Source organism: Rhynchophorus ferrugineus, unplaced genomic scaffold (genome assembly GCF_030347505.1).
Source record: "Rhynchophorus ferrugineus isolate W39M unplaced genomic scaffold, kcgeb_rfMv2 rfM3, whole genome shotgun sequence".
NCBI lineage: Eukaryota > Metazoa > Arthropoda > Insecta > Coleoptera > Curculionidae > Rhynchophorus > Rhynchophorus ferrugineus.
In genome coordinates this window covers 43,844,820-43,916,908 of record NW_027472582.1, presented here as the reverse complement: position 1 = coordinate 43,916,908, position 72,089 = coordinate 43,844,820, and the positions used below count along the sequence as shown (strand labels likewise).

Sequence of the window (72,089 nt, the reverse complement as noted above, 5' to 3'; positions counted from 1 at the left end):
CAATCATTTGGTTTGCTTTGGTTAGAGTTTTGGCTTTTATTTGGTATGGTTTGAGTTTGCTTTGGTCAATCATTTGGTTTGCGTTGATTAGCGTTTTGGCTTGGATTTGATTTGGTCAGAGGTTTGTTGTGATTTGCTTTGGTTAGAGGTTTGGTTTTGGTCTGTTTTGATAGAGGTTTGATATGGTTAGAGGTTTGATTTAAGTTTGCAAGAACACTAAGGCTCACAAGCATTACAAATCCCTAAACAAAATTAAGACCGGAGGAGTGGCAGCGTATGGATTTTTGTTAAGGATTGGTTTTGGTTTCGGTTAGGTTTGGGTTTGAGTTTGAGTTTGAGTTTTGGTTTGGGTTTGAGTTTGGATTTTTGATTTGGTTTGGGTTTGGGTTTGTATTTGGGTTTGGGTTTGGGTTTGGGTTTGGGTTTGGATTTTGGTTTGGGTTTGGGTTTGGGTTTGGGTTTGTTTGGTTCGGTTTCTTTTTGATTTGGGTTTGGTTTAGGATTGGGTTTGGGTTTGTTTTGAGATTGAATTTCGGTTTGGTTTGCTTTGATCATCTGTCTGTTTGATTTGTTTTAATCAAAGCTTTGCTTTGATTTTGTATTTTAGCACAGCAAGATCAGATACATGTATTGCTACACATATTTTGAGAAATATTTGACTTTCCTTTTAATCCCCTCAGCACGGGCGTGCTACTGTGTCTACTCCCGAACGCCTTTTATATATAACACTGTCTTTACCAGAATTTGGTTTGGGTTTACTTTGTTCAGAGGTTTGATTTGGTTGGTTTTGGATAGAGTTTTGGTTTTGGTTTGCTTTGTTTAGGGATTTGGCTTGGGGTTGCTTTGTTTGGTTTGCTTTGGTCAGAGATTCGGTATAAGTTTACTTTAGTCAGATGTCTGGTTTTGGTTTGATATTTTGCGCAAGTTTCCTCTGATACCTTTTGCTATATTTATAATTTCCTGATTTACTGTCCACACATCAAAATCCAGATTCATATACTTTGTAATCATATTTTGAAAAATATCGAACTTGTCCTTTAATCCCCTCTTGCTCTAAGAGGGCTAGGGCGTGTGGAAAAGGAGTACAGTGAGACCCACCACCAATAGAAAAGTCCTAAGTTGAAGAAATATTACACATTGTAGTATGGCTATTTTTAATTTCAGTCCACCATAATCACTCCATATCCTCAAATTATTATTCAAAGTGTCAATTCGACTTTTCTTCTATATACATAAACCAACCGTTTGTTGTGTGGAGTTTTGGTTTAGTTTGTTTACAGTTTAAGTTTGGGTATTCTTCGGTCAAAGATTTAGTTTGCTTTGGTTATAGTTTTGGTTTGGGTTTGCTTTTGTCAGAGGTTTCATTTGATTAGAGGTTTGGTTTGGGTTTGCTATAGATTTGGGTTTCCTTTAGTCAGTCGTTTGGTTTTGTTTGTTTGCACCATAATCACTCCATATCCTCAAATTATTATTCCAACTGTCAATTCCAGTTTCCTTCTATATACGTAAACCAACCGTTTATTGGGCAGAGTTTTGGTTTAGTTTGGTTAGAGTTTAGGTTTGGGTTTATTTTGTTTAGAAGTATAATTTGATTGGAGGTTTGATTTGGATTTGCTTTGACAAAGGTTTAGTTTTGTTTGCTTAATTCGGAAGTTTGTATTTTGCGTTTCTCTAGTCAGAGGCGAGGTTTGGGTTTGTTTTAGTCAGAGATTTGGTTTGTATTTCTTTTAGTAAATGTTTGGTTTGAGTTTGCTTTGTTTAGAGGTCTGCTTTGGTCACGCGTTTCTTTTGGATTGCTTTGATCAGTCGTTTGATTTGGTTTTTTTTTCGGAGGTTTGGTTTGAATTTCTTTTTTTTAGTTTGCTTTGGTCAGAGGTATCGTCTGGTTTTGACGGATATTTGGTTTGGGTTTTCTTTGGTCAGATATATGGTTTTCTTTTGTTTGGTCAGAAATTCGGTATGGGTTTACTTTGGTCAGATATCTGGTTTGGTTTGCTTTAGTCAGAGGTTTGGTTTGGTTTGATATTTTGCTCAAGTTTCCTCTGATACTTTTTGCTATATTTATAATTTCCTGATTTACTTTCGGCACATCAAAATTCGGATTCATATACTTTGTAATCATATCTTGAAGCATATCAAGCTTTTTCTTTAATCCCCTCTTGCCCTGACAGGACTAGGGCGTGTGAGAAAGAAGAACAGTGAGGCCCACAATCAAAAGAAAGCCCTAAGATCAAAAAGGCTTACACATTGTAATATCGCTTTTTTATTTCATTCCGCCATAATCACTCCATATCCTCAAATTATTATTCAATGTGTCAATTCGAGTTTTCTTCTATATACATAAACCAACCGTTTATTGTGTGGAGTTTTGGTTTAGTTTGTTCACAGTTTAGGTTTGTGTTTGTTTGGTCAAACATGTTTTTTGCTTTGGTTACAGTTTTGGCTTGGATTTGATTTGGTCAGAGGTTTATTGTGATTTGCTTTGATTAGAGGTTTGGTTTTGGTCTGTTTTGATAGAGGTACGATATGATTAGAGGTTTGATTTGAGTTTGCAAGAACACTAAAGCCCACAAACATAAAAAATCCCCATACAAAATTAAGACAGGAGGAGTGGCAGCATATGGATTTTTGATAGGGTTTGGTTTTGTCTAGGTTTAGCTTTGGTTTCAGTTAGGTTTAGGTTTTGGGTAGGTTTGGATTTGTATTGTTTTGGGTTTGGGTTTGGGTTTGGGTTGGCTTTGATCAGAATTTCGGCTGCTTGCTTGTTTGCGTTTGATCAGAGATTTGTTAGGGTTTAGAATGGGTTTGGTTTGGGTTTATGCTTAGGTTACTTTTGGGTTTGCTTTGGTCGGAGATTTAGTTTGGGTTTGCTCTTATCATATGTCTGTTTGATTTGTTTTAATCAGAGCTTTGGTTTGATTTGGTATTTTAGGTATGATTCCTCTGGTGCTTTTTGCTATATTTATTATTTGATGATTTACTGTTCACATAGCAAGATCAGATACATGTATTGCTACACATATTTTGAGGAATATTGGACTTGTCTTTTAAATCCCCTCAGCACGGGCGTGCCACTGTGTCTACTCCCGAACGTCTTTTATATGTAACACTGTCTTTTCCCAGAATTTAGTTTGGGTTTACTTCGTTCAGGTTTGATTTGGTTGGTTTTGGAGAGAGGTTTGGTTTAGGTTTGCTTTGTTTGGTTTGCTTTAGTCAGTCATTTGGTTTTGTTTGCTTTGGTCATAGATTCGGTATGGGTTTAATTTGGTCAGATGTATGGTTTTTGTTTGATATTGTGCGCAAGTTTCCTCTGATACTTTTTGTTATGTTTGTAATTTCCTGATTTACTGTCCGCTCAACAAAATCCTGATTCATATACTTTGTAATCATATTTTGAAGAATAATGTGCTTGTCCTTTAATTCCCTCTTACTCTAGCAGGACTAGGACGTGTGGGAAAGGAGAATAGTGGGGCCCACAAGCAATAAAAAATCCTAAAATAAAAAATACTACACATTGTAGTATCGCACCATAATCACTCCATATCCTCAAATGATTATTCAAAGTGTCTATTCCAGTTTCCTTCTATATACGAAAACCAACCGTTTATTGGGCAGAGTTTTGGTTTAGTTTGGTCAGAGTTCAGGTTTGGGTTTGTTCTGGTTAGAGGTATGATTTGGTTGGAGGTTTGATTTGGATGTATTGACAAAGATTTAGTTTTGTTTGCTTAATTCAGAAGTTTGTATTTTAGGATGCTTTAGTCAGAGGCTAGGTTTGGGTTTGTTTTAGTCAGAGATTTGGTTTGTATTTCTTTTGTTACATGTTTGGTCAGTCGTTTGTTTTAGATTGCTTTGATGAGTCGTTTGGTTTGGTTTGTTTTTTTCCGAGTTTTGGTTTGAGTTTTCTTTATTTGGTTTGCTTTGGTCAGACGTATGGTCTGGTTTTGACGGTTATTTGGTCTGGGTCTTCTTTGGTTTGATATTTTGCGCAAATTTCCTCTGATACATTTTGCGATATTTATAATATCCTGAGTAACTGTCGGCACGTCAAAATCCAGATTCATATACTTTTTAATCATATTTTGAAGAATATCGAGTTTGCCTTTAATCCCTTCTTGCCCTGACAGGACTAGGACGTGTGGGAAAGAAGAACAGTGAGGCCCACAAGCAAAAACGAGCCCTAAGATGAAAAAAAACTTACACATTGTAATATCGCTTTTTTGTTTCAGACCACCATAATCACTCCATATCCTCAAATTATTATTCAAAGTGTCAATTCGAGTTTTCGACTACTCATAGTAGTTGCCTTTCTCTTGCGTTAATCTGCCGAAAGTTACTTGTATTTTTTTCTCTGCGAAACTTTGTTTGAATATTTATATTGTATCTACTATAATACTGGGTCCCCTCCATTAGTCCTACCCGATTGGATAAAACGTTGTGTAGGGTATAATTTTAAATGCAAATGAGATTTAGCAGTAGACCTGGTTGCTGTTAAGTAGCGGCCTATGGTCCCTATCAGTTCTATTCAGAGGAATATTTCTAATTCTGACGTCGTCAAACCATTAAATGGTTCAAGTATTGCTCGGAGCTTGAACCTATAAATTGTTTGGAAAGGCTGCTGACTAGCAGGGATACTGTTTAGTATTTTCTTCATCATCTTTTCCACTACAGCTATGATTGTCTGCTAGACAATTATTAAGCATAGTCTCCAATAACTCAATGGTTTTTGTTTTCGGTTGCCTCTGCATACCTCTTATATTTATAGTTGTCTCTTGATTGTGTTGCGTCTATATTATTTTAGACCAGCTAGGTTCGGTACTGGTTGATTTTTTTGTCCTTAGGTCTAATATTTATTTTATATATAAATTGTAAGTTTGGCAGTCCTTGTAACTGGGCTGGGTGTCTTTCATGGCTGTTGGCGCAATTCTCCTTTTTCTGCAAGTTGTTGTAGATGTTCTTCCTCACACTTGAACGCACCAAGTGCCTGTCATTATTCTTTTTTTGTTTGGCCATATTTGCTTTTTATATGGAGTAGTTAGCAGTAACTTAAAGTTTTTAATATATTTTATATTAATTGTGTTCTTATTTTTGTGATTAGCTTCTAAATCATCGTAAAATATTGGGCAGAAAGTCCTCTGTAGTTCTGTAAAGTACGTTAACTACTTGTCCTTCTATACATATAATAGAAATGTATATGAATGAATTCTTTCAGTAGATTATCATCTGCCAGGTTCTTATATTTTATGCTTTAGGAGGTTCATATATTTCAGCGAGGTCATGTGGTATTGCATGTGATTAACTTTGACCTTTTTTACTAGTGCTAGTTCCCAAAATGCTTGTAGGCGTAGTCTATCGTTTCTTATCTCGTATCACCCAGTGCCTTTCTTAATTTTACTTTCGGTATTCGCTAATGCATTGATTTTAGTTTTTCTTTACCAGAATTCATTTTGTATATAGTGGTTTTAACGATGTTTCTTCTGCTCTTCTATCTACTTCCCTAGGTTTGTCCCATTAGATGTTTTCGTGGACGTACAAGGTACTTTATAAAGTCATATGCCCACCATTTCCATCTTAACTTCTTGTTGTTTGTATTTTGTACCAATTTTATGCTCTGGAGGTTTCATTGATTTTAACTGTGGCGCTTTTAGGTGCAACCCAGAAATTTTGGTAGTATTATTTTCCTTCTTCCTCTTTTTTTTTCAAACGTTTTTTTATCAAGTATTCTCTTTTGTTATTTGTATGCTAGTACATTCAAAACGAGAATTGTCACTTTCAATTTTTCAGCTCTCTTTATAATATACCCATGATTAATAACAGGTATCTTTAAAATAAGAAGATCTTCCCAGAAGAATAATGACAGAAGTTAAGAATGAGCAACATGACCACTCAACTGTGAGTTGAGCAAGTGCTGCCATGCCGCGTCACCTACTGATGTAGCAATCAGAAAGGAGGTTGGCTTGTTAGAGGAGGGTACGCTTGTAGTTCCAGAACCTGATTTAGATAGATTTTTTTTAGATAACTTTCTATTTCTGGTATTTTTTCAACAATGTGTCTGTCATTTTTTTCAACTGAAGACCGTTGACATCTGTAGTTTACTTCTTTTAATTCGGTTTTAACAGCTTGTAATTATACTATATTTTGCTAATCCCATCATATACACAGCAATATTTTATGGCCATGAATATTTTATTAAAGTGTCGATATCAATGGCTGTTCTCCTAGGCACGTCTTATTGCCAGTCGCAATACGCTACAGAAAATTTTTATTTTTTAAATGGCAAGTAATTAAATCGCGATCTTCCACAAACCGTTTGAAATAGTATTTTCTGGCAGTTCTTGTGGTATCTCCATTTCCTTGTTTTGGATCTTTTCCATCGCATTTAAATATATAGAAATAATTAATTAATTAAGTGCTAAGCAGTTTGAAAGTTTGAACTAGGTTATGGTCCAATAAGTCTTACAATTTATTGTTATCAAACCTTTTTGGTCCCCCAAGCCGTTTTATTTTAATGACATCAAAACTACTTTTAAATCGTAAAAGCTAAAGTTGGCAATTGGGATTTATTGGATTACATCATCATTTTCATCACCAATTTCTAAAGGTGTTTCGTGAATGGTTGTCTCAAAACAAACTTCTCTAAATAAAAAATGTTATATTGTAAATGTAAAACTGTTATTTTATATAGAGAAAAGTCATAACTAAGAAATTCCATAGTGAGGTTAGGTTCTTAGATGGTTGTTTATACCTGGTACTTTACAAGTAACAAAACAAAATTGTAAATATAAAATATGATACATTTCAATATCGAAAAAAAACCATCGAAATATTCACATTCTCATATTATTAATGAATATTCTAATTTGTGTTTTTTTCACATTTATGTGCACTAATTGTAACTTGGTGTCATTGAATTTCTTGATTCTTCTCTATTGGAAGCATCTATGCGCTTTACATACTCCAAATATGCACAATCATCACGCGAATCGGGTTCGAATCCTACCAGGGCACGGCTCTAAATGTGTGCTTCTAATTGTTTATAATTGTGATTTCCCATAGAGTAGGATACAAAATCCGATAAGGAAAATTATTTCAATGACGCCGTTAACCAAGGTGGGTAAGGCCGGATCTTTTAGGATATATGGATGTAAGAAACTATGATGTATGGATTGTAGCCACTATGAACAACGACACTAGACAACGAATAACATGTTTAAAATATCTTACCAAATAGTATTAGATAACTAAATACATTTTACAACTTAATTTACTAACCTGGTAATTTTGTTGATGTTGTTATATCTAACATATATAATATTTTTTGTTCCTATTTTTATATTATTTACGTTTTTTAATGAATTTTGTTCTAGTAACATATAATATTGTAGCGACCAGTTATTGTAGTTTACATTTTACAATGCAATATTATAATTTTAAAATATTCCCAGATGCTGAGAGCATGCGAGGTGCCAGAAATGATTCCTGATCTTCAAGGGTGATACACCGATTATAGTGACCCTCCATCTTTTCGATACCATTTTTGTAGTACGGTTTGAAGAAATAGTTGATGGAGATCAGATCTGGAGAATACGGTGAATGAGAAAACAATTTGAAGCCCATTTCATAGGTTTTTGCCATCTTTTCACTGACTTGTGACACGGTGTATTGTCTTGGTAAAATGGCATTTTCTTTCTTCAAATGCGGCCGTTTTTCGACTCGACGATTTCGTCCTTCAAGCGGTCCAATAATGCTATGTAATAGTCGCTGTTGATGGGCCTTCATTTTTCGAAGTAGTCAATGAAAATTATTCCATGCATATCTCAAAATACAGACGCCATAAACTTGCCAGCCGACTGTTGCGTTCTCCCTCGCTTTGGAGCGGGTTCATTGTGTGTAGTCCACTCGGATGACTGTCGATTGGACTTCGAAGTGAAATGATGGAGCCATGTTTCATCCATTGTCAAATATCAACGCAAAAACTCTAGTTTATTGCGTTTGTTCAAACACTGCTCCGAATCATCAACTCGTCGTTGTTTTTGGTCAAAAGTGAGCTCGCGCGGCACCCACTTTACACAGAGCTTTCTCATACCCAAATATTTGTGAATGATATGATGCACATGTTCAGTTGATATCTTTAGAGAGACTGCTATTTGTGTTTAAAGATGTATTCGAGCAATCAGCTAACTTGAATTAGCATCTGTTTATATATAACTTCGATCCTGAACGTAATATATATTTTGATTCAAGAAATAATAGATATCATGAAGAGAATGGTTATAATTATCTCAAGTGCGATACAACTTTTTTATTTTATCACTACATAGTATAAAACAAAGTCGCCTTTTCTGTCCCTATATCCCTATGTGCGCTTAAATCTTTAAAACTACGCAACGGATTTTGATGCGGTTTTTTTCAATAGATAGAGTGATTCAAGAGGAAGGTTTATATGTATAATACATGCATAATGTACTAAGGCAACATTGCTAATTTTAGAGGTTTCTAACGTGACGTCGTAAATTAACCTATTTTTTAGGCTTATTTAGCAATTAGCAAAAACGCTGCCTAACCCTACGAGTTAGATCAAATTAATGTACTACAGTATTGTACACCATAAAAAGGTCTACAAAAAAGTCCGCGATGGTATATGTTTATCTTTTAGGGATAACCCACATTAACCATTTTTATTGTTTACTTTTTACGTGAGAAAATGGCTTATTTACGAAGCTATTTTAAGCAATACGGCATTAATCCTTATCGAATTAAGTACCTTAAATACAGTATGCAATTAATATAGATCAATATGGTTCCTTACAGCATGTAAATTAAACAAATATTTTCGGAGATATTACAAATTTAAAATTTGCGTTTAAAAATGTGTAATGTAATAAAAATTGTATGAATTTAGATATTCCAAAGATAGCAGGAAATCTTCATAGTAAGTATAGGGGAAGAGGAATTGTTTTACTCCAAATTTAATGCGTGCAGGCCAAGGGCAGTAATGAATGAACCAAAAATACTGGATCGATTTTAATCATGTTTTCATTGAATGACATAGGCATATATATTTTATGCCCGTGCAAAGTCGGAGCGGGCCGCTATGTTTTTATATACAACGTTCATATTTTTTCTGTAGTGTATTTAATTTAGTATCAGCATTGCACCCGTGCGAAGCCGGGGCGGGTCGCTAGTAACACAATAAAAGTATCCAATATGTCTAAAAAATTTTTCGTAACGGATTATATACTTCATAGGTACGGTTCACATTTTTTATTTTATAACCCTACAAAATTGGTCAATAGGTCTAAAGATTTATTCGAGCAATCCGCTAACTTAAATTAGCATGTGATGATAAATAACTTCTATCCTGAACGTATTATATATATTATTGGCAAAATATTAATGATTATTAAAAATTAAAAAGTTGGTGTAATTAGCCTAGGTGTGATTCACCATTTTTATTTTATAATTCAATAGCCTCTTAATTTAAAACTTCGATCACATATAAACAATATAAAAGTGACCAATGGTTCTGAAGATTTTTTCGATCAATCAGCTAACTTGAATTAGCATCTGTAGGTAAGCAACTTCGATCCTGAACCTATTAAATATATTATTTTCTAAATATTAATCATTATCAAAAATAAAATTGTTATAATTATCACAGGTATAATTTCCCTTTTTATTTTATAATCCTATACAGTGGCCAATGTTTGTAAGCGATTTTTTCGATCTACGAGCATTTATATAGCGTCATTTGTTATTTATAACTTTTGTCCTGTATTTGTTATTTATTTTACTAGAAAATCAGCAATAAATATCAAATAAAAAATGGTTATAATGGTATGGTTGACCTATTTTATTATAACCCTATAAAGTTGGCCAATGTTTGTAAACCTTTCTTTCGGTAAGCCAGCTAACGTAAATTAGCGTCTTTTGATTAAAAACTCTGATTCTGAACATATTATATATTTTATTGGCGAAACATTAATGGTTATCAAAAATAAATTTGTTATAATCAGCCTAGGTGTGAATGTATCTATTATATATATGTTAACATTTAAATCCAATATCCAATCCCTGTGCAACAATCAGATACTAAGTCAGCATAAATGAACGATGTCAATACCACAGAAGGAATGATACCAGAACAGTCTCCCTTGGATACAGATTGATATTGACACATTTCCTGGTCTTGCCTGTCAGGCGAGTAAACCAGTATTTTTGTCCTTTTATCAGGGCCTTTATTTATAATTCCTAACATCAGAAGTGGGATTCTTATCCACTCAAGTATGTGTAGTAAGAATAACACTGAACATTTGAAAAAGAAAAAAAGAACAATTTGCTGATATTAAGTTGAGTTAAAAAGTCTAGCGAATCACTTAAATGCCGGGATCATTGTTACTGTTGTGTATGGCGATCAGTTAGACGAACATGGGAAGAATTTTGTAAAGATCTCATTATTGCGTTTCCTGTAAAAAAATCTCCAGGTGAACTTGCATATAATGCAGCAACGCTACCGAGACTATTCATCTCTTAGTGACTACGGAATTAGAAAATTCCCTCCTCCTCCCGAATACGGTTTTATGTATGCTTGAGTACGGATTATGTCATTTTGAAGCTGGAGCGCCAATACGACTTCGAAATCCTGGCAACGAGCGAGAAAACAATTTGAGCGGGTTCGACGGTCGCAAATAAAAGGAGCGACCAAGGCCATTTTTTTCCAATTTTCTTAAAGTATTACTTCCACAAGAACGCCAATCTGATATTCCTATTAAACTATTTAATATAAAAGTACGTATTTCAAATATGAAACAAGCGGGTCATCGGTAGAAGGAATGCACTCTAAATAAGAAGATAAAGTTCGAGAATATCAATAGTTCTGATAACAAGAGCAGTGAATCCCTTTGCCTGTCTGTACCAATTGCAATAAACCAGGCCACATTGAAAATAATTGTTGCTCTAAAAAGTGTATAAGAAAGTAAAATTCTATCTCTAAATAAGCAAAGATTATACTCAAGTTCTTGTTATAGCGGATGTATTAAAATACTTTTGGCTATATATCATTATAAACAAGAAAACGTAAGGCTACAGACAGACAATTCTCTACATAATACTAAAAGAAATACAAAACGCCATGAAGAATTATAGCAGATAGAGCAACACTATTTACATCTATAACTATTTGCATTTTCCTGGATCATAAAAAGTGAAATTACATCTCATCGCTGCTGGAATGCCACAAATATATTATCAGTTGTAAGAAATATTTTTATTTCTTGACGAGTAAAATGCATATATTCAACAAAAGTATTATAATGATCACTCTCTTGGTATATACAGGGTACAACATACAGAGTGGCATAACGGTGATTGCAATAACATTCGTTAGTCAACTACGTCAACACGTTCTCTTCGAGAGACTCTAAGAAACTGTATAATTTCCAATCAAGGCGCCGACCATTGTACATCCAAGGGATGTACATCTCAAGCATTTTCATTGCCACTTCCGCCTCGATTAGCGAATAAGTTATCGAGTACCCTCTGCGTAATTCGTTAAAGATGAAGTTATGTATTTTTCAAACAGTTTAAACGTGCGATACGCACTGTTTTCAGTTTACTGCAGATTTCCCTAAGAAATAAAGAAGGAAAGAAAATAATTTGAATTCAAATATCTACGGGCTGTTGTTTTGCTTTGTTTCAATTTGGAATAAATTGGAGTTATGCTGCGGGTGTTGAATCATGGCTCGATCATCGGCAGCATTGTGTACCTCGCAATTGCGGCCAAGGACGCTTATATTCGAAGGTAGGAGTCGGCTAAGACCGCATAGAGATTTAACTTGATAGGTTTAAATATCTACCGGCTGTTTTCTTGCTTTGTTACAACTTGGATTAAATTGTAGCTATGCTGCGGCTGTGGCTATGCGGCGGATGATGGCTCGATCATCGGCAGTATTGCGTACCTCGCAAGGATGATCCAAAACGCTTGCATTCTAACGTATGAGTCAGTTAAGGCCGCAAAGTGATTTAACTTGATACGTTTAAATATCTACCGGCTGTTTTCTTGCTTTTTTACAACTTGGATTAAATTGGAGCTATGCTGCGGTTGTTGGATGATAGCTCGATCATCAGCATTGTGTGCCTCGCAAGGGCGATCAAGGACGCTTGCATTTGAACGTAGACCTCGGCTGAGGCCGCAAAAAAGTTTTAACATGATACGTTTCCAACATATTTTAATTATTGTGAGTAAATCTAATAAAAATCATTTTATGAAATGATCACTACGTGCTTAGTAAAAATTATATAATGGTTACAACTCTCAAGCAACCTAACCGTTGGCCTAAAATTCTACTTTAAAAAATAAATAAAGCTTAATAAAGCTTGCTTTAATCTGTCGTTCGTATTTATTTCGATTTAATAATTAATATTTATTATAATATTTTAATTGTTTTATTTTAATTTATTAGATGCCTCTTTATTCTTATAACTTACATTTCCATATATTATCAGAATGGCCAAACGGATGTTAAGTAATTTAGCTAATTAATTTCATAAAAATGAATTTCAATGGATAGTTAAAAATTGATAACTTAAATACAGATTCTACATAGAATACAGTGACGCGCCAAGTATCTTCTACACCGTCATGTTAAATACTGACAAGTTAAAATGTTATCCTCGTTAGTTCTTTAACGTTTTACATGATTTAAGAATTATTATTGTTTTTAATAATTTTCTTGTCAAAATGTAACGTAGGTAACCGTTAGAGAAGTACAGAACACTTTAGACTTATGATTTTTTCATTGATACTTACTGTTTTGTAAGCATCCAAGTATAATTAAAAGAACAATGTTAAAGCTATAAAACATGTACACTAAATTAGTCAAAAACAAAAGGACCAATAAAGCATATTTAGATTACCAGATTTCTAAATAAACATTTTTAATGTAAAAAAAAACGGAAATATATTAGAGAAGTTGGACCGTCCTTTTGGAGCTTCTACTATAGACGGTATCACATTTTTATTTTTTATGTTACAAGAAAAAGGAGTAATTTATGTAAATTTCGTGTTCTGTCTGTATTTTTTTTATCATTCGATCTTGACCGGTCAGTTTAAATTTAACTTGGACGCGTCTGTCACTATACAATAAAATATTATCAATAATTAAATTGTTTATCAAATTTAATTGAAACTGAATTTTGAATAATATCATAAATTTTTTTTATTATTAATTGCATATTATATTGGATATACTTGGTACAGTCTTAATTTGCAAATTGGTTTATTGCTACCGTTCTGTTGTGCTTGCTGGTACACAATCAGGACGATGATGTACGGGATTTATACATTAGTACGTATTTCCCAAATTAAATATATATATATATATATATATATATATATATATATATATATATATATATATATATATATATATATGTATATATATATATATATATATATATATGTATATATAGAAATATATATAGAAAATATATATATATATATATATATAATATATGTATGAAATATATGTATATATATATATATATACATACATATATATATATATATATATATATATATATTGCCTAAATATTAATAATTGTCAAAAATAAAATTGTTATAATTATCCCAGCTATGATTCCCCTTTTTTAATTTATAACACTATAAGCATTGCCAATGTTTGTAAAGCTTTATTTCGGTCAAACAGTTAACTTGAATTAGCGTCTATTGATATATAACTTTGATTCTGAACGTATTATATATTTTGTTGGCGAAACAGTAATAAATTTCTAAAATAATATTGTTATAATCATCCTATGTATGAATAATCTTTTTTGTTTTACAACCCTATAAAGTGGCTAAACGGTTAAAAAAAACTAAATTTTCTAAACGGTTTTTTTGCTCCACCAGCATTTATATAGCCCTTTTTTTATTTATAACTTTATCCTGTATGTGTTATCTATTTTATTGACAAACAGAAATAATTATCAAAAAGAAAATTATTATAATTTTCCTAGGTACGATTGCCTTATTTTATTTTCTAACCCTATAAATTTGGCCAATATTTATAAAACTTGTTTTCGATAAGCCAGCTAACGTAAATTAGCATCTTTTGATTTAAAACGTCGATTCATAACGTATTATATATTTTATTGGTAAAACATTAATAATTATCAAAAATAAATTTATTATAATTAGCCTTGGTGTAATTCGCGATTTTTATTTTATAATTCCAAAAATGTAGGCAATGTGTGTAAATTTTTTTATCCATCATCCAGCTAACGTAATTTAGCGTTTTTTGTTTTAAAACTTCGATCCTTCGAACATACTATATAATATAATACTAGAAATAATAGTCGTTATGAATAGGATGGTTATAATTATATGATCTACGATTCACCTGTTTCATTTTATAACCCTATAAATATGGGCAATGAGTCTGAAGATTTTTTCGATAAATCAGCTAGCTTGAATTAGCACCTGTTGATATACAATTTCCTTACTTTTTCGTTTTCTTCTAACCATTTTTTCGATCCACCAACCATTGATTCTGTATGTACTACATAATTTATTAGCGAATCAGTAACGATCATCAAAAAGAAAATGATTGTGATTTTCCTAGGTACGATTCACTTTCTTTAATTTATAACACTATATGTATTGTCAATGTTTGTAAAGCTTTATTTCGGTCAAACAACTAACTTAAATTAACAGCTATTGATATATAACTATGGTCCTGAACGTATTATATATTTTATTGGCGAAACATATGATTCGTCTTTTTATTTTATATCTCTGTACAATTGGCCAATGTGTGTAAAGATTTTTTCGGACAACCAGCTAACATAAATTAGTACCTTTTGATATATAACTTATATAACTTGCAAGATATAATAGTGGTCCTGAAGAGAATGGTTATGATTATCTTAGATACGATTCGCCTTTTTATTGTATAACCTTTTCAAAAGAAAATTTCAGAAAATCAGCTGACTTGAATTAGCATCTTTTGATATATAACTTTGATCGAAAAGATTTTTTTTCGATCAACCAGCTAGCGTAAATAGCGTCTTTTGATTTATAACTTCGATCCTAAACACATTATATATTTTACAAGATATAATAGTTGTCATGAAGAGGATGTTTATAATTATCTCAGCTGTGATTCACCAATTTTATTATATTACCGTATAAAAGTGACCGATGTGTGTAAAGTTTTTTTCGATCAACTAGCTAATGTAAACTAACGTCTTTTGATTTATAACTTCGATCCTGAATATATATTATATTGACGAAATGGTAATAATTTTCAAAAATGAATTTCTTATAATTTTCATAGGTGCGATTCACCTTTTTATATTATAACTCTATAAAATTGGCCAATGTGTCTAAAAATGTTTTCGATCAATCAGCTAACTTGAATTGGCATCTGTTAATATATAACTTCGATTCTGAACGTATTATATATTATATTGGCGATATATTAATGATTATCAAAATTAAAATTGTTTTAATTGTACTAGGTACGATTCAACTTTTTTTATGTATATGCCTATAAATGTGGCCAATGTTTGTATTTGCAAAATTAGCACCTATTGATATATAACTTCGATTATGATCTTATTATATATTTTATAGACGATATATTGATTATTATCAAAAATAAAATTATTATTATTATTATAATATTTGTAAACCGTTTTTTCGATCCGCCACCATTTATATAGTGTCTTTTTTTATTTATAACTGAACCTGTATGTATTATATAGCCTATTCAAAGTTTATTTATGTGACATAAAGCCTCGCAATGTTGCCTCATCAACTCTGAATTTTAGTTGAGTTTGGCCTTGACATTCAACAAAATTCTAATTAAACCAAATAGTTGAACAAAAATATTATAAAATATAATGTATTTTAACATTATAGTATATCTAAAAACTACAGTTAATTATACAGCCACAATAATGAATAGGTAAGTGTTAAAAGCTATTATCACTATTGCTTTCCAGAAATTTGCATACGTCTGACAAATGGACGACGGCCCGTTGTCAGACATACGCAAAATTATTCAAAATATTAGTTATAATCATTACAGGTTATAAACCGACAAACGTTAGTTTAATGCTTTGATTATTTTAATAAATTTTAAATCGCTCCGTAATATATGATATCACTTAGTTTGAAAATGCCGAAATCAATAGATAGTCAGGGTCACAAATTGATTGCGGCTTTAATAAAATATTTCGAAATGGAACGAAATAATGTAGGCCCCCTTTTGCCTATAATTTTCGTTAAAGGGGTAATTATTGATGATATTAAATATTATAAGTTATGCAATTTGCTACAATTTTAATGTAAATGTTTTTAGCATGTTGCTGCTGATTAGATGTCTGAACAATATGATCACATCGTATTACGACTTCCTCCCTATCACTGAATATTTAATCCAATCGAGTTGATATGGGGGATAGCAAAGACTTATTATAATAGACATGCTGATCGAGAAGGATATTCCATCAAGAACTGTTTAGACATGTGGAAGAAAGTATTGTTAACTATAACACCATAAATAATTAGAAGTAACTAACTTCAAAGTTTTTTGTACATACGTCATCAAGATGTTTAATGTATTGCCTGTCGCAATTTGTAAATTCGTTTTAGAATCTAAATAGAAAAAAGTTTTCCTTCTCATTTTATTCTAATTAAAAAGAGACCCAATACTGATAAGTTCAAACATGTAACCGAACTAGCCTATCAAAGTCGTCTGGGTGTCAAACGTATGCAAAATTCTTCAAAACAATAGTGATAAGAGGTTATAAACGGGCAAACGTTATTTTAATGCTTTGCTTGTTTTGATAAATTTCAAATCGCTGTTTATTATTACTCTGACTGAAAATGCCGAAAATAGACAGAATAGATTGCATCTCTAATTAGTTATTTCGCACAGGAACGATATAATAGAGGCCCCTCTTGCTAATAAAATTTGTTAGAGAGGTAAACATATTTACTGTTACGTTGTTGAGTTATATTAAGTTGCAACGGTTTTTATTGGAATTATTTTTAGCGTGCTGCAGCTGCAATGAATATTAATATATACGGTCATTAAAATATCCCAAAAAATTAAAAATATAATCTTGAACTCACTGAAAAAACAGTCCTCGTACGAAGCGGGTGGCGAATCAAGATCAGCTTGATGTTAGCTCTAATGGAGGTTCAATATATAAGATGTATAAAAGCATTCATAGGAAACTGCCTGGAAATGGTATCCATAGACAACTTAGAGCTATAAGATATGGTCTGCTACTTTAGATAGACTATAGTCCATTCAAAATAACAGTGAACTCACGTCATCAATATGCCTGTCGCAAATTGTAAATTCGTTTTAGAATCAGCCAATAAATTAATTCTCATTTTATTCTATTTAAAAAGAGATAAAATGCGGTCTGATAAGTTTGAACATCTAACCGAATCAACCTGTCAAATCATCCGATTGTTAAACGTCTGCAAAATTCTTATAAAGCAGCAAACTTTATCTGAACGCTTTGCTTGTTTTGACAAATTTTAAATCACTGCTTATTATTTACTAGACATTACTTATTACCTATTAGATAGAACATATTGCCTTTCTAATGAGTTACTTCGAACAGGAATGAGATTATGGAGAAAAAATTTGCCAGGGTCAGGGTTACTGAATCTCAAGAACTGAAAAATACAATATTAGATTCACCGAACAGGCACGGTCCTTATACGAAGGGGGTGACGAATCAAGATCAGCTTAATGTTAGTTCTATCAGAGATCAAATACATAAAATAACGCGCGTGGAACTCTATCTCATAGGTGGTTTGGAAAAAAATTTATGTAAATTAAATAAAACACAACCCTAACATACTAACTATTATATCTCTATAATTAATTGTAATTTTAAAGTATTTGATAATATAAGCATTAGATGTGCTGTAATGCTAAAATAAATTATATTTTATAACAGTATATTTTAATTCAATAATTTCTTTTCATTTTTAACAGTTTAATTATTGTATTTATATTAAAATTTTATTGTATGTCAAAACCAAAAGAACTAAAACTCAAAGTTGATTCGGCAATATTGCGACGTTTTGACGTTATCAATTCAGATGACTTAAGTTAAATGTTTTATTGCGCGGATTATATGTGCATTTCTGATTCTAACGCAATATGTATTAGTATAGAACAGATAAAAGTTTTCTAAAATAAAACCAAGATATTTACTGTGCAAATTCATTTATTATTATCACAATATTATTTACAAGCACTTACACGCAGTTATATTCAGTTTAATTTAATAACTTAATAAGTATCAGAAACAAATTCAAAACTTTAATAGTAACAACTCAAATGATCTTTCGACATATAATTAATAGAAACAAATCTAATAGGATCAATAACATTAACTATACAAAAATTGCAAAATATTGTATATAAATATTGTATATGTATTTTTTTAAATATCAGTTTCATATCATTTATGTGGATTCTATGTGTTAATTCGAAGGTCTTATCAGATAAAATATAAACAAATTTAAATAAATGACGCCCAATCCTATCTAGCGGTTTGATCAATACTTACTGTTAAGACATATATAAATGATCATAAACCAAAAGTCCTAAAACAAGAAATATAAACACTGATTTCTTTAATATGACCTTTAATATGTCTAACTATTTTTTAAGTATATCAATTTTACATTGAGCCATTCGTACCTTTATACCTTAAAAAAGTAATCATCTTTTTTGACAAATTATATGTATGTATACATACAATTTGTAACTTAACTGAAAAACTACCTCCTACCTGAAAAAAATTAATACAAATGTCTTTCCTATTGACTCGTATGAACTTGCTGATACATTTCGATAATAAATTCCACGACATTTTATTGCAATTAAGATTTATTTAGCTGACCAATGTTTCACGTAAACTATTATTTATGTTTGTAATTATTAATTATTTTAATTTTATTTTATTGTTTTTGTTAACTATTAGCATCCTTAAAAATGTATTTTAAAAAAGCAATAATTAGGATATATAGACATTGTGTTATTAAAATTGTAAAACGCTGACCGAATGTTAAAAAAGAACATTGACGATAATGACAGATAGTATATAGAATTAAACAATTAAATATGATCAAAGTTGCACTAGTGACATTGATAACAAATTATATAAACTTGAATATCATATTTCTTCTTTAATAATATGGTATCAGAAATAGAACTTATCTAAATATAAACGAACTAATTTTGGGAATAAATATAAAGCCTATATCGATGTAAAATAACATGGATTTTTGTTTGTATGTTGTCTTATCTCCCTTAATTATACTTATATATTTTTGTTTATATACATGTATCATTCCTCCCTATCTAAAGAATTATTTTCTGTTAATCCGCATATATTAATATACCGCATATATAAGTATAAAAGGTTTTCATAAATTTTTTTATTCCAAAAAATATCTAAAAAGAAACAATAGACAATAAATAATAAATTCTTCATATTTTCTTTATGAATACCTTTCATAACTTTCAGCCCACCCACATCCAATCGAAACGAATTAAAAAGTAGTGTTAAGCCGAAATATTTGCTTATATACAGTAAGCTTACCATAAAATTTATTTCATTTAAGAAATATTTAAACACTTTCAAAGTTCACGTTCAATTGAATAAAAACAGAATGTTAAGCCCACGCGTTAATTATAAGATACTTGGAAAATCTATTTTATCATGGATGATTTTGTAAACATATCTTAATATAGCAGTTGATACCTCTAAAAATGTGTTAATGTTTGTAAGAAATAATTAGTGAAGGTAGTTTACAAATTAGTAGTATTAGTTTACTTATCAATTTTCGACATTTAATAACATCACTTTTATAAGATATATAAGGGATAGCCAACAAGTCAGTCATGATGCCAATTTTAGTCAATCATCAGTCGCAACGTCTGGGGTGGAATTCCGTGTACCGTGTACTCAGCGATTCTAGAAGCCAAAACTCTGATGCAACAAACATTCTAGGAATTTGAAAGGCCATAAATCCCTAGAATTCTAATAACCTGATACTCTAAGCTCCGCCTACCTAGCACAATTCATTTTGACTTATGTGTACACTTGTCGACAGAAGCAACGCTGAACATAGTCAGTTAGCATGATTATTTGGTAGTGGTGTAGGGGGTAGTCCATACGGTAGCTTTTTTGTATTCACAGTCTAATTATTAATCTATATTATTTACTTTCAGTAAAAACGTTAAGTTTCAAATTTTCTTCTGTGTAAGTACATATTATCTCTGGATTACCTTTTTGCAATGGTAAATGATAAATGTTGTTGTTTACCTCGGTAACCAAAACCTCGGTACTAAAAAAGGAAATCTGAAGAAATGTTTTTAGCTTTACATAAAACATATCAAACAGATTATTTACCAAATTCTTAATAGACAAAATATAAAGTGAAGTTAACTAAAAATTAAATTAACAAATTAACAAAATGTCTTTAAAAAGCCAAGATTGAAATCACAAGCAGTAAATACTGCTTCATTCAGACCTATCTTGTAACCTATCTCTTGGAAAAATAATATAAGCCACTTTTCGACAGTGAATCTGTAAAGAACTTTTTTTCGAAAATGAATTAGTCAAAACGCCTCAGCCAAAAAATATCAAACATATTGCATATGGATCAAAAGGATGGATATCATACTGTTCGTTTTTATAACAACATTTTCATATTTACGAACAAATAGTACAATTTATACATTGCAGTTGATAAAAAAAAATTGCATTTCACGTTAGTAAAAATATCACTTGAAAAAGTGTCTGAAAATCGAATTATTTCGATATTTATTTTCTTCATGTTTTAAACTTATATTTTACTTATCTACCACTACCTCGCTGGAATGCACCTTATAATGAACCGCACTGAATAAAGATAGTATGAATGAATGAATTTCCCACCCTTTCTTCTTTCTTAGATTACGCCTATGACAACAAGTCGGCCACCCAAATAGTACATATAAAATTAATAATTATAATTCTTATTCCTTAAGTGCAACCTTTTTCAATGCTTCATCAGTATTGTCCGTCCAGCTTTTCCATTAAATTAAATAAGTTAGGAAAAGATAAATTGGTATAATTCATATACAAATTGATTTCGCTATCTTAAATTGATGTATGCATATTGCCCTGTTTGTAATGTGCAATTTGCATACGTCTATATAATTCTAACGTGTGCCTAACATTATTTCGATAAAATAATAAATAATTAGATAGCTGGTGAAGTAAGTTTGTTCATCAAGCGTTTATTTTTTTTACGTTTCTATACTTAGATAAATGTTCATATTATTATTCCACATATATTCAGGTTTAAAGAAATTTTTTAATGTCAATCTCACGAATTTCTCTTTTCCTTCATAGATATGATTTATTTGTCTAAATACAACTACGTCATACTTACTTTGGTGTTTATTTTCAATTGTTTATATTTTTTCTTAATTTGAACATGTCTATCTATTACAATTACCAAAAATATTTTGTGGACTTTCTTTCAGCTAACGTGGATCCTTATACTGGATGGTTGTGGATTATAGTTGAGAAAAACTTTGAACTTTTTATTATCGTTAAATAATATAATCGTTATTAGTTTTAAAATAATAAATATTCTAATTTTTCATCCACATCAGTTATTAACTGTATCTATTATGTACAAAGTATTTAGAAAAATGTTTTAACAATATAAAACAATGCACCAATAGAAAGAATACATTTGATTGTTAATATAGCCTATTTTGAGTGTTATAATATTTAAAGTAAATTTACAATATAATACTGCAAAACGTATTACTTTAATAACTAATCCAAAATAAAACGGCAATAATTCAGTTTAAAAAGGATATATAGAATGGCATTTACTATATATATTGGCATATGTTTATCTCCTTTGATTCAAGAATTTTTTAAGAATGATATTTTATTGGATTAATTATAATTTGTTTTCACTTTATTTGCATTTTGCATATTATAATGTAAATTAGTAATACTTTGTCCAGGCCTTCATCACAAGATGTATTGAAACATCAAAATTATTTAACTAAAATGAGCCCTTCAATCAATTACTAAGCCAGAGAAAATATATTTTTTAATAATATAATACATCCTCTAGTAATATCCACATTAAGTAGTGTTAGTTATTTGCACATAATTTTCCCCACCAAACTAAAGGACGCGGTTATTTTGTCCCACCCTCGAACCAACTACGAAGCAGCGATCTCGGACCAACAAAACCGGCACACCGTAATACTTGGCCATACCAAAGATATAGTGCAGAACTGTAGCGCTTATACAACAGCCATAGACTGGCCACCAGTCCCGCCCAATATTACGCAATAGAACTGCCGGACATGGTGGTCATACACGTTTTTTCGCAGGAATCGGTGTTTTCCGAGTTGGAACGTACCGCCTTTGGTGTACCGGGCGGGTTCTGTTCACAATTGTCCGTGTTATTATTCGTGGAAGCGCGTCGTGACACTTCCCTGGAGGCAGTGCGAACATCGAATACACTGCACTCACTCTCCAAATCACTACCTTCAAGTTGCAGAACATTTACCTGAAACCAAATGGGATAAAACGATTTGAAGGCAAACTCATTCAATTTGGTTACTTGTCTGGTATTTAAATAAAGTTCACTGGAGTCCGAGCCACAAGACGAGCTCTCGGAAAGATCAGTGGTAAATTTTCTCTGGGCTCGAGGACTTGGTGGAGGTCTTCTGGTACAAACTTGAGCTTGTATATGTTCACATACGCGACGAAATCGTCGTATATTGCCTATAAATAACATTTAATATTTTTGAGTTATAAAGATCGAGTATTATATAGGGGGTTAACTTAAATAGGCGAAGTTAGGAAATTGTTTCGCGTGGTCCCACCACCGTGCCAGTCTCTGAGATCACTTTTTCGATGCGTTTGATTGTGTGCGTTTGTTTGTTTGGTGTGCCTGACGTAGAGTACAATCAGCATTTTTCGTTTTCAAATTCGAATTTGTGTTACTTAATTATAATCACTATTATTTGATTTCTCTTCAGTTCCAAAAATGTTCTGTATCTAGTGTATGTACGAAAATAAAAAATGAAACGTCGTTTTCTTTGGAAATGATCAAGCCAAACAGCCCAAATTAACTAGATTAAGCATGTGTGTGTGAATTAGCATTATTTTTATCTAGTATACAATTATTTAAATAGAGCATTTGTGTATATATATATATATATATATATATATATATACAATAGAAAAAATCATGAAAATATTACCCGAGTTTAATCTCAAAATGTGTCCAGATGAGGCGATAGCAAATTACATTGAAGGTAAATGTGACTATGAAAGTTTAGTGCAAAACCATTCAATATATATAGTACCAAATTTTATTACACTTTACTTAATTTACTTCCTGAAATATTCATTCTTCAACAAGATGTTTTAAAAAAGAAACTTAATGCTGTTTTTATTTGCATTCAATAATACATTAATACCACATAAAATAATACAATCCGTAGACCAAGTTGAGACTGATTTTATAGACTAGATAGTATCTCATGATTGTTTTATTACATTGTTAATAGATCTTTAAGCTGTGTTTTTGATTAAACTCCCCGATTTTACCATAAAAAGAGCACATCAGTAATTTTGAGATATATCGCACATTTTAATTTTTTGTTCCCGTACTTTAAAATGTTACTTTTTGGTATGTTTCGTTCATTTTGACATATATCATACAATTTAATCCTTTTAATTATTCGATCCACAATTTTCACAATAAAATTTTATTAAAATAATTACAACTTTCCCCAAAGCACTTTATGTGTGTTGAACAAGTAAATAAAATGTTAACAGACACAGACTTAGTCTACTTTTAGTATGAGTGAATAACAAAGATAGGAACTTTAATACATCTTATTGAAATTGATAACACCAAAGAACTATGATAAAAAGGAAATGGTGCCATAGACAGTTCTATTTATATTTGCCAGGAGACATGTTGTGCTCTCAATTAAGATGCAGATTACATTTGGGTTTTATTTCAGATGAAGTCATACAACGCGATATTCCTCTAGAACCAATAACGAGTATAATGCAACGTGTTTGTGTGAAGTACTTCAAAAGAGTGTCAGTATATCCCAATATACTCGCTTGTCAGCTAATATATATATATCTATGACGTAAGGAGTTAGTCACGTGATCCATATGAAATTTTTCTTTACAGATGTCTGTAATGGTCATTTAAAATAACCAATGAAATGAAACCAAATTGCGTTTTCAGCGCCTTCTCTGCTAAGACCACACAAAACAATTCCTAATTATATGTATTACGTTATATGTAACACTCTATATGCTACTCTATAGTTATAGAAAATGTATAATTTAATTATTTAAAACTTTTATACCCGATATAATCCATGATTCTAAAAACATCATTAATACAAAAATGTTTAAAAAAATTGAATTAAAAGGTTATATGAAAAATGGATAAAAGATTGAACATTATACACTTTTATAGCAGAGTTATCATTCAAAAATACTGTACTATATACGTATTATTAGAGATATGCAACTTTAAAGCCATACATTAAGAAAAAATTTAATTAAAATTTCCCCAACCTAAATCTAAATTTTTAGTTTTAACTAATTTTCGGTTACTATTTTAGGGAAAAATCCAATTATTTTTACATTATATTTCAATTAATTTATAATAATATAACAATTATTACAATAGTAATCAAAATGTATCTTACCTGAAAGCAATGTAAATGTAATCGCATAAAGGTGTTCTTTAACGTTTTCTGTTTGTTTCGTTATAATAGAAATGTCAACCTGAAATCGCACGTGCCTTTGAAACATAGCAGGACCAGTTGTGCCCCTTTTATACTCAACCCTGAATGACATGGGACTTGATACTGAATGACTCAGTTCGGCTATCTAAATAAGACATATGAAATGAGAAATTTGTATACATAATTATTTCCTAATATTTCCTTACTGATAAAAAGGCATGTATTAAATCGGCCTTAACTGTAGCTAATGGCTTTCCTTTAACTAATATGGTAAAAGTCTCATCCTTTTCAGTAGTCATCAAACTGCCAAACCAAGATTTTTTCGTTAATTCGGGAGACGATTCTGGTGTTAAATGAACTTCTTCTGATGACGCTAAAATAAATGTATAATTATATCGTAGTCTTACAATTACTTACGGAGTCTTACTTTGTAGTTTTCTTCTATGAAATCTTGGAGAACCCAGAAAACTATTTTTAATTGTTGTTAGCCTAGATCTCCAATGGTGACTAGTAGTACTTAAGTGAGGTGACCCCGGGGGAGTCATTGGGGTCAAAATATTAGGACCTGTGGCCAAACTGCTTGTATCACTCTCCGGCGAAGTTAACGAGGATGTTACGGACGCTCCACCACTGCTGTTTGCTCGATGATGAGTGGGAGTAGAGGGAGGGGGTGTGACAGTAACGTGAGTGTTGGTCGTTACGTGGGCGGAGGCACGATGCGCTGGCGTAACAGATGAATGATGGGACGGCGTTGAACGCTGGCTTACCGGAGAAGACATTCCGGCTATTAAAGTTTAAAAATTTTGTTAAACTGTCTGAAGCAAACTTTGCATACTTACAGTGCGTGTTAGTAGGAGTTATGGTATTATTGAACATAACAGGGCTAGATGCACCTGAAGATCTGGTGGGCGAATGTACACTGAGGCTACTATGGGTACTTCCTGTTGATGGACTTCTTCTAGCATGATGACGCCTATAACATATTATATAATATTATAAAATGTTATGTGAGACTACGTTATTAGAGTTACGTTATGAGATAGCTACCGCCATATTGCTTTCATAATAATTTTATACATATTTTAAATTAAAATTGTTTGGCCAACTATGCTTGATCAGTTTAAGAATAATTTCAACATATCAAACATATTAAAATGTTACTTCCGTAGAAATAAAATTAGAAGTCTGGAAAACAAGCCACATATTATATATTATATTATGTCAATATGTTTTATGTTTTTTAATTCGACATAATTCCCTTCAAGGGTGATACACTGTCGATGCCATTTTTGTAGTACGATTTGTCCTTTGCTTCAAAATAACCCTCAATTTCGGTGATCACCTCTTCATTCGACAAAAATTTCTTCTCAGCGAGCATTCTTTTGAGCCGATGCTGATACCCAAGTTTCAATAGCCAAAAGCAACCTAAACTATTCCCGATATTGAACAACATAGTGTTGGCCATTCGTATGGTTATCCAAACTAGGTCAAGTCCAAGTAACTCAGTTTCACAATTTATCGACTACCTAAGTTAGGCGCAAAACTGAGTAATCCACTTTTGATCATTCATTGACTGCCAAGATAGGATCGCGGCTAGGTAATCCAACTTTAGCCACTCTGAAAGCCACTTAGGAAGAAGCCACCACGGGGATATCTTGACCTAGATATAATATCATGTATTGGGTACGCATGTGTTAGTTCCCTGTGTTATTGAGAGTGCAGAAAGAATTGACAATTCTGAAAACATATATTCAATTTGTTTGTTTTAGAAACTCTAATTCACATAGGCCCATTTGTCTCGAATATTAACAATGCAGGTTACCAAACCAGAAAAATGCAACAAACTATATTAACAAATTAATTTCAAAATAATTTAGATTTTAATAAATAAAAAAAACAACTCATGCTCTTCCTAACAAAATTGATATAACTTAAACGCTTCAAATCTGTAACCTAGGATAAAAACTTCATTTAACTGAAAATATATATTATATTAATACTATCTTCGGCTCATTTAAATGTTTCTAAACTTGAATTAAGTTACAGTAAAAGTTACATTTATTTAAATAATGTTTTTAATTTGTCTTTTATAAGTTTAATACTTCAATTTGAATCTTCGAATCTTGAACAATTGGTTTTAATAGCCTGATTATTTAACGCCAACATATAAAATATTACCATATCCATTTGATTGATTCCGAATCATAACAAATGGCAGTAATTTAAATTTGAAAGATTTTATTCAAATCCTTGATTGTTTCAAAATAACACTTAAAAGTTTCTTTTGGTTCGATTTAAATAATGACTTAATTGGAAAACAATATTTCGCTAAATTTAGTCTGTTAAATACGGTTAAATTTCATGTTAGTAATTATATTAATTATAATTTAATTAGAAGAGTAAAAATAAAGTATTCAAAGCCTGACTATTATTTACTGATGAAATATTAAAAAAAACTAAGCTTTCGAATATTTATGATGGTATATCTTTTGAAGCTTTCATTGCGCTGCAACACAACTAACCGCGTTATACAAATACGTATTGTTAATTATTAACATTTTAGGAATATGTGTTTGCGAATATATTCAATATATCTATAATCAATAATAAATCTAGAGCATACAATAATCTTCACCAATTCCACTATTTATTACCTATTTGATGTTATTTTCAGAGCATTGGAAATAAATTTAAACATATTTTTCATTTGTAACGGTACCCTACTCAGCAGCTGTTTTCGCATATCGTACTTATCGAAACTACGTGACATTATGTCTCCGTGTTTTCATATTGTTTACCATAAATAATCTTTTGTTCCTTAACATCTACTAAATTAGTGTTACTAACTTATAACATGTTATATATACTTTTACTTTATTTCATACACGCGTATTGCTGCTAATTTTCTCTATTAAGTAATAAATAATTATATAAACTTAACAAAAAATTCCACCTAACCACTAGTCCCATAAACACGAACGCGTGGCTACTAGGGCCTAAAATGATAAGTAGGAATACAGGAAATTTGGAAACATTTGAGAATACGCAAGAGCATGGAATCGGTGAAGATTACTATATGCTTAAATCTGGTCAGTAGTAGTCGGCTAACTTTCATCGTGTTCGGACGTGTATTCCTTCTTTCACTAGTGATTTCGCAGTGTAAAAAAAGCACAAAATCGGCAGTCCATTCCGCATACTTAACTTCAATATCATGTAATCATATCACACAAAAAAAAACCTATAAAAGAATAGATCAACATGTTCTAAACCTAAATGGCCAAGCTGATAAAATTAGCTGGTTGAAAAGTACAGAAACAGATAATAAAGAAGATATTTCCCGAGTGGTTTACAACAAAATGTGTTGTCCAGCAGCCACTCAGGAAAAGTCATTTACATGAGGAATGGATGATACTTTATTTTTTCAGAGCATTTTTGGTCTCTCCTTTGCATCCGCTTGTTATTTAAATGTAAATAAGTTACTCTGAACACCCCGAATAATTTCCCGAGACAAGCGACTTTGTCCAGAAATGATCATAATTTTCACAAATAATGGTTTTCACCCATGCAAATGCCCATAGCGTAGCATAAAATCTTCTCTTTTAAACGTCTAATAGATCAAGTAATCTATATGTCCAGATTCAACGAAGCAACGCCAAGTTCAATAATTTAATAGCCATATTTACGAATAATCTTCGTTAAATATGCCGCCAATCACGATTCACGTCATTGCACTCTTTAATCTATTTAATCTATCGAAATAACAGAATCTTAGACCACAACGGCGGTACAGTGTAATAACATCATGAAGCACTCATCGGCATCAACTAGAATTGTAGAAATTATTTAGTCACTCTTCCATAGCAATAGAGGTAAAAAACAATCGAATCCAGTTATATCCGTCTATCAAAAGATAAGTTCAGTTCAATAAATAGGAATTTAAATCAGTTTTCTACTCCAATTTTTAGATATTAGTACTCAATTTTCAGATTTTAATAATCACCACCATTTTTGGGTTAGTAACAGAAGTAACAGCGCAGGCGTCGACATCGCTGAGGTGCTAGATGAATTAAAACTCGCTATAATATCACAACTAGCTCAATACCCAGAATCAACCAACTTCTCTTGACGCCGTTATTATACAAACTTAAACCAATCTTCAGACTTGCAAGTCCTGCAAGAGCCTGATTCGGACCACCAGCCAATTCTCTTGACAATCAGCGATTTTTTCCTGAGTACCATTCTCCCGAGAGAAAGAAAAATTACCTAGACTAGAAATTCTATTAGAGAGAATTACAAAAGACCGGATCAACTCCCCTGCAGCACTACAACAAGTAGTCATTAAGCTCACTCTAGATAATCAATCCTTTGTGGAAACAGCCACCAAATCCTGAAATGTAAAGCTTCCGCAAATAATCCTCTCGAACGAAATTAAAGAGCTAATTGGACATAAAAACCTGAGGATAAAAGCGTGACAGAATATGCGATCATAGAAGTAAAGAACAAGGTTAAAGCCTGAAAAGAAGGCAAATAGAACGCAGTTCAAATTTTAGGCAGCCACGAAATCTGCCGTAAAATATAACTTAGTTATAGTTTATATGAGTTGTTTAACACAATATCTAACAACTTTTTATTGTATCTGAACTACACAGGAATGTACCTTATTTTCTCTGATTTTATATTGTTATTGCTGATTGTTTAACATTGCAATTATTTAAATGTACAGCCAGGAAAAGTATAACCTAGAAGAAATAAAACTATTTATTTTTACATAATTCCTCCCAATTTTGCATTCACGAGGTAGTACATCCTGGTATCATCACGAAGACTACCCTCTCTACGGTCCTATCTAACCTAAATCTAAATGAGATCTAAGTCAAGATTAGTGTATTATGAATATATGGAGATAGAAATAATGCACGAGATAAATAAATCCAGTAGAAACCCTTTTCTAACTAAGCTTCACGCACCTACTATTAATATCTATCTATTATATCTGTTTTATATCCAAAAAACAGTCCATTCCTAACGTGTACAAAAGGAACAAGAATAACTAGCAGAGAGCATTGTAGATTGCCTAGATTGACTATATATAAGAGATATAAGATGGCATCAATGAAAATTTAAAAAATCAAATAGTTTGTCTCGTGTTCCAAAGTCAAAAACGGTGCTATTAATTTTGTCCCGTCCCGAATTATATGAAATTCGTAAAACCTACTATACAGTAACCGTTTTCTGAAAAGAGTAAATACTTATATCAAAATAAAGACCAAAATGAGGTGATTTTCAAGCCTCATTTACAAAACGATGTAATGTGTGCATACACTTTTTAATTTTCCAAAATATAAGCCAAGGACTGAAATACAATTGAAAGTGGAATACCGTGGTACTCCAATAATACTTATATTAAACAAATTAAAATTGTTCTTGATTAGAAACGTTATCGAAATCAAAAACGCCGTCTATAAATTCTCAACCATATAAACAAGAAAAATCACGCTGGTAACCAATCTTAATTAAACATTAACACTGGAATAATAATAATCTTACTTATAATGCGATCTTCTGGGCGTTAAAGGAGATCCTTCACTTATCTGGCCAAACTGCAAAGTAGTTTGCCCATTTACTCTACAAGTATCGATTCGTTTCTTGGGAGGATCAGCTGATTCATTAGTTCGTATTCTTAAGACCGAATCAGTGTCGTCTTCATAAGCAGGTCTACGCCTTTTTCGTTCCAAAAGAAGGAAGTAAATAACTTTTTCGGTATTGTGGCTGAAAAAAAATGGATTATATATATATATATATATATATATATATATATATATATATATATATATATATATATGTATATACTAGGTAATAATACCTAGGGCTAAGTAAGTGCTGAATTAATTTTTCTTTTTCCTTAAAACAACCCAAACTGCAGATTGCTTGTAAAACATCAGGATCTACAGCATCAATGGACGGTAAAACATGGGTCTGCACAACTTCCATCATTGGAAGTTCAAGTTCAAGTTCGCCTTTTCCGCCAGCGGTTACCCATGGGTGTTTATTAATTTCAGCTAACTGTAAAAAACAAAATAAATATTGTGCATTTTGAGATTACCATTTAAATATTCGTAATTTTTAACAAAAGCTAATATAATAATACCTAAAATACCAATATAACATATGAGTCATTCTCATATAACTATAATTTTCAACGACCTCGACAGAAAAATTGCATTTTTTTAAATCACATTATTATCTCTCAATACTCGAAATCTTTTTATGGTTACTTAAATTCATTACTTAATTTAATCATAATAGTACCTTAAACATGAACAACGTATCTCGCCTAGTCTGTACCCTAACAGGTTCTGTTCGTATAATTTTAACAAATTTTAAATTCATGGAAATCTAATCAACTATCAAAATAATTCATTTTAAAACTAGGAAAAACAACTCACTTTAATATACAATGTGGCAATATATGCTTATAGAACGCATAACGTATTTCTTCACAATCTTTTAGTAATACAAATTTCTGCAACCTTGATAACTGTAGTCATTGAAAATTGAGTATCTTGGATTGTTCAAAGATTTAAAACTTAATAGCATTATTATTCTGTTAGTGACGGCTGTTTGATAGAAGTTTAATCTTATATATAAAAATGAATCGCAAAATGTGTTGGTAAGCGCATAACTCAACAACGCCTGGACCAATTTGGCCAAATCTTTTTTTAAAATATTCGTTGAAGTTCAGGGATGGTTTTTACGGCGAGAAAAATTAGAATTATTGCTGGAAAAACCCTAAAAATAGCCATTTTCTTTTTTTGACAGATGACAGATGAATTGTCAACTGATACACGAAACAAATTCGTATATCGTGTTTTGTGCAGAGTGTTTGTTTAGTTCGTGATTAGTGAAAAAATAATTTATATTTGATTTGTAACTAAAACGTAGTCAATTTGAGCTTTATTGCTATGGTATAAAGTTCATATTAAATTACAAGCACTCACTGTTGTCTAAGCAATGTAGGTGTGTTCCTAACGTCAAAGATCATATCTATCAAAACAATGTGCGTGTGTGCGTTGGAGCACAGAATACGTCATTACATCAGTCAAACAAAAATCGCGTTACCAACAGTGTTTTATTATTTTTAATATCCAAATTTTAAATAAATAAAACAATTCGTACGGCTTAAAAGGATTTGAGTTCAAGTCATATCAAATTTAAAAAAAAAAGTTGTCTGTTACAGATGACTTTTGACAGATGACAGATGAATTGTCAACTGATACACGAAACAAATTCGTATATCGTGTTTTGTGCAGAGTGTTTAGTTAGTTAGTGTTTGTTTAGTTCGTGATTAGTGAAAAAATAATTTATATTTGATATGCCTCCTATAAGACGAAGCAATTTAGGTAGAAGAACCAGAAATGCTATAAACCAAGCTAATTACCGATCTAATCGTACTGCACAAGAACGTGACGACGGAAATGAACGTGAAAGAATTCGGATATCACAAACGCGTGAAGCGCGAGCGCGACATTCAACTAATAATCGCGCAAGTTTGAATCGAGCTGCTTTCAGTTACGATGTGTCAATTGACTACAGTAACTACCAATGTGTTGTTATTGGTTCTATGAACTTGGTTTGCTCACACTGTAAGGCATTAAAATATAAAAACGAAGCCAATGGATTGTGTTGCGCAAATGGTAAAGTGAAATTGATACCATTGGATCCACCACCAGAACCATTGTACTCATTGGTTTCAGGAATAGGAACAGATTCTATACACTTTTTGACACATATCCAACAATATAACAATTGCTTTCAAATGACTTCATTTGGGGCAACAAATGCAGTTCGGGAAAATTTTATGCCAACTTTCAAGGTATGTATTATAGCAGTTACTCATAATTATTTTAGCGAACAAAATTTTCTGTCACCAAAGTTAAGATGTGTTACTAATCTTCAATTTCTTAATCATTACGAAATATATCACTTAGTCATCATATTATATGGTGATTCAGTTTCAGTGACACTTTTATTATATTTTATATTTGATAGATATTAGTTAAAACTAAATATATACTTTTTAAGATCAAATATTATTTAAGTTTGATCACTGACAATCCATTAATTTATACCACACCATAATATTTTTTTATTTACAGATACAAGGGCAAATATATCACAGAGCAGGTTCACTGTTGCCAGTGTCAGATAGCGACAACAAATTCCTGCAAATTTATTTTATGGGCAATTCACCACAAGAAATTGATCTGCGTTGTGTACATAACAATTTAGTAAAGAGGTCTATTGTAGAACAATTACAAACTTTATTTCATCAACACAATCAATTGATTATATTGTTTAAAACTGCCCTGGATCTGATGCCATCCGATAATCACAAAATTGTAATCAGAGCTGATAAAACACCTGCAGGTCAACATACAAGACGTTTTAATGCACCAACTGTTGATGAAGTTGCTATCGTTGTAGTTGGAGAAAATTTGGAATCCCGTGATATTGTTTTACATCGTCGGAATGATCAATTACAACGTATAAAGGAAACACACCGCTCATATGATGCACTGCAATATCCCATTATATTTTGGCAAGGTGAAGATGGCTACGATTTATCAATAAAAATGATAAATCCCATTACAGGTAACTAAAATATTAGTTTAGCTATGGCGATAATATCTCAGTCACTATATTATGTAGTTGAATGTTATTAAAACAAAATCTGTTTACAGGTTCTGAAACCAACAAAAAAGTCAGTTCAATGAACTATTATTCACACCGCCTAATGATTCGGGAAAATGAAGATAATCACATATTGAAATGTCGGCGATTATATCACAAATATGTTGTTGACATGTATGTTAAAATTGAAACGGAGAGATTAACATTCATCAGGTTGAATCAAACCAAACTCCGATCTGAAGAGTATATTCACCTTCGAGATGCGATTAATACTGATGGAAATGCACAGAATGTCGGTCGGATGACTATTCTTCCAGCAACATACATCGGAAGCCCTCGGCATATGCACGAATATGCTCAAGATGCCATGTCGTATGTTCGTCATTATGGTACAGCAGATTTGTTCATCACATTTACATGCAATCCGCAATGGATAGAAATTAAGCAGGAGTTATTCCCTGGGCAATTACCCATTGATAGTCATGATATTACAGCCAGAGTCTTTAGACAAAAGTTGAAATCTTTAATGAATTTCATCGTAAAACATAATGTGTTTGGTGAGACACGCTGCTGGATGTATTCTGTGGAGTGGCAGAAACGAGGATTGCCACATGCACACATTTTGATTTGGTTGGTTGAAAAGATAAGGCCAAATGAAGTTGATGCAGTGATATCAGCTGAAATCCCTAATGTACAAGTAGATCCTGGATTGCATGAGGTAGTTATCTAAAACATGATACATGGTCCCTGTGGAACTGTTCAAAACGATATCCACGGACATTAATATCAGAAACAATTACTGGTAATGACGGTTATCCATTGTATCATCACAGATCGACAGCAGACAATGGAAAATCAACAATTGTCAAATTAAATCAACAAGATATTGAAATAGATAATCGTTGGATTGTTCCATATTCACCCATTTTATCAAAGACATTCAAAGCACACATCAACGTTGAATCTTGCCATTCAGTGAAATCGATTAAATACATTTGCAAATATGTAACCAAAGGGAGTGATATGGCTGTGATTGGAATTGGTGCAGAGAATTCTAATGATGAAGTTACCCAATACCAAATGGGCCGCTATGTCAGTAGTAATGAAGCAGTTTGGCGAATATTTTCTTTTCCTATTCATGAGAGACACCCTTCTGTTGTTCACTTAGCTGTGCATTTAGAAAATGGACAAAGAGTGTATTTTACAGCACAGAACGCAGTACAAAGAGCTGCTCAGCCACCATCTACTACATTAACCAGTTTTTTTGAGACATGCCAAAACGATGATTTCGCACAAACATTGCTATATTCTGAAATGCCAAAATATTATACCTGGAATCAATCCTCAAGGAGATTTATACGACGGAAACAAGGAAAACCAGTTCCAGGATATACAGATGTATATTCCACCGATGCGATTGGCCGGATTTATTCAGTACATCCAAGCAATGATGAATGTTTTTATTTACGACTGCTATTAGTCAATGTACGTGGCCCAACATCATTCCAACAGTTACGAACTGTTGATGGTGAATTGTGTGGATCCTACAGAGAAGCCTGTCAACGTTTGCAATTGCTTGAAAATGACGCTCATTGGGATCAAACTCTCAATAATGCTGTAATATCATCACACGCTCATCAAATACGAACATTGTTTTCTATAATCATATCTACATGCTTCCCATCAAACCCAATTGATTTGTGGATGAAGTACAAAGATTATATGTGTGATGATATTTTGTATCAAATACGGAATAGAATGGGAAATCCAAATATACAAATCAGTGAAGAAATTTACAATGAAGCATTGATTTCAATTGAGGACATGTGCTTGATAATGTCAAACAAACTATTAATTCAATTAGGCCTGACCGCGCCCAATCGTCCAATGCATGACGCTTTTAACCAAGAGTTGCATCGAGAAAGACTGTATGATCTCAACGCTTTGAAACAATTAATTCAAACAAATCTTCCACTGTTAAATGAACAACAGAAGTATGTATTTGAAACTCTTATGAAAGTAACAAATGATGAAACTGGAGGGATTTACTTCTTAGATGCACCTGGTGGTACAGGAAAAACTTTTTTGATTTCATTAATATTAGCAACAATTCGCTCACAAAATAAAATTGCACTTGCACTCGCTTCGTCGGGAATCGCAGCAACATTGCTTGAAGGTGGTCGAACAGCCCATTCAGCACTAAAATTGCCATTAAATATGCAAAGCAATGAAACTCCAACCTGCAACGTTTCGAAGAACTCTGCAATGGCAAAGGTTTTGCAGCAATGTAAATTGATTGTTTGGGATGAATGCACGATGGCACATAAAAAATCTTTGGAGGCTTTAGACAGAACCTTAAAAGATCTACGTAGCAATAATAACCGATTTGGTGGTGCAATGATTTTATTAGAAGGAGATTTTCGTCAAACATTGCCAGTGATTCCACGATCAACGCCAGCTGATGAACTCAATGCATGTCTAAAGTCCTCCAATTTGTGGAAACATGTCAAAGTACTTCATTTAAGCAAGAATATGCGTGTCGAGTTGCAAAATGACCAATCTGGAAACATATTCTCTAAACAACTCATTGACATTGGTAATGGCAAATTTCCTATAGACATGTTGACTGGCTGCATTAACTTTCCTCAAAGTTTTTGTCAGTTAACTCGATCAAAAGATGAACTTATTCAGAAGGTGTTTCCAGTTGTTTCTCAAAATTACAGAAACCATGATTGGTTGAGCGAACGAGCTATACTGGCTGCAAAAAACATAGATGTAAATGAATTAGATTTCAAAATTCAAGAACAAATTACAGGCGAATTGAGGATATATAAATCAGTTGATTCGGCTACTAATCAAGATGATGTAGTCAACTATCCACCGGAATTTTTAAACTCGCTGGATTTGCCAGGATTGCCACCTCACAATCTTCAATTAAAGGTTGGATCGGTGGTTATAATGTTGCGAAATATCAACCAACCGCGTCTTTGCAACGGTACACGGTTAGCGATAAAAAAATTACTAAACAATGTGATAGAAGCAACTATACTCAAAGGAAAGTATAAAGGAGAAGATGTTCTCATACCGCGCATCCCAATGATTCCGACTGATGTGCCATTTGAGTTTAAACGACTACAGTTTCCAGTGCGGCTGGCTTTTGCTATGACTATAAACAAGTCCCAGGGGCAATCATTAAGTGTTTGTGGTATTAATCTAGAAAACCCATGTTTCTCACATGGTCAATTGTATGTTGCCTGTTCCCGTGTTGGAAAACCATCAGATTTGTTTATCTATGCGCCAGGTAATCAAACAAAAAACATCGTATACCACAAAGCACTACAATGATAGTAATAATAATAATTATGATTCACATGATTAACAATAAAGCGATTACTTACTTTTCAATCCTTATATATGTTTTATTTAATTATTTTTTATTCACAACGCCGTATCACCAGGGTGATGGTTCTGTTCAGGAGAATTTTTTAAAATACGTAGGCACAAAAACTGCCACATTACAAATCTTTTTGACAGGACGAAGTCTGTCGGGTCAGCTAGTAATTAATAATTATATATTGAATAAATAAGTTTGATTCTTAAAAATCGTCCGTCCCTTCAAAATCAACTTTAATATCCTCTCCTATTCATAATATATCCCACCAGCACATCTAGTTTCTTACTTGTGTAAAATATCTCCTTTGATCTCTTATAAAACAAGATAAAGTTAATAAATTGACTGGCTACCTTGCAAATATGCAGAAATGAGTTGTTTCAATAAAAATGTTACATACTTTGATAAAAATTTATAAAATAACATTAACAAATAACATATGTCGTGTCGCTTTCATCGAGAAAAACCTCTTAACTTGTGAAGAATATGTGAGAGTTGACATGGTAACTATTAACAGAAACTAATAGGATTGCTTATGATTTATTCGAGTAACTGCTAATTTAGTTTCCAACACAGTTACTCGAGGCAACCCGGAAAAGGTATGTCGTCCAGTATCTGTTTCGGGTTTTTATAAGTAAGACTCCATCCTTAGGTTCTTGATTAAGGGGAAACGTGTTTTCTCTTTTAGTACTATACTATTAACTAACAATAAATAATAATACTATTATTTTATATATATAGTTCTATAAGTATATATTTAGAAAGGCCAATTCAGATTATTGTTATTGATATTTATTATGATATAGGATGGATGCTCACACGACTATTCTGACAATTTAATTCGTTCTTGAATTAACCCAAGTATCTAGCTCAAAAAAAATTAAAAATTTTATTCAATTTCAGTAAGATTTTTAAATTTATTGATGAAGTTATTGGTAATAACGTAATTCTGAAAGCGTTACCGGCATGTTTAATTTAAAAAAATATATAGTTTCAACATTTCTAACTAAACAAAACTGCAGTGGTGAAGCGTCCCGCATTGCAACTCTAAGGAATAAAATTAACTTGAATTGATAACATAATTCCAAAGACGTCATTTTCCTTGCAACTTTATAAATATATCACATACCAATCTTGCGATAATTGGAAATAATTATTAATTAAAGATAAATTGTCAAATCTGTCATTCTGCCAACAGATCTGCTGCCCAGTAAACCTAAATTAAATTAAAAGTATAATTTAAGTTACATTTCGATATTCGGTTTAATCAGAAACCTATTTTATTTTCATTGGTGTTTTTTGGTGTTTCATTGATTATTATTATTTAATTATTTTCATTAATGTTGAGTCAGTTTAATGTCAGTCGTCTATTTAATTGATTATAAACTTCAAACTGGCTGTCGCCATTTACGAATAAAATAATTTAAATCTTTTTAATAAAGAAATATTACATTTGTAAAATCAACTACCTGAACTTGAACAATGTAAAAACCTTGAGGCATGTCGAATTTTACATTGTAGTATACCGTCCTACAAAATACCAGAAAATATTATCTCAGATATTGCGAGGTGATAGCAGCGACGCCCAGTAAACGATAAGGAAAATTTGGCAACCTTAAGACGTGGATCTCAGATAGCATTGAAGGGTATTTTGAATTATTCAAATCAGACACTGCCCAAGCGTCCGCTCAGGAAATCCTCATATTAATAATTTTAGGATAAAAATTTTTAAAAAAACTTAAATACGCTTAATACTATGTTTTAATTTAGACTACCAATTATTTTTCAAGGTAATGTGTTTAGTGTTATTTCATACATCAAAATATACTATAATCTGCACTAGTTGTAAAGTCACTATAGCGATATTAAACGAATTTATTTTCACAATTAATGATGTTAATAATAAATTATACATATATACATATATAATAGAAGTATACATACCGTAAGTCTTTTCTCTGGATTGACTTCAATCATTCCCCTAAGTAAACTCTGACAATCGGGAGGCACGAAATGGGGGATATGAAATACTCCTCTCTTAACTTTCTCTAGCAATTGCCTAAGGTTATCATCATCAAAGGGCAACGCCCCGACCAAGAGAGCGTACAAGATGACGCCGCACGACCATACATCCGCTTTCCTCCCGTCGTATTTCTCCCCCTAAAAGACGTTTAAATTAATTTCATTATTATGTTTCTTTTAGTACTAAATAATTCATACCCTGATTACTTCAGGACATGCGTAATGGGGCGAACCACAACTGGTTTCTAGCATCGATCCCATTGGTTGTAAAGAGGCCATTCCAAAATCTGCTATTTTTATATTATTCTTTTCATCTAAGAGTAAGTTTTCTGGTTTTAGGTCTCTATGACTAAAAACAAAAAAACCTTTATGATTTAATTTAATGCTGTTTGATATACTATCACAAAAGCAAAATTCGCACAAGGAAAATTAAAAATATGTATATAATTACTCAGTGTTCGATATTATATCACAACAATATGGTTTCAATAGGAACTTTACAAAACATTCTATAAGATAAATTGAATTAAGTTCAATTGTGAGAAAAGAATTTCTAGAAATTATTTTAACCCTTTTTAGTGGGTTATTGAAATATGGGCATATAAATTAATTTTATAAGATTTATAACAGATGGTGTTACTGCGTATCGGGTGCATTTGTAACCAACTTCATGTTGAAGCATCACAGACAGACTTCACTTTTTAATATGTGTAATTTACTCAAGTGTGAGAAAATTTTATTTTCTCTGCGATGAAAGTGTCTAGATCTATACGGAGTAAATTGCATTTGCTAGAAGTTTGACATCGAATACTTTGTGTTATGTTTATGGTATCATGTGAATACTAGTTTCGAGGTTTTAAAAGTGGTGATTTTGATGCCGAAGACAAAGACAGTTTTACATCAGCCAAAAAAAAATTTAAAATAGGGATTTGAAGGCATTACTCGACGATGATCTGTGTCAATTGCAAAACGAGTATGCGGAATTGTTGAAAGTTTTTCACAAGAAACCATTTTCTATCGCTTGATGAACATAGCGATAATCCAAAAGCTTGGACATTGCGTGTAGTATGAATAGAGGGCAAGAGAAAATTCTGCATCAACGGCAAAATCTGAAAGTGAATCCATTTTAATTATCGTATAATTAAAAGACAAAAAATCATGGGATTACCTGGATGCGTCAATGGTTCTAAGCTAATGTTATGTATTTGGTGGGATCATCTTGGTGTGGTATACTATGAACTATTAGAACCTAATTAAATCAACAATGGGGATCGCTATCGACTTCAATTAACGCGTTTGAGCGAGCACTGTGTGAATAATCCCCCCATTTTTATTTGTTGTCTTTCTTCATATATCCACATATTATACATAATGTGCAAATCACGACCAAATTGGAATATTTCATTATAGAAATATTAATTCAGAACAATCAATAATTTATTAATATTTAAGAACAAATAAATAAATATGTTAATTAACTATGCTTGCTTAATTTTGTCCTTTGGCAAAAACACCAAAGAAAGTTGGATTCAACAAAAGCAATTTCAAATGTTGCATTCAATAAACTATCAAGTTACTTACCAAATAGAATGACTATGACAAAAATCTAGTGCTGATATTATTTGGCGAAAAAATCTTCGCGCTTCCTTTGGCGTGAGACGACCCTTTTTCACAAGATAATCAAACAACTCCCCACCTGAAACGTGCTCTAGCACTAAATATCTAGTGAAAAGAAAACACTGAAATGAATTATATATTTCTCAATCACAAGAAAAACTTACAAATATTTTTTATTTTCATAAACATCCGTTAATCCCAGAACGTGAGGATGATCTATTAATTTCATTATAGCTATTTCTCTTTCAACCTGTAACAAAGATAAAAATATTATTAGTCATTATGAAATATTCTTCTGCTATTACAATAATAACAAACAAGCAACTTTTTTATAGTTTTCTTACATATCTCAAAGAAAAGTTATGTGTTTTATCAACTTTTAAATACTTGATAAGGATACTGTTTGAATTGAAAACTGTGAATATTAGTTTTTGTGCTTTAGATATAGTGAATTGTCTGCAATTAGAAAAAAAATTTATTCAAAAATAATTAAATGGTATGCAATAGAAAATAAAATCACTTTGTAAAATATGACAAAACACGCCAAGATAGTTTCTGCACTGTATAAAAATTTTAAGTATCTGAAAAAGTAATATATATTTTTAAAATTTTGTAGAAATATTTTTTAATAAGCAACTCAATTAACAAATTTTCCGGTTATAAAAGTATTCTGATTCTCCAGTCTGATTCCGAGACTTGAACGTTATTAATCTGACATCTGTAAGCTTAATGAATTACTTCAAATGTAGGTAAAGGTATATTATAAATTTTTCTCTCCGGGATCAAAAGACACAAAATCAGAATATTATCCAAGACAAATAGGGAGATTAGCACTTATGTCCCAATTCTAAAAACGGAGACTCACCCAGTTGGTGCTCCGAAAATGTACAAAATTCCCTGTTATTGTCAACTGGAAAAACATTATCTCTGGCATGAAACAAAAACACTCCAAAAACCTCAACTAAGTAAAGTTTCGGAACAAAGAAGTCCATACAGAAGAAAACAAAGCTATTCAAGAGCAATGACGCATGATGCCCCGGAGTATATGTACCACATGGCATCACAGTAGACCGGTTCCTCTAGTGTAACAAGAAAGCAGAATAAGCAAAACTGATAAGATTAAAATTTTTCCGTATCGAGGGAATAGAAATACGAACTTCATTCTAGCAAGCTTTACTACGGTTGTGGAAAAAAACATATCGATACTTTTTATCAGTCCGTGTGTTTGAACTACTTCTAAGTGCCTGGACCGGTTTTGATGAATTTTTGTGTGGGTTTATGTAGATTCAAGAATAGTTATATTTTATTAAAATAAAAAAATAATATTAAAAGTAAAACGTGCTGTTTTAGACAGTGAAAGATCGAGCCAGATTTAACTTAATTGCAATTTTAAGTCCGTAAATATCGGTTAAATAGAACTACAGAAAAACGCTTGAGGGATAATGTAAATTTAAGAAAACTGATTGCAAATACATGTAAAAGTCGAGAGCAACACAAAAAACGTCTTCGAGCTAATAGATTGAGACAACGAGAGACACGTCGCGTTCTAATATGACACCGAAATAGATTATTCGTCACATGCACAAGAAAAAGACGTAAACATTGTCATGCAATTAAGTAGAAAGGTGTATCGGTCGATCTTTGCTGGGCATCTGGAAAAATATCACTTTCAATATTAAATATGCCACCATAACCATTAAAAACGCTATTAGGTGGAGCTACAGTTTTGCGTGAAATTCATAAATTGAATACTTGCTTCCAATTTACATCATTTTGAACAACAATTTTTTTTTCAGAATGAGGATGATCCTAATTTTGAATCAACGTTCAAGATTCAGGGCCAAGTATGCCATCAAACTGGTTCTTTGTTTTCAATGCTTGATACCGATCCAAAATTTTTGTTATCGAAATCTATGTTATGGGTAACGTTAATACGCAAAAATTAATACACGCTGTCTATACAAATGTATCAAGCAAATAGAGGAGAGATAAATGGTGGCAACTTTAGGGACGTTTTTGCAGAATCATAACCAATTCGTTCAGTTGTTCATCGCCGTTTTCAAAATTATCCATGATTTTTTTTTCAACTGTTCACTGTATTTTCCACCCAAAAAGGCTGATTTTGCCACAGTAGTCTGTGAGGAATTCGTTCGCCTTTCATTCGATAGACATATCCAAACAATTGCAATCTGTCTCTGAATTTGTTTCTTAACTCTACCTTGATTGTCGAATCTCGAAATTATTTTATTTCTAATAGGATCTACGAAAGAAACATGTGGAATTTTCCTCAACCATCGTGTTTGAAAGACCTCAATGCAAGATAATCTAAAGAGGCGTATTTTGTACACGTAACAACCTCTTTCCTTTCTTATAACTTCGAAGGTAGATGCTACTTTCGTCTCTTGAAATATTGATCCCAAATACTTAAACTCCTATGGCGAGAACTATATCGCAAATAATGCAAATAAGCCCCAATATGTGTACTAAATACAACGCTATCATCAGTTAGTTTCTTTTTAGCAATATCTAAATTTAGCTTAGATTTAGCTCCATTGTGTTCGTTCAAACTAAATATTGCAAATGGAAACAAAACATTACGCTCGAGTAAAATTGATATTATTATTTAATCATTGCAAATCTTTAATAAACTTATGTGTCTATTTATTTTTCATTATTCTCAAATAATAGTTATAGAATTATGTGGCCAAAAAGAGTTATATAATTGTTTGTGATTTTCCTTATATTATACTAATCTTTAGACTAAGTGAAATGTCACAGAAAATGTTCACATCAATATGTTAATATAAATATGATTTAATTAATTGTCGTAGTCAGTAGGACAATTCTGGTGAATCACATTCATCCTGCCTAGTGGTGTCCATTAGCATTGAAATGAAAATGCTGCAAAGACGTTTCAACAATTCATCGTCGACTGCAATTCTGCCTTACGTACGTCGACCACATCCTGGTTGAGTCCAAATCAGAGGAAGAGAGCCGCGAATACCTTCAGCAACTTGATGTAATAATGCACCAGTTTAAAAGTTGCTTCCTTGCAGCTTGCTTCAGATAAAGGGTCGGAACCACTCCTAAATATTACTTTTAGCAGCCAGAATCTAGAAACCTTTCAACGAAAAGACGAAGAAAATTTTCGATGAGTGTAACGAAGAACTCGTTCAAGCGACTCTATTGCTTTTTTTTTCAAAGAAACTAAGTATGTTTTACTTATAGTATAAAGGCTAAATATCGTAGAGTACAAATACAAGTACATATATGATTGCAAATTGCTAACGATCTATAATACTATTACACGATTTCGACACATGATTGAAGAACACTGGAAAGTGTCATGTAGAAAATCATCGTCTCTTGTCCAACTGTAAAGATCTACTGAGATAACAAAATACCAACTGCTAAAGTATTCTTAAAGCACGCCAGCGTCAAGACTGAAATTGAAAAATATTTAAATTTAACGAATAGTTTTCCATGAAAACTATTCAGGCTCATCACTGTTAAAACCATATTTAGCGGAGCAGCATTTCCCGGAAGTAGGGCACTGTGCAAAGAGTGGAAATGACATAGGAAATGCTACCATTCCTCTGTTGCGCAGTTATAATATTTAACACCGATTGAATTCACACTGTAGTATATCCAAAATAATAATACTCGCATCATCAAAGGAGCGTTGTCTACGATAACGCCTTTAGACTAGATGAGCCCTATCAGTCACACAGAAGAAGAAACTGATAAATGGTGGTTCCAATCACAAACAAGTGTTAGATAGATTGGAAATTAACAGTTTACGAGTAGTTATTGACTTGAATAGTGACTCAGAAAATGATAATGACTGAATGAGACTTTCGTGATATGGTATTATAATCCAATACTCAAAATTACGAGAACTGGGTGATGAGAGTGACAACTAAAGGGCGGTATACAATTAATATTACCATAACTAGACCAACGTATTATATAGTGTGAAAGAAAATATACATGATCAATTGATTAAAATATATGGGGAGAAAATAAATAATGTTTTGTAATACGGTAAATGCATTAAGAAAAATGTAATGGTTAAAACAGATTTTATGAAGAAAAATGTAAACAGAAAATAACGAAAAATGCAGTTATATCAAAGTGTCTTGAGATCGAAAAACAGCTTCGAAGGAAACAGGAACTAAACGTAAAAAGGTAAATATGCTCCTTAAAAAAGTAAAATACAGGTGTAATTAATTATTGTTATTAACAATTAGGTGTATTAGGTCCCCATGGGATACCACGAAAAAACTACCCGAAAAAACGCCTAGAACTCTATATCTTATCGTGATGTGCAAAATCGTTCAATGTAAATATGACTAATGAACTCTAACCTACAAGCTATTGTGGCTATGTTACTATTATAACTGTAGTTCGATAATATATGCACTGTAATATAATCTTAAAATAAATTATATTTGATAACATTACTTTTTTTTCATTATTTTATTCATGTTAGAATTTTGTTATATGCGAAAGCTAAAATCACGAGTCAATAAGAGTCAAAGTTAATGTGATAAATTTAGATGACGTGAGTGCACAGTCCTATTAGATAGACTATATGTGCGTTTCAGGACTACTTTGATTTCATATTAGGCATCAAAGATTTAATATAAAGCTCCAAAACATTGTCTTGATTAACAACAATGTCGAAATTTCTCTTTACTTTCGTAAAAAAAATACCGTTCATAACGCATCAAGAATTATATCGTATTCTTAAAATCCTGAAAACTCTTTTTAAAAATTCAAGGATTTTCACTGCTTACAGAGATGATCCCATTGAAGTGTCAACTACTATGGTAGAAGTTAAACGACAGCAATATGCATCAATCATCCAAATTACACGTATGCATTTCATTATAACAAAAACAGAGATTTTACAGTCGACATGTATTCAACAAACCTGGCAACAAACTATCATTCACAAGCAACGGACGGCTTAAAAAGGGCGAAGTGCCATTACATAAAAAATAGATACCCATATTTCCAGTAGGAAAAAGTAAATAAGCTGAAAATATTAGAAGATGAAATAATACATGCCTTATTAGATAACACGCCTCAAGAGATAGATCAGAGAGCGACAGTAGATATCAATACCAAAGACAGCATTTAGTGTAGTGCACGGACACCATGATTATTTGATGATGCCATTTGAATGAAAGAGCGCTCCTAGTGAACTATAGGTAACGTGAAAACACTAATTGTAAAAATGTGTATTGTTTACATGGGAAATATTATAGTCTACCCATCATCACTGCAAGAAATATGAACGATCATCAACAACAAAACCAACGTAGAATTATCAATTTTTAGGCACTCTAGTAACTCCTGAAGGAATCAGACAAACCCCAAAATAACTTCAATAAAAAAAAATTCCTAGAAGACCGAAGGAAAACAAATCATTTTTGAGATGATAAGTTGTCGCAGATTTATCAAGAACATCGTCAAGATAATCAAGCTGCTTACTAAGTGCCTAAAAAAGAACGCAAATACATAACATTCGATGAGGAATACTTCAGAGCAGTTCAAAAGAGAAATCACAAAACTACAAAAGAAACCAATTCTGATAATAAAAGCGGCCTTGGACACCGTGTTAAACCAAGCTCAAAATTAGATGCCTGTACAAACAAGATATATAATAAGTAAGAACTAAAATATTCGGTAATATTGCAAATTAAAATATGCGGTGCTATTGAAAACTAAATATGCTAGAATAGTGGCAGTACCTCAAATTAGTTGGAATTTCATGATGTAAAGCTATGAAACTGCGATAATAATAAGAAGTAAAACTCGAGCATGACAATCTCGTTTCGTAACTTTAAAACTTTTCTTATAATCATTAGCGATTGTAGATAATTTATAATAATGTGTATGAATAATTTGCAATAACCAACAACATTCAAGGCCAAACTGGGGATAAGCCAGCTTTGGTTTATCATAAGAAATATTGTATATTGCATGTTTTAAAGACAGCCAAGTGATATTTATAACTGAATGACATGACAATATAAATGCAATGAGTTCACAATCAATATTATACATAAAATTATAAACTAGCGCTTTCGTGTTTCTTCTTTCTCCACTCAATCAGATTGTGTCAAAGAAGTACGTCAATTATACTATAGCTAAATCCTAAAAACAACCTTGTATAAAAACCCAGCACCAAAACACATTAACTAACGAACTCTTTATGTAGCCAAATTTTTATTAACAAATAATAAGTAGCAAAAATTAGTTTACCTGAATAAGAGAAAGTAAACCCCCGGTAAAGGTATTGAAACACGACGTTTATAATCATGTAAAATACTTTCTCCTATTTGTTGATTATTATTTATAGTTCTGACCGGAAAATGACAATATATTAGGCCTATATATTAGTTTTAAAGATTTTTTATTTGAAGTTTTATTGTGAAAAATCGATACAATATATTTTATTCAAAATATTGTTCCTTGACAACCGCTACTTTTTCCCATCTTTCAGGCAATTTACGGATTCCATCTCGAAAGAACGATGTATCTTTTAAGGCTAACCAATCGATCGAATGGAATCGATCCATTTTTTTGGCATCTTTATAAGAAGTCTGATCACTGCTAAGATAGATCAGTGTGATCACGACTCGTATGTCGGAACAATTGGTAAACAGAAGAAGCAAGGTCTGGCGGGTATCACTTCCCACTTTAATGTTTACAAGTATGTTTTCCCCGGTTTTGGAACATGTTATTGAGCGTTGTCATGCTAAAGAATAACATTGTTGTGCCTTTTATCATATTTCGACCGCACAATTGTAATCGATAGCGATCCCCATTAATAGTTTCATCAAGTATTGATATAATATAGGTATATTTTTCTGGCTGTCCAGAACCCTCTTTGTCTGCTGTATCAAAATCACCATATTTAAAACGTCGGAATCAGTATTCACACATTGAAATCGATGGAGCATGATTGCATAAGCTTTACATAGGATTCAATGACCTTTAACTGTATATTACTGCTTTACAAGTTTTTATTCAGCCGGTGTTTTCTGTTCCTGTACGAATTTCTTCCACAAAGAGTATTCCGATAAACGACCGCGTCGACAGCCCCACATTCCGACCTACAAGACGAACATTCCTACAGATTAATACACAGTAGCACTATCGGTTGTAAATCCTTCAAAATTAATATATAGACCCATAGAAATAAACTGGGGGTCACTATACATTTCAAATTATATTCATCGGATGTTTTTGATACTTCATAAATGAATTATTAATAGATGTTGGATTAAATACTTCATCATTATTAAATTAGGCAACAAATCTTATATTAGTGACGTTTTGATAAATTTTACTGACATTAAATTCTAGCTACTATAAGTTTTACATTTTAATTCGGTTATAACAGGTCAATTCAAAAGTCCTCAGCCTACCATAGTAAAACACATTTTTTGGCAAAATTAGTTTTTTTTATTCAACATAATTCCCTTCAAGGGTAATACACTGATTATAGCGACCCTCCAACTTTTCGATAACATTTTTGTAGTATGATTTGTCCTTTGCTTCAAAATAGGCCTCAGTTTCGGCGATCACCTCTTCATTTGACGAAAATGTCTTCCTAGCGAGCATTCTTTTGAGATCTGAGAACAGGATATAGTCGCACTTTCTTTTTCTACAAATGCGGCCGTTTTTCGGCGATTTCGTCCTTCAAACGGTCCAATAGCGCTACGTAATAGTCGCTGTTGATGGTCCTTCCTTTTTCAAGGTATGCGCATCCCAAAATACAGACGCCATACCTTGCCAAACTGTTGCGTTTTCCCACGCTTTGGGGCGTATGTTCAGGGTGTGCAGTCCACTCGGATGACTGTCGATTGGTCTTCGGAGTGAAATGATGAAGCCATGTTTCATCCACTGTCATATATCGATGCAAAAATTCGGGTTAATTACGCTTAATCATCTTCAAACACTGCTCCGAATCATCAACTCGTCATTGTTTTGGTCAAAAGTGAGCTCGCGTGGCACCCACTTTGCGCAGACCTTTCTCATGCCCAAATATTCGTGAATGATATGATGTAGACGTTGAGTTGATATCTTTAGAGTGCCTTCTATTTCATTTAATTTCAATTTACGGTCATTTAAAATAATTTTGTGGATTTTTTTAAACGTTTTCGTCGATAACAACCTCTTTTGGGCGTCCACGGCGTTCACCGTCCTCGGTGCTCATTTCACCACGTCTAAACTTAGTATACCAATCCTTGATGGTTGATTTCCCTAGGGCAGTGTCCGGAAACTCGGAATCAAGCCAAGTTTTTGCTTCAACTGTATTTTTTCCCTTCAAAAAGCAATATTTTATCAACCCGCGAAATTCCTTTTTATCCATTTTTTTCACAATAACAAAAGTTGCTTCACTGAAAGTGCTATAATTCACAAACTAATGATCCGACAGCTATGAAATTTATACGTGCATCTTTTGAGGGTTAGGGTTAACTAAAAAACATATGAATTTAATTATAGTAGCGCCATATATGTGTCAGGCCGGGGACTTTTAAATTGACCTGTTATAAAACAAAATTAGAATGGTAGTATGACTGGTTAGAGTTTCAAACCGAGAGTACTACAAAACTGACTAAAGTACCTGTAGATCCATATAGCTACTATAATTTTTGCGGCCTTTACCCCCCCCCCCCCATAGAATTATACACTCCTCATAGAGTGCTCCTCAGAACCAGTTCCGTTAAGTCTATCGTACAACCTATCCATGCTCCAACCCAACACTCCTAGCAATAACTGAGAATCCCCACCTATCTCCAATATAATTTAATATATAATTTTTAAAAAATAATAAAATTTAAAAATAATAAATATATCAATAAATATGCGAAGGAATGGCATTTACAAATAGCTGTCGAAGTAATACTGATGAAATTTCCAATCTTCCAAATTAAAAAGCCTAGAAATAGGTATATGGAATAAAAACTATCTATGTAGTGGATTGCAGTCAAAAGAAGAGAAAGCAAAGATATCAATTATGATTGTAGCCGAAGTAATATTAAATGTAAACCATTCGAATGTGTCAAAGACGTATAAAATATATTATTTCTAATGCCTATGAAATCCTATATATTGCTTATTTTAGGGTTTACTTCATTCATTATTAAAAAAAATACAGTAGATCAGATGACTGAACAATATGGTCACAGTAGTATTACGACTTCCTCTCTATCATTGTATATTCAATCTAATCAAGTTGATATGGGGGTAGCAAAGAATTATTATAATAGCATTGTTAAGGAAGCATTGTTTACCATAACACCTTCAGTTGGATGAATTCGATAAGACATACAGTGGAAGAAATTAAAAATGGTGGAATCGTGAACATGGTTTAAACAGATTGGAAATTAACGGTTTAGTGATTGACTTGGATAGTGACTCGGAATGTGACAGCGACTAAAAAAAACTTTCAGGATATGTAATAATGCTATGCAATACTGGAAATGCCCAAGACAGAGTAATGAGAGTTGAAACAACAAAAATTATGCACATAATTAATAGAGTATAAATGTAGAAAATGGTATTGTAGGGTGTGAAAGATTTGTATGCATAGATATAATTGTAATTGCTCAGAATTAAACATGAGCATTCGGTTATAATGTATAAGGAGAGGATGAATACTAACTGTCTTATAGATAAGGTAAATGCATTAAGCAGAATTCAGTGATTAATTTTATCAAGAATGACGTACACAGCTAATAGCAAAAGAAAAAAATATTGAGTGATATCAAGATGACTTAACAAGTAAACACACCATAGAAGGAAACAAAATTAATGAAACATAAACTAACTCTAATGAAAGTAAAATACATTACTTTGATATATAATTGTTAATTAGGTGGATTAGGCCTCTAGGAGGATACCACTACATAAAAAAACCCTCCTAAAATTATAGCTCATGGCTGGTGGGGAAAAAAGTTCAAAGTAAATATATTAAAACAACTCTAACCTACAAACTATTATACCTGTGTTCTTAATTGTAGTTTTAAGTTCTTCGATAATATATGCATTAGATGTACTATAATGTTAAAATAAACTAATTATGTTTGATAACATTTTTGTTTCATTATTTTATTTAAACTATAATTTTGTTTTATGTTAAAGCCAAACTGAACTAAAACTCAAAGTTAATACGGCAACATTGCCAGGTTTTGACGTCACAAATTTAAATAACGTATGTACAAAATAACTTTGAATAGAGTATAAGTATATTAAGGCTTACCTTCATTAAAACGCTTTCACTCAGTTTTTCACGATTTATTATCTTAATTGCCACTTTCTTTCCAGTAACACAATGCACTCCCAGCTTGACCAACCCTAAAACAAAACATATTGTTGAAAAATATTAAAAAATACAGTATTAATAATAAGATGTTGGCATTATTATACGAATACTAATACACACTTTATTCCAAAACATAATCAGCCAATTCGAAGCCAGTTAGCCCTACGATATCGAAAAGACTGTTGGCTCTTACTTGCCCGGACAACTAATTTAAAGACCTATAATCATAATATTCTTCTCTCATTAATCATTCAAAAAGTAAATAAGGCTCTACTAAAAAATGGGTCTTAACACATAGAAAAAAGTGAATCTAAAAATAATCTATTGAAAACGACGGTGTTAAAATTGAATTAAAACCAAATTTTTATCGGAAACTAAAATCCCAGTCTACTTATATAATCAAATAAGCAAAACTTACCAAATATATGAATAAAAAATACATTATAAAAAATAATATAGTGGCCATATAGTATCTTCTAAAGTAGATTAGACAAAAAATATAATAAAATTAAATAGGTTGTTCAATAAATTAATATTTGCAATTGAAAAAGAAAAAACGGATTTATACTTTTACAAAAGATTTTATTTTCCAGTATAGTTTTTTTCAAACATCAATATGTTAATTCCAATAATTTTCTAATTATTAAATTACAAGGCTCGTGTTATTATAGTTTTGTAAAGCTTAGAAATTACGTAACTATTATAGTATATCTTTCGTTTGATCAAAAAAATCGTTTTCTATTTTCTTAAGCGTGAAAAAGGCCAAAAGTCAGAAGGAACAAAATCTAGAGATTGAACTGGGTATTGTTGTAAAATTGATATAAAACCAACGCTAAGCTTCTTTGTCTGGTTTCTGAAATCGCCTCAGAGTTGAAATGTCAGGTTCTCCCCACTTTCTGGCCTCTAAGCCTTATGGTGTTGTTATGTCTTTTTATATTCTCTTATTATTTATAAACGCTTTGAATTCTACTATCAGGTATAATTTTGCTTTATCGATTGCTGAAACCATTGTGCGCCAGCTTTTTAAAACTTAAATTTAAACTAACTTAAAATACGAGAATACTCATCAAATTCCTCTCGATGAACTTAAGTCTATTATTTGGAGATGATTCAGTGTTTTCTTTCAAAGCGTTAATTGCCTCCAAAATTTTTATGACATCTTAAAGACCCAAACCACCTACCAATATTTTTAAAAGAGCAGCATGCGATATTCATTTTTTCCATTGTTTAAAAATATCAAAACAAATGTTTAATAAATATTTTTTTATTATTTAATTAATACATTGTTACTAGTCGTTTCCGTCTAACCTACAATTTGTCTTTATGCTAACTTAAATCTAGGTATATAACTAGGAGGACCCATCGGCCCTAACTCAGTCTCTGGTGAAACAATGTTTATACATGTCACTGCTGAATTTTTAATATATGCACCTCACCACACAACACTACACAAGATCAGATGGTTTGATTCTTTTGAGTCTATATGTATCCTATATGTCTGTATGTATCCAAAAGTTGCAATATTTCAATATTTGTATGCGAATGGAGTCTGTCCTCATGCCCCCTTGCATTTTTCTTGATTTCTTGACTTACTGTGAGTATCTGAAGGTCTCGATGTAGGTAATCAGTCCTATATTATTTGGGTGCACCCGCAATTTCTATCAGGACTTTGTTCTGAAAATTTTGTATTTTGTTTATGTTACTCTTTGCAGAACATCCCCATAATTGACAATCTCCGTATGTCCATATAGGTTTCAATATTTGCTTATATAATAGCAATTTATTATGTACTGATAATTGTGATTTTCTTCCAATTAGCCAGTACATTTTCGTATATTTCAATTCCAGTTCTTTTCTTTTCTTCTTTATATGTTTCTTCCAGCGAAGTTTTGCATCGAGATTCATTCCGATTTATTTAGCGTTGTTGCTATATGGAATGATAGTGTTATTTAATGTTACTGGTGCTTGTACGGTATGTTTATAGGTGAACTGCACATGTACAGATTTACTTTCATTAATTCTTATTTTCCAAGCTTGTGTCCGGTTATTTATATTGTCACTTGCCTGCTGTAATTTTCATGAGGCTTCTTCACTATTGTCTTTGACAGCTATAATCGCAGTATCATCAGCAAATGTAGCCATCGTGATATTTTCCATTCGTGGTATATCACAAATGTAAAGTAGATAAAGCATTGGTCCCAGTACACTTTCTTGTGACACACCTGCTTTAGCTTCTTTTATTGTAGAGTAAGCTTCTTCTTGTTTGACTCTAAATATTCTGGTTGTAATGTATGATTTTAATAGTTAGGTGTGTTGTTTTGGTAGCATTTTCTCTAGTTTATGAACAAGGCCTTCATGCCAAACCTTATCGAAGGCTTGTACTACATCTAAGAATATAGCTGAGCATACTTTTTGACTTTCGTAGGCTTTTTCAATAACATCTGTTATTCTGTGGACCTGGTCAATTGTTGAGTGCTTGTTAATAAACCCAAACTGGTGTGTTGGTATTAGGTTTTTTCTCTCTATGATCGGTTTTATTCTTTTCAGCAGGAGTTTTTCAAAAACCTTAGATAATACTGGCAGCAGTGCTATAGGTCTATAGGCTTTTATTTCGTTTGGTGACTTCCCAGGTGTTGGGATCATTATAATTTCCGCCATCTTCCAAATGTCTGGGACATGTTTTAATCTAAATGCTGTATTGATCATGTTGGTGAGTTTTATAATTCCCTTTCTTGGTAATTTATGCAGTAATTCTCCTGTTATTTAATCATAGCCTGGTGATTTCCTGGGGTTAATGTCAGTTTTAATAACTTTGGTTAAGTCTTTCGGCGTGACTAATTCAATTATGTTCAATATTAGTTTCGTTTGGTTTGAAATTTTTTTCTAGATATTCAGCAAATGCTTCTGCTTTTTGGCGATTGTCACGTACCCAATTTCCGCATAGGTCTCTTATAGACGGACTGTGTAGACATAAGCGCTTTAGATATTTTGTGGCTTTCCAGAGTGAGTAATCAGTTTCTTTATCATCTGTTAAATTTCTGAGATAATCATTTATGGTGTTGTTTTTTATTTCCAGTATTTCTCTTTTCAGTCTTTGGGTTATATTGTTTAAACTGTTTTTATTTTCAGGTGTTCTGTTTTGTTGCCATTTTTTTCGTAATTTACGTTTTTTAGCTACCATTTTCTTCACTTCTTTTAGATAACTAATTTCTTTAGTTGTACTCCTAATTTCTGGAGTATTATTCCAAGCAGCTTGTTGTATATCTACTACGAATTTTTCTGCTTCAAGATTTAATTGTTCAGTTATCTTGAGGGGTACATTTAGTTGAATTCGTTTGTTCAATTCTTCAGAAAATCCTTCCCAGTCTGTTTTCTTGTTTGTTAACGTTGGGTTTCTTTTTTTTCTTATTATATTTTCGCTCAACGTTAGAATCACTGGCGTGTGATCTGAACTTAGCTAAAAATTTTCTTCGAGTTTTATATTGTTGGACGTTATGTTTCTTACTATGAAGAAATCTAACAGGTCTGGGGTTTTCTCTTGATCAGCCGGCCAATAGGTTGGTTTTCTAGATCCCCATCTTGTATTTTTTGCATTAAAATCACCTCCAATTATAAATTTTTCTCCCAAGTTGCTTAGGACATTCAAATAATTGTCCTTTTTTTGATTATATCTTGGTGGACAATAAATTGCGGCTATTGTAACCTTATATCTGCTTGATTTAAGAGTTACTGCTGTTACCTGATTTTTTGCTGTACTGAGCCCGGGTTCTTGATGGTGGGAAATGTTCTTTTTTATTATTATTGCACTTCCTCCTCTTGCGGTGTTAGCTGGATGTATGATATGATAGAATGTGTATCCTCTAAATTTTTTAAAGGATTCTTTTGTTAAATGGGTTTCTGATATTAGGCAAATATCAATTTATTGCATATCTAGGAATACTTGTAGGGTAGCGTGATGTTGCTGGATTCCATTAGCATTCCAAATTGCTATGCGAATATCTTTATTTGCCATTTCGGGTTTTTGGAGCCACAGGCCTAATGTTTTTCATTTCTAGTTTTTCAATCCTTTCGGAAAAATATTCGATCATTTTTTCTTGTCTGTCCAGCTTTCCTATTTTTTTAAGTAGCAATTCGTTGGTAGTTACTTCATCTTCCTTGGTGTCTCATTTGTTACTTTGACTGATACTTTGGGCATAAGTCATTTCACCATTAACGTTGTTATATTTTTTCGGTTGATACTTTTCACTCATTTTTTCTTGATGTTTAACTTGAGCTACTTTATTTCTCCTCTCTTGTAGTGTTTTAGCAACTACACATCCTCTATAACTTGCGGATACGCTTCATTGTAGTTTGCACATTTCGGCTTAACTTCTTTGGGTTTCTACACTCTGTGGTGATATGTTTACCTGAACATTTTACACATCTAGGTTCTCTTCTGCAGAATTTCTGTGTGTGACCATGCAATTGGCATCTTTTGAATTGCGGTATTAAGTTCGATTTTTTTAGAAGTTCGATTTTTATTTCGACCCCTAAAATTCTTTTAATACCAAAAATAGTTTTTGTGTCCGTATCATGTTCAAAGGCTAACATAAATAGAGGTAATGACTTCTTGTGGACTAAAATTTATCCTTTGTTATTTTTAATCTTTTCTTTTTTTAAATATTTGTCGCAATTAAGCTTTTAACCCCATTTTGGTTTAGTTCTGCGATATTTTTTTAAACTTTTAGCTGTTGATGGAAGCCCTCTTGCCATAACTTTGATGTCTCTGGTTTATTTATCTTCAAAAGAGTGCGATTGCAGTTTCAGAAACTCTAAACAATCTATTATTTTTGTGAATGTTGTACGACAGTCGGCGTTCAGTTTTATTCGTCCATTGTTTAGTACCGTTGTTTTGAATTCTATATAGTTGGACCTCAGTGTTTCGTATAGCAAGTCAAAGTCGGTAACATTACTTACGATAATTGGGGGTGGCCTGGACATTCTAATTTCTTAATTGTGTTCCTTATTTTGTTTTATTTTTATTTGCTGTAGTGAAGATCCTCGAGAATTATTTGCTTTTCTTTTTTTATTTTTAACCGTTATCCAGCCTACTTCTTTCTGCAATTCTTCTTCATCTGTTTCGTATTTAACAATTGGACTGCTTTTGTTGGCTTGGTGGTTTATCGTTGTTTTGTCCTTCCCCTCAGAGCTTTGTTTATTTAGTTGTAGCTGGAGGGCATTTATTTGTTTTTGCATATTGGTTAATGCAATTTCAAAACTCTCCCGCGTCAACTTTTCGTTCATTCACGCATTGCAGAGTGCCTGTTCGTTCTGGGTTCTAGTTGTGTTCTCTACATTCAAAATTGCAATATGTGATACGCCTGATATCGATATTTCCATTTTATCTGTTATTTCTGCAGTGTTCTTCTCCATATTTTTTTATATATTGTTGAAATAATACTGTTATTTTTATGTTTCAAATTATCCTACGCCGCATTTGTGGTCCAGATGTTGAGTTTTCGACCCTTAAAGTTTTATGGCATTTTGCATTTATTTTCTACTGAACTGACCTTTTTTCAGATTGCACTTTCACTTTTTGACCAGTCTGTAAAATGTTATTGTTAGACTTTTTTTGTAACGCCGCATTTGTGACACAGATGTTGCACTCTTGTTTCGTTTCACTGACCGTCTCTCCGAACACATCTTTACTCTGTAAAAGTCAAACGTCGACTATAAATAAAAATAAAATAAACTTTTAATGAAAACATTATATTCTTATTAAAGACAAATGACGAATTATATATAAATAAATTATGAAATATTAAAGGGATTGGGTCACAGAAACTATTAATTTACTTTAAACTGCTATTTTATTTTATAAAAATGACTTTTTTTTTAATTTTTTATCTATTACTAAACAGACTAAAAATTCAATCTGGAAAACATATTATTTAGAAGTCTGTTCAACACATGTCATTTGCACATAGCCGAAATTTCTCGAATACAATGGCCAGGGCCGTAACAGTTACCTGATATAACACATAAACATATATATATATTGCGGTAATTTTCAGGATTCTCATTCGTGTTAATTCCTTCCTCCTTGCCGAAATTATCAAATGCGATAGATATGGATAGGATCTGGGTAGATTCCACATATAGAAAAATTATTGGTATCAGTTGGTGACCATCTATTGCTATTCCAATAACGTTAAACAGCCTTTTATATTTGTTTTTTGTGGTATTTTACTAATTGTTCTAGATTATTTTTTTGATTCAAAAAAACTTACTAAAAGGGGTCCTATTGGATGGCTGATGTTATGTCGTGTTATATTTATTTTTCTTATGGAGGTTTTACATACATTACTATCTTACAGATTTTCTCCGGCAATAACAATAGCCACTTTTTTATCGCTTTGACAAATGTCGTCATTCTGTAACTATAAAACAGCAAGGTGTAGATATAATGCAGACGATGACAGACATAAAATGTATATATAAAATAATAAATTAATAAATAAATTAAAATTAATAACACAATCAAGGGGGACTAAAAGTATAATTAGTGTAAATACATTCTAAAACTTGACATAAATACAAGTCAACAAGCACAACAATATCAAAGTAGAGACTCCATCCAGACAGCGCAGACACTAGTACCCACGCCGAAGTGATAATGGTTATTTGGTCAGCGACACTTATATCAGCATAGACTAGACTTTATAGAGATAATCGATTTATCGTAGAAATCCGAGAAATCTGTATGTATTTTTTCCTGTTAATGAATTCCTGAAGTTTGTAGCCCATTATTAGTTCTAATATGGGCGAATCTTGGACAGTCTCCCAGTATGTGGTAGATTGAAGTAAGAACACAGTGACAAAACTCACAGTGAGCAGGCGGGCTCGATGTTATCAAGTAATCGTGAGAGACAACCGTGACCCAATCTCAGTCGATTGACGACACGGTGGAGAAGGGAAAGAACGTGAAGAGAGAAAAAAACAGTTTTAATATCAAAAAGCTTGTTATGATTGGCCTCCTAGGTCCAACGACGCTGTACCTCGTTCGTGAAACACGAAATGAATAGGATAAGGTCAATCTGGAGGCAACATTTGTGATGAGGAGGGTAGAGGAGACTAACGATTTAACTGCACTGTCCGCTCGTTCGTTTCCCGGTAGAGGGTATTTCATTTAGTATACACGTAGAGGGTATGAATGATGATTGAATCGGTGACCAGAGGATGGTTGAATTTCAGTACCAGGAAACATTCGATGGAATTTTGGGAATCGGTAAAGATTTACCATTCTTTGAAAGGATTTTATTGCAATGTAGGGTAAAGCTTTCGAGTATCGTAAAAAGTTCGGTAGTCAATATTGAACCCTATTCAGGAAGCTTGAAACGGACAACAGCCACTTGTTGTGTAGCCACGAGGTGCTTTGTCAGGCTTGATGACACTGTCATTGTTCCCAGATGACATTAATTCCATTCCGCTTTAAATATTTGTACTAAATCGTTGTTTTGATTTGTTTTTTTTTTCTATTTTCATGTATAATTTCAAGGAAATGTGTTATGATATTATTTTTGTAGCATTTAAGGTAAATTTAAGCAAAATCCTAATATGAATATTATTTTCTAAGATGTGAAGGCTCAAATAAAATTAATTATTTTTCAAAGGATTCTGCTCTATAGCAAAACACAGTTCCGTGCTAGCTCTCGAAGAGAACGGCCATGTCCGGTCCGCCGAAACTACCTGAGCTTCCGAGAATTACCCGAAACTTTCCCTGAGACGGTCGATCTATTATCACGCTACCACCAGTGACTCCGCCAAAAAAACATAAAATTGCTTCTGTAAGCGAAAATATTCACCCAAACGCAGACAGACGCCCTGAATAGACAGGCGGAAAATCTGGAAAAGAGCTCAAAAATACCAAAGACCTGAAATCAGAAAGAAGAAGACCTGAAATAAAGACTGCCACTGCCACAGAAGCCCATACCCAGACACCAGCTAAATCCGCACAACGGTCCGGCGAAACTGAAGATCCAGATGATGGTTTCACCTTGGTGAGAAAAAGGAAACAAGGGCCCATCACTCCACCTCAGGAAAACCAGCTACCGACAACAAGGCGAAAGAGGCAAATGCTTCCAAATCAGAACCCAAGCTGCTAGCCAAACCATTCAATCCGCCCAATCGAAAGCCAAGACTAACGTACAGCCTTCGATAACTCAATTCGCCACCAGACTAGTGCAAAACCGAAACAAATCACCACCAGACCAACCCAGCCTGTGCAGGTAAGTAGCCAGGCCACTTACCAAACCTTAACTTCCACAGTAAAAACAGTACGAATAATTTAGGCGACTGTTCCTCAAACTCCCTCAAAGGAAAAAATACCACCTATAGTGCTCCGTGACAAGAAAAGATTCGTGGAACTCATTAGAATCTCCAAGGCACAATCAATTGACATTATCACCCGAAACACAAAGGAGGGCATTCTCTTATTATCTTATTACCGAAAACTCACTACCCTGCTCGAGGAAAGGAATTATTCTTACCATTCCTTCTGTCATTCGGAGAAGAGAGCATTCCGCGTAATCATAAGAAACATCCCAGAATCACTATCCATTGACGAGGTACGTGAACTTCTCTTCGATCAAGGCTTCCTTCCAAAATTTGTGCAAAGATGGAAATTAAAATCCGGGATAGAACTACCTATTGTTACCTAAGCGGCAACATTTACCTGTTTCTTTAACTTCTTCGAAATAGCTATTCCAAAATCTCTTATACTGATGACATGGATTGCCAATAGTTTGCGCGGAAGGCAAGCAGAATTGGAAGACGTTATTGCATTCTATGACGTCAATATCGCGCTCATCCAGGAAGCATTCCTGAAACCTTCGCATCGTCTCTCTTTCGAACACATATTTATCTACAAAAACGATAGAACCCCGGGTCGAGGCGGTTGAACCGCCATTCTCAGAAAAGTCAGAAAAGGAGTCAAACACGAGCTCCTACCCTCGTTATCAGCAAACAACTTCGAAACAACCTCCATTAAAATCGATACCCAAGAACGTCCCTTCGTGATTACATCCCTATTTCCTATATAGGAAATCTTCTGCATTCAACGACACAAAATACAGATCAATCGTCGAAGAAAAATTTCCAAAAATAATAGATGGCGCCCTATACCCCCAACGCCCACCACGCCAACTGGAGGTGCTCCAGAACGAACCCCGCAGGTAACGCCATCTCGGCTACGTCGTACAGATCTCGGCTACGGTCTTGCCCTGCCAGATGAATCCACCCATCACCCCAGTTTAGCTTCTCAAGGCGCGGCACGAGTCATCGATTTTTTTATTCTTCAAGACGTAAATCGCCTTTCCGAAGTTAGAATTCTTGACGAACTAGACTCTGATCACCGTCCGGTCTTTCTCAAACTAGTAAACTGTGCCAACACTGAAGTCCCACTCACAAGATTCAGGAAAAAGATGGACTGGAAGAACTACCAATCTCTTCTCCTGGAATCCGATCCAATTCCGAGAATTAACACTCCAGAACAGCTAGAGGAAGCCGTACTCAAGGCAACTCGTGATATTCAGTCTGCTCACGAATCTGTTACAGTCGAAATTTCATCACAACCCCAACAGTGGAGAAACAACCTTCCCGCTTCTCTTAAACGTGAAATTCGCATCAAAAATGGTCTATACAGATTTAGCTTGATTCACCCTTGATGCTGCAGACAAAAGGAAGACGAACAGAGCATGCAAGGGGGTAAAGCAGGCCGTCTCGATCTGGCGAGCGATGAAATGGAACTCATTTCTCGCGTACCAAAGACTGGAGGGCCCCCCTTCTTTCTGGCATGTCTCCAAATGCCTCGCAGGGAAGACGCACAATGTCATCCCCCCCTGAAATCAGCGGTTATAGGAAATTTCGCAGTCATTGACCAAGAAAAAGTCGAGCTCCTCACAGAGACATACGAGGCTCAGATGGAATACATCCCTCCTGCAGAGAACACTAAACCTAAAGACAACGACACTGTCACCAAAGAATCGAACTCCATCAAAAGACCAGTCACCCCAGCCTTTCTTCTCAACCATTTCGTGTCTCCAAAGTCTCTACAGACTATAATCAAAAAATCTCAAGGTTTCGACGGAATATCGATTACCCAATTAAAAAGCTCCCGCATAAGCAGCTCGCGGAACTAGCAAACACCATTAACTCCATCATGAGGCTGCAACATTTCCGGCATCTTCGAAACACGCACATATAGCGGTTATTACCGTTAGTTAACTACAGGCCCATCTGCCTTCCCAGTGCCATTTCGAAGTTTGCCGAGAGGGCAATACTCAACTCTTTCACAAAGGAAAACAGCATCATTTCTGATGAACAATTCGGCTTTAGCGCTCACCATTCATCCGTGCATCAAGCTGCCCGTCTAACCGCACACATCCATCACGCTCTTAACCAAAGTAAAAAGCTTGAAGCAGACCTTCTAGGCCTAACCAAAGCCCTCGACAAAGTCTGACACGATGGTTTTATCGCAAAGTCCGTGAGGTTAGGCCTCCCAGAAGACCTAACCGCTCTCATCAAGTCCTACCTATCGGACCGATCTTTCCAGGTCAAGATCAGGAAAACACTTTCCAGTCGAAAACAAATCGATGCTGGCGTATCTCAAGGTTCCCCGCTGGCCCCAGCCTTATTTAACCTGTTTATTACAGATCTGCCGAGAAAAGAGCACATTGACGTCGCTTTTTACGCTGACGACATTACTTTCTTCACGGCCGCCAGTTTCGAAGTTAAATTCAAGAACGTTTACAGAAGCAACTCGAAGTGGTTCAAATTCTGGAGGTTGCAAATCAACCCCCTGAAAACCCAGGCCATCATTTTCCATAAGAAGCGTTACGCACTGTGCGTCTCGCAACTTAAGATCGACACCGCAGCAATTCCATGGCTGGAATTCCCAAATCCAGAAAGGTTCAGGGATAGCAAACCTTCTCTGATTCTTCTCTGCTATCTTCTCTGATCTGTCCTTCTAGTCTTTCTAGCAGACATCTCCATCAAATGCTTATTTTACAAGATGCTAAATCAGTCCGTACTTCTCTACGGATCTAATGTCTACTTCAAGTTACACCCAACCAACTGAAACGGCTTCAAATTGTTCAAAATAAGCTCCTCAGGAGAATCTTAAACGCTCCATGTTTTGTCAGAAATAATCAAATTTACGCAACTTGTTCAACAAACGCGCGCTTGTTCGTGAGCTTGTCGACATGCTGAGAGCTTAGCCCCACGTCACGCTAACCTCCCCCTTGTTCAGGCTGAAACGATCTCCTCCGTCGCTGCAGTCATAACTTTTACCCCCATACGAGAGTATCCAGTCGTGTGTTAGCTCAAGGCGGGTCCTTGTGCCCAATAACGGCTGCCCGATCAGCGGGTGCCATATCCCCAAATTTAATGCAGTAGCAGTAGCGACCCACAGGGGTCAACTATGAGGCGGTTTCAGTTTAGTGTATTGGTAAGCCTAGAGGGAGTCCCATATAATCCGATCCAACTTGTCACTCCAGGGCAAGTCTCCGCAACCAGGTATGCCTCATGCATTGCACAGTCTGGTTTTAGGCCAGAATAAAAAAAATCTAGCGCAGAAATAAGTAAGTAGTAATTGTTACTTTAATTACAATCTGCATCGATATTTGATTTGAAATACATACTATTTGTATATTCACAGATCACAGAATAAGTTAAATCTTGAAATCAGCAGTTGCTCAGCTCACATTAGAATATTCAAAAAGAGTTATAAGCAGGTATAAATATCGTTCTCATTCAGATATTGTCAGCAAATGACGATCTTTTTAAAAATGATTAGTTGTGAACAACATAGTGAGCAAAGGCAATATAATAAGAGAAATAATAATTAGATGTTACTTGTTCTGGTGGATGAAAAAATTAAATAGGATTGCAAAGGGAAAAATGGAAAAATTTTTATAGCAATATAAAATATGGGTAGTGTCAGTTAAGTACCTGTAAAAAATACATAAATAAGAAAAGCACATTTTGTATTCAAAATTGTAACATGTAATTGCTATTCAGTATATACAAACATTGTATTTTTAAGAAATTTTATTTAAAACATTATTTAAACAAATAAGGTAAAACAACATACAATTATAGAATAAGTTATTAGTTGTGAGATTAGATGTTGTTTTTTAAAATAGTTTGAAAATATTATAAACAAATGATAATAATATTTAAATTCCCCCTCTATTAAATAAACTCGCTTTGCGCGCCCTCAGGTGGCTCGGACGAACAAAACTTGGTTACAACTGTATACACGCAAGATCGCATTCTAAGTCTGTCTATTCTGCGGTTACACTTAATTTTAATGCGGACTAGACAAAACTGATCAATGTCGTGCGAGTACAGTGTCGGCAGACATGGAAGGGAACAAAGTTAGCATTGACGTAGGGCCCATGGAGATTCAGTCCAGAAAGAATGAAGGCCTTGCAGATGCAAACACAACAGTAACGGAGAGGTTTTGGTCAACATATATTGAATATTTGGTATATATGAAAGGAAATGTTAAGTGTCCCATTTTCAAATTGATGTTATTTTTCTCTGGATCTGAGATCTCTGATTAGAAGTTGATAGGACGTAATAAAATATAGATGAGCGTTGTTGTCTCATTAGTTAATAGAGATAAATGATGATCGGCAACGAACGATGGAAATGCTGATGTACTCACTTTCTTTGTACAAAGACTGGCTAAAGTTTACGAACCTAAGACTTATAAGCTTTTCGCTAACATGAATTGAGACATTTGCTAGATATTGAAGTACGGTTATTTTTATATCTTGGCTTTGGAAAAAATGTTTTATGTTAAAGTATTTTATATTTCGTGAAAGGTCGTAGTTATGTCTTTATCACATAATAAATAATTTTGTTACTGTTTCTTTTAGTTTAGCTTCAATGAGTTTGTTACTTTTCTCTTGTAGTGTTTTAGCAACTACACATCTTCTGTAACTTAATAGTAATAGTAATATGTTTGCCTGAACATTTTATACATCTAGGTTCTCTTTTGCAGAATTTCTATGTATGTTAATGCAATGCACATCTTTTGCATTGCAGTATTTTCCAAAAATGGTTCTTGTGTCCGTATCATGTTCATATGCTAATACAAATATGGATAATGGTTTCTTGTTGACTATAATTTCGCATATTTTTTTTATTTTTTTTTATATGTTAGGTTTCCTTTTTACCAACGAGAGTTTATCTGGACTGGAGCTACAGTTTAACGTGGGCTCCGAACCGCGGTCCTGGGCATTAAACCTACCGACTGGCGAATTACCAACTTAAAAATCATCCCAGAAGACATCCGGTCTTATCTAGCCTGATTACTGGCGTGAGTGGGATCATTTTCCTTGTCGCATTTTGCACTCTTGCCTAGGATAATCACAAATATTAAACAATCACAAACATAAATTTACGACCGTGTCCCAGCAGAATTCGAACCCGCGACTATCGCAACAGTTGGTAGACCGTCTTGTCACTTTTACCACTGCGCCAACCAAGCCGGATATATTTTTCATTTTATTATTTTTGTTTTTTTTTTCTTTTTTTAGTATATTTGTTGAACGTTTCATTTAAATCCATTTGAATTTAATTCCGCAATTATTATTTTGGTAAATGATTTACGACATTGGGCTTTTAATTTGATTTGTCCATTATTCGGTACTGTTGCTTTGAACTTTATATTTTATATATGTTAATATACCTTTAAAGTTTCGTTAAGTCAAAATTATTAACATTAGTTACGATAGGAAGTGGTCTGGGTATTCTTGAATCTTTATTTTGTGATGATCCTGGTGAATAATTTGCTTTTCTTTTTTATTTTTAACAGTTATCCAGTTCTTCATCTTTGATTAATTAATTGCAGTTGAAGTGCATTTATTGGTCTTTGCATATTGGCTAATGCAATTTCAAGGTTCTCACGCACATTCCTTTCGTTTATCCATGCATTATAAAGTACTTAGTTTATTTTCAGTTCTAATTTGGTTCTCTCGGCTTAAAACTGAATTTTGTCGTACTAATTATGTTTTGCCTGATGCTGATTTATCCATTCTATCTGTTTTTTCTTCGGTGTTCTTCTTTATATTTATTTTTTATCTATTGTTTCGTATTCGACCCTTAACGGTTTAAGACATTTTATATTTATAGTTTATTGTTTACTTTCTCGTCCTATCGCACTTTCACCTTTTAAATTTAACACAGTATTAAAACTGTTATTGTTGTGAGTATTTAACGCTATATTTGTGACATAGATGAGATCTTATTTCGTTTCACTGAGACGGTCAGTGACGTCTTTCAAACACGTCTTTACTCTACGAAAGCCAAACGACAACTATATTGTCCATATGTCAAGTGTTACTTCCAATTCCAACTGTTGTCCAATCGCTGTATGTCATGCATGGAATATACAACAATCCAACCATACCCACAAATTGTTCATACAAAATTAATCACAACACTCGCTGTGTAGCACGTAACACCATCCTGCCAGAACCGCATGTCGTCCAGTTTATATTGTTCTATTTGGCACCAAAGAGTTATTACTGTTCTATAAACATGACCTCCAGTAGATGCCAACGCCGGCCCGGGATTACAATGTATCACAAGGTGTTACATTCGTCGATGATAAAGCAGATAGTAATGAAATAATAGAAGACATTCACCAATGTTCTACTTATACGGAAAGAACATATTTCAAAAGAAAAAAATCTAGACGATTATAAATATGACGATCGTACAGACTTTTTGGAAACTATCCGCAGTGTTAGTACTACATAACATAACAAAACCATATTAACTATATGGTATCGACCAGGAACAGTAGTTTTACAATATAATGATTGAAATCAGTAGGATCGACCAGGAACAGTATTGTAATATTTTTTACAAGCTTTCCAAAATAAGGTAGTACGTTACGGAGTAGATGCAATTTGATAGAAATGTAATGTATATTGGGCCATTTGCATCGAGATCTAATAATTTTTAGAGTTAAAGAGGAGATGATACTAGTTGGACTATACATGGTTTTCAAGCGGAAACTAGACAAACCCATGGAAATTGTTCAAAAAATCTATATAAAAACAGAACATAGTACGCGTGCGAAAAAGGTATTATTACTAAATAAAATTACAGCTTATTATTTCATGAACTATAAACACTAATTTCTAAGAGTTAAAATGCTTGGAAAACTAGAATATTTAAGTATTAAATTAATGATAATAAAATTCAAACTAAAGATAAGAGAGCAGATAGATTAAGGAGATCTAAATATGTAAAAATTTAGCTATTTACGAATTTTGAAGTGATGAAATGTTCTCATATTGAAATATCACTTAAACTCATCTTGGGTCTTGACGACAGTGTCCTTCAATGTTTGACACAAGCTAGGACTGCCGAAAAAATATCGATATCTTTTTGACCGATATATCGATATTTAAAAAAAAAAGGAATTTTGAAAATATCCCATATTTAAATAATTTCGATATTTTTTTCCTCCGATATATCGGTATATATTAATATTTTTTTGAAAATATCGAAATCTCGATATTTTTCTCATCGGCCGACATCTCTAACACAAGCGATAATTTTATTTCATGAATTTTCGATTCAGCACACGTATTTTTTTTCTTTCAACTTCAACGTCCTTAAACTATTGAGACCTAAAGCGGAAATTAAAGAATTAAAACGAATATTTTCAACAAATAACACTTCATTTAAATCATTTAATCTTAATGTTATTGTAGTTTTACTAGATAATAGTATATATAATATATATAATGATTTAAATCAGACATTTACTCATTATTAAACTGAAAATTGTCTGTCATCCACAAAAAAAATGTGCATCGGTCAGCTATAATTGCCAATTTCATTTATGGAGCATGTGCGGTATCAGGAGCAATTAATTTAATTAATTTAACAAAATCACCAAACATTAAAAATAACATAATTTAAAATTAAAATTATATAATCTAACAATTACATTATTTGGAAGTAGCGCAAGGCTTCAATAAAGTCTGGCATAAGGGACACGTGGAAGTAAGTGGTAACAACAATGGAAGAAACAAAAGGAAGTGTTTTAGGTTCTTTACCTAGTGTGACATATGTACATTTGCTGATAGTACTGCGATACTTACTATTGAAGACAATATCGAAGAAGCAAGCAGAAAACTGCATCATGCAAATAAAAATATAAATAAGTAGACCCAGACAGAGAATAAAAGGCGACGAGTGTAAATCAGTGCATATTGCATCTACAACCAACCTGTTCATATACCAATATATATATATATATATATATATATATATATATATATATATATATATATATATATATATATATATATATAATTATATATATATTATATATAATTATATTTTTATTAAGCCATATAATATTCCAAAAAGTATTAATATGTTTTTAACCGTCTCGTTTTTTACAAACCAAGGCTTATCTGGACTGAATCCACGGTCTTCGTTATAAAGCCTACCGACTAAACAGTAATCAACTTAAGAGACCATTCCAGAATACATCCGGTCTTACCCAGCTTGGTTATATATATATATATATATATATATATATATATATATATGAATAATACTCTTATTACATAAAGTAACAATGCTAAATATCTTGGGATTAATCTGGACGTAAACAATTATTTCTATTATATATCCTAAGTTAGATTTAATTAAATTATATTCATAAAAGTGTTTTGTTAGAACGTGTATTAATCTATTTGACACATTTACGTGCAAAAATTAAAGTAATTGAGACATCATATACTGGCTTTTCATTTCAGTGTCGTAATTTAAATTCAATATTAAACATATCTATAATCACATATCCGTTTTATAGTTGACAAAGGTTAGGAAATTAATTAAATAACTTAAAAGAATTGACTGTATTATATACACAGAACTTTGTTATACATATTAAGTGATAAATACATATTTGCAAATATATTTAATATATTTATCCCAAAGGCGCTTTAGCATAATAATTTATTTTAAAAAAATATATGTATATATGTGTGATGCTAATGACCGACCTTACCCTAGTGTCAGAGATTTCCAGTCTCCAAAAATCGATTTCAAAATTCTATAATGGATTTAAAAACTTTTCTACCGCATTACTAATTTTATTGAATGGTCAAAATATGTTAATAAACCTGAATAGGTAATGATAAATAGCAAGTCACAAATTATATAAATTAAAAAAAAAAAAAATATATATATATATATATATATATATATAAATATATTGTGATATTATGATACAAATATTATAAAATAGTTACATGGAATTAATGGATAGTCCCCAATTTAATATAATTGCTTAATATAACTTTTTTTATTTAGATGTATATTTACAAGAGTAAGTAAATATCGTTACTATTAATACTTTAGAATACTATAAGTCTTACCAGTTTGGCCCTTGCCAAGGGTTTTTTCCAAGCGGTAAGGCCCAACATATTGGTGCTGAACCTCTGCAGTGTTCGTATTTTCCTTCTGCATTTTGTTAACTTTAAACTCGGTCACATAATCTTCACGTGTACTAACAATTTCACTTGTCCTAAATCAACTCACCATAAAAAATTCTTAATTTGTTTTCATTTTCAATTCAGTTTCAATCACTGTTTTAAATTAAAAAATAACCAGCCTACACTAATGCGAAACAATTTTTTTCTTATTTTTCTTGGCGGCCATGGTGTCAATAAATTAAATGGTGTGGGAACGCGATTTCGTCGACATTTTCCCCCGATTTTCGTCAACGAGAGGCCCCGTTCGACAGGACGGAGATTCCTGCGAAGGGTGGGCAAAATCAATACCTCTGGCTCACTACCCAAACTAAAAAGTCCCTAGACCAACTGTCATGGCCGTTCATTTTACCCTCCGTACGAGGGTTGAATAGAAAATAATAAATAAAAAGATAAGTAAAAGAATAAATATTTAAAATTTAAAAATACACAATATGTTTGCATTATAAAAACATTCTCATAAAAATTGTTATGAAAATTAAAACTGATTGAAATAAATGTAATATTTAAGATTTATTTATTTTAGGCTATATTTTATATTTTTATTAAGCCATATAATATTCCAAAAAGTATTAATATGTTTTTAACCGTCTCGTTTTTTACAAACCAAGGCTTATCTGGACTGAATCCACGGTCTTCGTTATAAAGCCTACCGACTAAACAGTGATCAACTTAGAGACCATTCCAGAATACATCCGGTCTTACCCAGCTTGGTTACTGGCATGACTAGCGTGGTTATTTCTCGTCGTATTTTACACTGTTGTCTAGAGAGATTTACATTTACAATCAGATCACATAAAATACATCCATGCCCTGCGGGGTTCGACCCCGCGACTTTTATTAGCTTTTATCATTGCGACTACCAAGCCGACAATTATTAATAATGTTTTATTTATTCAATCATTTTGTGCAGTTTTTAAGGAGAGCGCTTAAATCTTGAGATGGAATGAATCAATTTAAATGCGAAGTATTAATAAAAAAAATTGTATGACACAGTATATGAAACCGTTCAATTGTCTGCCGCAGTTTTACAGATAGTAAAATGTTTAACTAATCTTTAGATTTGAACCAACCGCAGAAATCCAGTTAAATTTAAGCGAAGTCTTGAATTGTGTCGTCTTTAAGGGAAACAGTCGATTGCGACTTATTGCCATAGTATCTGCGGTTTCAAAACTCGCACAAAAAAGTCTAGCACGATCAACTCTGTCAAAGATAACCATACCGTCTCAAAGTGTTGATGCAGCATCTGCATAATTTTGTCAACTGTATTGAATTACTTGTAATTAAACTACATAATTAAAATAAAAGTACAAATACTATTTGTTTCTTGTCACTTGTTTGTTGTTACTTCTTAAAAAAGTAATTTGTAGTTTGTACTCAAAATATCTGATACTAATGTATTTTGTAGTTAGTATTTCAAATACGTATGGATGCAAAATACATCTGAACATAAATACGTTTAGAGATGTTATTAATGGGTACGTTCTACAGAAAATCTTTACACACAGGTACGCTTGTAAGCTTTCGTACTTTCGTAAACAAAATAGCAACCGCTAAATATGCCAATCTTTGCATGCAGCAAAGTACAAAGTGTATTTGTTAAATGGCAAGGCTTTCTTTATTGTTTGTCTATTTATATGTCTAAATATGAACCTTTATTTATGGCAATTTAAGGGTATACTCTATTAGCTTACATAAAAGTTATATTTACTACCTATTATCACAGAAAAGGATTTGTAGGACATTAACTTAGATAAATATATACACTTATTTATCTTGAACGCAATATCCTTGTTCAATTACGAGGAGATTAAAAAGGGTCCAATATCGTCGTAGTTCGAACTCGATATCAATAACATTCTAAACTAGGTGATTCTATATTAAAATCAATGGAGCAGCTTTTAAATATCGTGAGAATCTGACATTTTTATTTACTAGTACACGTCTCCATCAAAGAAAAAAGTCATATTTAGGGCCTTTCCCTCTTCAGAAATGTTAACGAATCGAATGGTAGAAAAGGATAATAGATCCAATCTTCTGAACCATCAGACCCAGGGTAATCTATCGCTTTCTCGGTCATAGAACTGGAGAAATACTTGGAGGAATTCACTGAAGTATTAAAACTAGTTGCTGCAGCTTTAGATTACATTCAGAACAAGAATTGTTACTGTGGCAAAGTTCTGCTTACTTTAATGTCTGTACGAACCAGATTATCACAACCAAAAGAAAGCTTAGAATCAAGAATTGATAAGTTTTTTAAAGTGTCAGTTAAAAAATATTTTGGTCATCGGAAAACATCACAGCAGATAAAATGCAAAGAAATCAAAATCTTACAATTCATACCTTAAAGGCAAATTACAAAAAACATGAAACATGGGACTATCAAGAGTATAGAGCAGTACTAGTACAGAAGATGACGATTTTATAGTTTTTACGAACAGGGACAGTGATCAACGACAGACATCAAAAATGGATTTAGAGTTAGAGTTTCAGCTTCCTGAACGATAAAAGCAAAATGCTGACAATCCTTGAACGCTATCCAAATCTGAAAATCTGTTCAGACAGTATACAAGTTTATGGTAATCAGTGCATGTAGAAAGATTGTTTTCTTTAGTAAATGTTTCCATTTGTTTTGTCTCAACAGGAGACTGTAATAGTGTATGCGTGATAATACATTTAAAGATCTAGTGTTGACCCAAGAAAATTCTTCATTCTGATTCATAGGTGTGCAGGATTCTACTCTACATAACCTAACACATGATTATCTTTTGTAATTTGTATTTTGAAATTCAAATGATAATTAAAATGTTGAATTTTGTATTTTGAAAAAATATGTGCTATATTTCACATAACATCGACTCATTAGAATTAGATATTTTGCTGATTCATTACCACATTGAGATGATTTTCATATAATTTGACCTTAATAGTCAAATAAAAAAACAATAGACTTCGCGGAATTAGAGTGCCATATACTGCCAACATCAATTCCTTATTGAAAATCCCTTGCACGTTTAGACTAAACATATTGGTTAACATGATATCCAAACCATGACCATCAATTACTGATAACTCCAAGTTAAAAAATGTATGGGATTTGTATCTGCCTTTAAAACTCAGAAACTCGTAGGTCACCTAATAGATAACGCGTCTATAAAATAATAAGCAATATAAAATAGTAAGTTTTTTCAAAATGTACTCAACTTACACTTTTAGTTGGGTCAACTTTTCTTCCACAAGTAATCACCCTTGAAAAGAACAACCTGGTTCAAACAAACACAAACAAAAAGTTAGACAAAGGCAAAAATAATAACCAATAATAACAGTTTTACAGAGGTTAATCAATCTAAAGAATTATGTATTCATTACCGTTATCATTTGAGTAATGATAACACGCCTTTTCGGAAAATATTTAGCGAATTCAAATTTAACAGAATAGGATTATGTTTAATCGTCGAGTGATATAGTAAAAAGTCTGTGTGCAATATTCGAGCGATTATTAATTGTATTTTTCTTCACAATAAAAATATTGAGGGTGAAAATAATTTATTATTTAAGTCAATCTTCGCGAACGACCTCCTTTAAGGTTTCTAAGTCTAATGTGA

The 72,089-nt window shown here is 32.7% G+C and overlaps 1 protein-coding gene across 2 annotated transcripts; it reads right to left on the bottom strand.

Annotated features, from left to right (window-relative positions):
• Nucleotides 1-22,249: 22,249 nt before the first annotated feature.
• On the bottom strand, nt 22,250-68,593 carry sff (BRSK family serine/threonine-protein kinase sugar-free frosting). Of its 2 annotated transcripts, XM_076399471.1 has the most exons (14): nt 68,371-68,593; nt 50,849-50,943; nt 40,731-40,816; nt 40,531-40,671; nt 39,148-39,298; nt 38,872-39,087; nt 30,709-30,908; nt 30,393-30,614; nt 25,685-25,818; nt 25,273-25,629; nt 25,052-25,218; nt 24,807-24,990; nt 22,682-22,845; nt 22,250-22,627 (listed from the first exon to the last, which is right to left on the bottom strand). In XM_076399471.1, exons 1-14 carry the CDS (start codon nt 68,459-68,461, stop codon nt 22,400-22,402), a joined length of 2,436 nt encoding a protein of 811 aa, XP_076255586.1. In that variant the 5' UTR covers nt 68,462-68,593; the 3' UTR covers nt 22,250-22,399. The 2 variants fall into 2 exon arrangements, with proteins under 2 accessions (XP_076255586.1, XP_076255585.1); XM_076399470.1 differs by having other exon boundaries at nt 22,250-22,845.
• Between the last annotated feature and the right edge of the window lie 3,496 nt (nt 68,594-72,089).

Bases quoted from the DNA above. Each gene is read 5' to 3' on its own strand.
- sff (XM_076399470.1), bottom strand. From the start codon at position 68,461: ATGCAGAAGGAAAATACGAACACTGCAGAGGTTCAGCACCAATATGTT. The intron at 40,817-50,848 runs GTAAGCCTTAAT...TCTTTGTTACAG, and splicing joins GTGAAAGCGTTTTAATGAAG to GTTGAAAGAGAAATAGCTAT. The intron at 25,819-30,392 runs GTAAGATTATTA...AATATGTTATAG, and splicing joins CCCAGAAGATCGCATTATAA to GCGTCATCATGCTAGAAGAA.